The 66,704-nt window shown below is 37.3% G+C and overlaps 2 protein-coding genes across 2 annotated transcripts in view; both read left to right on the top strand.

Annotated features, from left to right (window-relative positions):
• The first annotated feature begins 7,662 nt into the window (after nt 1-7,662).
• On the top strand, nt 7,663-22,296 carry LOC119784981 (protein Wnt-2b-A). The gene is made up of 5 exons (XM_038287320.1): nt 7,663-8,250; nt 11,324-11,544; nt 16,106-16,383; nt 18,253-18,517; nt 21,036-22,296. The coding sequence occupies exons 1-5, from the start codon at nt 8,084-8,086 to the stop codon at nt 21,263-21,265; spliced, it is 1,161 nt and encodes a 386-aa protein (XP_038143248.1). The 5' UTR covers nt 7,663-8,083; the 3' UTR covers nt 21,266-22,296.
• A 33,293-nt stretch (nt 22,297-55,589) lies between these two features.
• Nucleotides 55,590-66,704, top strand: part of LOC119785012 (putative helicase mov-10-B.1) — a 14,377-nt gene continuing 3,262 nt past the window's right edge. The window contains exons 1-17 of the mRNA XM_038287384.1: nt 55,590-56,034; nt 56,116-56,218; nt 57,804-57,985; nt 58,248-58,350; nt 58,433-58,574; nt 58,682-58,934; nt 61,546-61,677; nt 61,767-61,944; nt 62,152-62,294; nt 62,400-62,594; nt 63,259-63,371; nt 63,815-64,011; nt 64,246-64,343; nt 64,494-64,591; nt 64,686-64,784; nt 66,091-66,193; nt 66,281-66,398. Of these exons, the coding sequence (XP_038143312.1) occupies nt 55,901-56,034; nt 56,116-56,218; nt 57,804-57,985; nt 58,248-58,350; nt 58,433-58,574; nt 58,682-58,934; nt 61,546-61,677; nt 61,767-61,944; nt 62,152-62,294; nt 62,400-62,594; nt 63,259-63,371; nt 63,815-64,011; nt 64,246-64,343; nt 64,494-64,591; nt 64,686-64,784; nt 66,091-66,193; nt 66,281-66,398 (2,391 nt within the window). The 5' untranslated portion in view covers nt 55,590-55,900. The remainder of the gene's footprint in view (nt 56,035-56,115; nt 56,219-57,803; nt 57,986-58,247; nt 58,351-58,432; nt 58,575-58,681; nt 58,935-61,545; nt 61,678-61,766; nt 61,945-62,151; nt 62,295-62,399; nt 62,595-63,258; nt 63,372-63,814; nt 64,012-64,245; nt 64,344-64,493; nt 64,592-64,685; nt 64,785-66,090; nt 66,194-66,280; nt 66,399-66,704) is intronic.

Below are 66,704 nucleotides of genomic sequence, written 5' to 3'. Positions count from 1 at the left end.
TGTGGTGTGCAACGGTTTCAGCCAATCGTTGAAGCTCACAATTCTCACTGCAGTTCGTTGAAAATGGCAGAGAGTCGTAAAAGTGTCTACGAAGTGTATGAGAAGAAGAGAAAGGCATCAGAAGAGAGAAATAAGACCCAGTGTTTTTGGAATATTCTTTCATGTGATGGCATAGACTAAAAGCACAGGTCTTGCTTCCCACTGGTGCCTCGGTTGCCAAGTTTCTACTCGACAGGTAAAGTTTGGCATGCTATTTGGAGATGCATGCTTCCACATGCATTTAATAGGCGTTCCCTATTGGGAGCGGGTACATGGTTGTGCATGTGCATTTTTCTTTTAAAATGAGGAAGGCGGTTCTTTAAAAAATAAAAATTGCTCCACCACATTTTATGTGACTTTTTTTTTACCTTTCTATCATAAGACACCCTTAAAGGCAATTATGGCATGGTCTATATTCAACACTACATGAGATTTTTTTTTTCATTAAGATAATTTATGTAAATGATACACAATGTGTGCTTAGGCCTGCATACACCACACAAGATTTAGCATCCGATGCAATGGAAAATTTTACCATATGAGGGTGTGGCACCTAGATCTCATTGAAAATGCACCTTGTTATGATCTGCCTTGATGGCTTAGCTTAATTGTTCATTTCACTCACCTGCCTAACTCTTCCTGGTTTCCTAATTATCACTCATCTCATCCACCTGCATTGGGTCCTTTATATTCGGTTCCGCCTCAGCGATCGAGGCCAGATCATTATTTTTTTTTACATTTGTCTGTTTGGTAATTTTTGTTTATTCCCTGGTTCCTGGCGGCTAGTGGGTTGAGAGGTTTTGTGTTTGTATTTTCTTCTGATCCTGTTCTGGCCCTTCTCCGCAGAACCCAAAGGGTTTTGGCTCGGAACCCGGGGAGGGTTGGTTTTATTCCCATAAGCCTGGCTCCTAGGAGGAGACCAGTTTAAAGTCCTGCATAAATCCTGGAACAACATCTTGTCTCTGTTCCCTCAACCACTGAGCCTGGCCGTCTGCATCTGAGCCTGCTTATCTGCATCTGTCTGTGTCTGTGTGGACACGCTTTTGCTCCTGTCTGACTCTGGACTCTGAATCTGCCTAAAAGCTTTTTGGATTCCTGGAACCTAGTTTCTGTCTGTTCCTATGTGGATCTTAACTCCTGATTTAGCTGAGGACTTCTGTATCTCAGAACTGTCCGGTTCCGACCTGGATAGGTCTTCTGTCAGCTCTCAGTGGTTGCTGCTCTGCACTGGATCCCATTCAGCACTCCTTATACTATATTTAAAATCTATATGCTCCCAATGGCTCAAATTACAAAAACAACAACATACTGTAAGTTACCATAATTATGCACCATCATGAGACTTAACATCACCAGGTGACAACAAACCGATTCCAGTGTTGGGTTAACAAAATTTAATAAAAAAACCAACTAAGAAATAATCTTTGAACCAAAAGAGGAGTAAGGAGAAGGACCACAGCTTCTACAGCTAGGGAATCATTGAAATCTGGGTGTAGTGAAGGACTCAGGCTTAAACCTCAACAGGCACATACAGACAATTACAGCCTTTAACAACCTGAAGAACATTCCCTGGTTTAAAAGACTAATGCCTCAGAGGGATCTTAAAAATCTCCTCAAAGTGTTTATTTTTAAAGGAAATGATAACTGCAACATGTCTTCACAAGTTTGCAAAAAAAGGCAGACAGATTGCTGCATTTTAAACAAAATGCTGCTGACATGTCCTTTTTTTAAACTAGGTGAAAAGAGTCCTTACACTGGCTCCCTGTATCTCAGAAAATGGACTTTAAAATATTTCAGTCTATGAAGTCTACAAAGACTATCTGTGATATATTTATGCACTTAGCCAAAATATATCACACCTTTTAAGACCACTCATATCTTCTGTTTAAATTTGCTCCGTATTCGAACAACTAGGGCTCAATCTGAATACTTAAAATTCGTAAGGACACTTCGGCCATAGCGGAAGTGCGTCCGGAGTCACCATCATTAGTACCATCCAAAGAGTAATGCTGGCTGTTAGGAAGGAGCTAGCAACAGGAAGCAGTATGACTCCTAGCACCAATACTGTTACCATAGGGACCTCCACACATCAGTGGTAAATATAAGGTTGTCCAGAATCCTTTCCTTGACATGCAAATGCCCTCACCTTCATATGTTTTGGGGTGTTATAATGAAGAGCTCATCCATTTGCCGGCATTTGTGTAGTTATTTTTTTTTATAGTTATTTTCCATAAGACTGTTGTCCCAGTTCAACCAGCACCAGTCATATGTGTGTCCACTACATAATAGTGTAAGTAAGGTTGAAGGCTTTATGGTTACAGTAAGGCAGACCAGAGCTCCTTTTCTACCCTGAATAGTGTTTTTACTGTTGATGCCGTAAAAGTTGAAGGAATAGGAGCTAGGAACAGGAGACAGGAAGTCCAGTTTGAGGTATTAGGACCTAGTCTAGGTCCTAGGAGGCTCCTCATAGGGAAATTTCAAAGGCAAGGCGCATCAGCCACAGGAGTGGTTCTCAAACTTTTTTTTTTTTTTTTGCTGGACCATCCTTTCATCTTCTATCTAATTCTAACACATTCAAGTTGTCTAAGCTAATTTAATCTCATTCCAAAATTCTTCAAGATGAACTTTTCTTATCAGACAAAATATCCCCACTGAACTGTAGCATATTTAATTACCGGTATTTCATTTGTAATTGTTTTAAACCATTGTTCATTTGCTTTTTATTTTATTTTATGCGTACATAGTTATTTTGTTTGGTTGACTCTCTCAGGTTAGTTGAGTGCACAATATCTAAAGAAAAAAACTTTAACTTGTATTCTTGATTCGTGTTTTGTAAATTTTCCAGAAAAGTGCTTGGGATACTAAAAGTCTTAAAAAGGGTAACGTGGTCTTAATACTCATAGATGTTGTCTGTACTACTGATAGCATGTATGAGTGTGAGATGGTGGTGCATGGTGATGGATGTTCCAGACCGTTGAAACATGACGACATTTTCCAGCAATACCTTAATCTTCTGTTACACCACTTTCCTACTGGCCAAAAAACCTGTTTAAACCCAGGAACAATTGACCTCTAGTGGTTGTAGAAACAGCTCACAGACATGCATTGAACTGTCTCAAACGACACGGCAAGAGATCCATGTTAGAATAGCCTTCAAACATCTTGGTTCCGATAGTCAGGCAGTGGGAACATCAGACCTTTGGTCAACACGCTAATTTATGAAAACCCATTGAGCGTACAGACGTCAACTCACTGTGCAAGTCGTGTCAGATCAAACAAACCAAAACAACTCAGTTTACATTCGAAAAAACATGGCGCAGCACTGGTGAGAGAGATGAGACAGGACAAAAGAAGGGACTATAATGAACACTTAATACACCCTATCTTCTTTCCATTTTGCTCTCAGATATTCACTTTCCTAAATACTGTCGCACTCGTGACATCATCAATGCTAACCAAGCATGATGGTGTCACCAGACATGAAGCATTAGGGGCATAGAGGCCACACAGCTTGCCAGCATGGGGTCAGACCCAGCTTTTTTGCCAATGGGAAATGTAGCCAAACGTCGATTGTTAGCAGGTTGACCAGTTTTTGAAAAACCAGAGTTAACCCATTAATTTCAGTGGGAGAGTTATCAGGATCAAATCCTTGGACTGATTTTGTGTTCGCAAGTTTTGTCAAATCTATTGATGGCAGGCTATTCTAATAATAAAGTTAGAAAGGATTGCAAGTATGGAATGCATCCCTCCCATAGAAGCTAACCATGACGTAACATGAGTGTATATAGTCTAGCATGTGACTCTAAATTGTTGTTATTTTTTATTTTATTCTATGTATGAGAAGATTTCTGAAATTAAAAATTTCAGGTGAAATGTGGTTGACAACAGGCTCAGATGATGTCTTTAAATGCCAGCCAATCTGTTTAGAAGCTTCTGGAGTTTCAGGGGCACTGTATTTATTCAATGTGCTTTATCTCTGTCGGCAGATCTAAATTTACAAGACAATAAATTATTGAGGCTCTGGATTTCTGGCACACAAACTAGGACCTGCTCGACACAGAGGACTAAATATCTTTAAGGTCTGTGTGTCATGTTCGAGTGCCCAGGACAAAAGTGCAGACCGACACTTGGAAGCAGCATGGTAAGTTATGATAATTTAATGAAATAATGGCAACAGAAGTAGAGGAAAAAAGTGTAGAGACATGAAGCAAACCAAGGACACAATGAATACTGATGGCAAACTGAAGCATTGTAATGGATTAACAGGTGGAAACAATGAGTAAAAGAGGAGACATAGGTGAATGGAATCTATGAACCAACAGAAGGCTCTGGCTGATGGAGAAATTATCAAAAATGGGAGGAAGGAACTAAGAAAATCAACCCAACAATAATGAAGACGAGAAAAAAAGTAAAGGCAAACCCAACTAAAAATACAAAGAAAAAAAAATAGAAAACTAGAAAACAGCCAGTAAAAAATAAACAATCCAGTATGGCAAACACCAAATTAAGAAAATATATGGAAAGTTATCATGAACCAAATCAAAGTTAACTTGTAGATCCTGATGCATTCTAACTTTACATTAGTTTCACAAATATACAATGTCCAATGATTTTAATGAAATGATTATCTGATTCAGTTCTTGCTATTCTATAAGTACAGCTAATTTATAAAACAGAAATTTAGCCCAAGCTTAATCACTCTCTGCATTTTTGCTACAGTGGAAGCATAAACATTATAAAATTGAACGGAATAAGAACCTTTATAGTATTAGATTTGTTATCAGAATTATAAGCTAATTACCATAACAATTAGGATAAGTATGAAAGCTTTTTTTTCATTTCCTCATAAAAACATGGGTTAACATTTGAAATTTGTTTTGAGAAAGGCTTGCAAGTATTCCATTTGTTTCATATTCCATATGAATATGTGTAGCACAGAAAAACAGCACAAAACTGGTGAAGGTGTTGGCTGAATCAGGAAGGAGGGTTGTTATTACCCACAGTGAAATAAAGCATGTACTTTTATGGGTCAATTGGTCCTTTAGTGAGAACAAAACTCTAAAAGCAATATAAAAAGACAGACTACAGTTTGCAAATTCACTCTGGGTCAAATATCACAATTCTTTGGAGATATGTCCCGTGGTGTGAAAACTTTCAGGTTTTTTTGTTTTTTTGAATCAAGATAACTATTTATAAATGATAAGAAAAGTAGATAGCATCCCACTGAGATGTACAGGGGTGGCAGAATCATGTTGTGAGGGTGTATGAGGGTGTTTAGCAGTGACTGATGGACAAAATAGATGGAATCGTAAGGAAGGAAAATATAAAAACAACAAGACATCCGCCATGAAGTTAAAACATGGGCACAAATTGTTCTTCAATTAGTTCCAAATTATTACACACTGGCTAAAAGACTTACATTTAAAAATATTAACCTTTCCTTCTTCACTTTTTGTCACGGTAGTACAGGGAACCAGTCCAGTCCCCATGCTCGAGGGGATATGAATACCCACTGAGCTCATCTTTGGACCAGTGACTCATGGTATCCCAAAACATAATCCCCACAGAGGACACATTACTGAGCTATTAGTCCAACTCTTCCACCTGGACAAAATGCCTCAAGTTCATTCACATATTCCTAACTGCAACCGCATTTGAATATAATCCTCAGTAATTCTAATGTTAAATCTTATGTCACTGTAAATTTCCCCTTTATCCCTCTTTCCCTCCAATACGTAGTTAATAAAAACAAATAAAAATGCATCCCCAATAACTAGTTTTCCTCTGCAGAGACAGCTGTCATATTGGATCCAGCATATCACAGTAAACGTTTCATCTGTCTGACAGGGAGGCACTTGACTCTATTATTGTTTATGGAGAAAAACCTGGAGTCAAGCTAACTGGCGAGGAGAAAGACACAGGAGTTCCAGGTCTGGCCCTGGGAGGGAGAGCATAACTCAATGTGTTTGTACTTCCTTAATTCCTTTTGATTTAGCAGAAAACTGTGCCAAGCTGCTGCGTACAAATATTCTCCAAATCTGTCCGTTAAGGTGGTCAAAATTAGTTTTTTCAATCTGTCAGCCTTGACCTGTCTGGTCGAGCTATAAGCAGAAACACCAAAGTTTCTGAGAAGCTTAGCTTTAACACTTGCTTTGGCATAAATACTGGGCTGTTTTCTTAAGTGTTTTTTTAGAAGTAGCACTTTGCAAAAGCTTTCCGTAATCTAATAGTTTCAATTCCGGCAGGGATTTTACTCCTTTGTTTGCTTGTTCATTAGCATTAATGAGGTCAGCTGAATCAACAAACTAAGTATTACAGGAGTGCAGGAGTTCAGATGCTGTTAAGTCCGTCAAAAAAGGCAAGTGTGTGTTTTAGTCTGTGATTTCTCAGATGCTCTTCGAGGATCGGAATAATCCAAAATTTGATGTAGAAGAGTTCAGAGATGATCTAAATAAACCAATAAAGTTTCAGAAGGTAAGCATGGTTGAGCTGAGAAAAATAATGTGTATGTGTTTGACCACTGTCTCAGCATTCTGCCTTAAACATATGGTTCCTGTTTAGGCCATGGTGCTATTTCAGTGGACATGTTGGCACTGTTCTCTATTTTTTCCTCACATTTTAGCCTTAAAAAGCATGGGGCATGTAAGGGCTTGCTTCAATTTCCATGACATTTGCTGTTATGGTTGTTTTGCTTTGTTTTTGTGCTGCTGTAGTGATTCTTGCTGTCATTTTGCTGGCATCTCCACCATTTTTGTCTTCTCAAAATTGCCATGGCCTGTCTACTCTGTTCCTTGAATCAGACATGGCCTGTCATGCAATCAGGTTGATAATCAAGTATAGAACAGAAAGAATATTTTACTTTTTCTCTTCTTTTAGAGTAAATCTGACACGATTCTCTGAAACATAACATTCTGAATCTGAAAAATATGTTGTTGTTTTTTTATGTTGCTAGTAAGTTGATGTATAAGAATATTGCAATGCAATGATATCCTTACATTTTAAACCAATAAGAACAGCAACAGCTAGGTATTTTATTGGGCTCACTGCTTTGGTTTAGATGTAATAGGAAGACATGAAAACTGTTCTTCCCAAAAGGTGCTGTCTCTTTTTTAAAGAACATTGGTCACAATATTCAGCTACAATTGTGCACAAGCTGGGTTGTAAAATTGCAGTTGCATGCAGTTTTATTTCAGAAATCAAAAACTATGCAGCCCCCATCCTCTGTTATTCACAATAAGTGACTTTGAGTTGTTTTATTTAAAAAAATCCCAAGATAATGTGTTGAACTATTTTTTTTTATAACGTTGACCTGTTGTCATTTAATATTCTGTAAAATTAAATATATCTATGACAAATATTTATGTGTTGGTTCTAATCTTTTTTTATATATACTGAAGCTTATTAAGTAGTAAATTTGAGATAAACTATACAAACCTTCACATCAGCAGCCTAATCATCCTTAAGAGTTCACCTTCCCTCCTTTTAAACATCTCCTACTTAGTCAAACCCTGTAACCTCTTCTTCCACCCAATGAGAAAAGGAAGCTGTCCACAGCAAGCCCTCCCTCATCTTCTCCCTCTCTCCTCCTCTCCCTCTCAACTCGGATTTTTATCCAACGTGCGCCAATAAAGGAGAGCATCCGACCCAGCAGAGAGTCCCACAGCAGGCTAGGAAGCGGACACTCAAACTCTGCAAACTTTTACTCCTGCTCTTATTCTCGGAAACTATCCTCACTTAAAAAAGTGAAAAAATAATTGAATAAGAAAAGGAAGAATCGGGTATAGGGGGCTTCTCGTCGTTTTGGTCAGGTAAGGCTCCCGATTGGCATCCAGAAGTTCCCAGAGGAGACTCTGGTGCGCACATGGTTCCACAAATGAGCTCCTCTATCTGCTGACAGGCGCGCACCCCGCAATCAAAATCTGGATAACGAGACCTTTAACTTTTTAACTCTATAACTCACAACAAAATAACAAGCTCTTCAATCTGGAGTAAGGATTTATCTCTCCTTCCCCTTCTTCACCGGAGGGGCAAAAAGACAGAAGCCATGCTGGGTTTAAGGAGGATTCCTGGCCTGCGCGCAGCTCGGATTCAGCGCGCTGCTTCCTCAGGAGCTGGACTCTCATATCGGAACCAAGGTGCCAATTCAAGGATGTACTGTGCTTGTCTATTACTGCTGCTGCTCGTGACCCCACGCGTGGATTCTTCATGGTGGTGAGTGCACATCCATCAGAAAGATTTCCTTAAAATTCCTTCCTTAAAATTGATGAGAAATATAAAAAAAAAATATGCTGAAGAAACTGAAATACAAAAACCGACAGGGGACAGGTGCATTGAAATGAATGAAATAATAAGGTAACTAATTTTATTGTATTTTGGAAACAGAATAAAGTTTAACTTTATTTTTTTACTTTATTATCACTGCATTTTCTAGTAATTTCGTTCAAATGTATAATGTTCTAGCTTCTGAAAATTTACTCTACAAAAGTGGTATTTCACGGGTAAATGGAAGCAAAAACACTCATGTTGTTTTTCAGTCATAATTTCATTTCAATTCTTAATGACGTTATTCCAACAATAGGAGCCAAGAAACACGGCGGGGAGTGTGAAAGAAATTATGAGTTTGTGAATGAGAGTCGGCCGTTTTTATGATTGTCTCCATTTCAATTTGTTGGCCCTGCTGCGGTGAGCAATATTAATAATAATGGTAATAATATTACCACGCGCTGCGCGTAATTCATCTCTGCGTCTTTGGCTGAATGTGCGTGTGCAGCTCAGCTGGAGCAGCAGACTCCAGTCATTAATCCACCCTGCAGGTAGCTGCTGCTGCCACCTCTGCCTCTATGTGCGTCACACATGTAAATGACTTTACCAACATTAGAGACCACATATTAGTTGCATGAGAAAAATAGTCTGTTTATATAGGAGAGGGGCCTGTGCGTGGGCAGGTTGAATGGTAATGCTCGAGTTTCTAACAGTTTGAGTAGTTTATTGGGATTAGTTGAGCAAATAGTTGATATTAAATATATTTATATATTAAGAGACTAAAGAATTCTGCAGAAAGATGAGTTAAAAAAGCATGAAATGAATTACATATATCAAACTACTTTGATTATCAGTTGAGGTAAATTTAAGTCTATTTCCTTTTTACGGATAATTGTCCAGAAAAGAAACATTTACAACCTGACCAAAGTTTTTGTTATACATATGGCGACACAGAGTACTACTGTTTCTGTTCTGAGCTATAGCAATACAATTTAAGCAATTTGGTTAGCCAATTCTCCTCAGCCTGCTTTACAGAAGCTCCAGTTGTGGATTGTCAGTCAATTTTAATTAAAGCAATACAAGTACTTTGAGTAGGTTTGACTTTGATAGTCTTTCATTTCCATGACAATCTTCGTTTTCCAAGACATATTACCAAACAGCCAAATTACATGAAGATTTACCCCCTCTCAACAATAGGTTTCCCTTTCCCTACCCTTCCACTTAATGGGAGTGCACCATCCTTGGTGAGGGAGGGGCAGTTTCTCCAACATCTCTTTACTATTTACCCTTAAAGTATAGCGGAGGATGTTCTTTTTCCAAGTGGATCATCAAAATAAGTGGTCAACCTAATTGTCAATCAGTCTGGTAATATGTTTAAGTCAGGACGTCCTACATGCTTGTAGCTATTTTCACTTACCGGTGGTGAGTCTGACATAGTGGAAAAATAGCAAATCCTCTTTTCAAAAGTAAGCTTGTATGAGCGATGCAAACAGCAACTTTTAAAAAGAGCGAGCACTCAGAGAAATGGGCTGATGCATGCTCTCGCACATGTTTAATAGGCGTTCCCTCTTGGGAGGGCACAAGGTTGTGCATGTGCTTTTTTTTAAGTGGAGAGGTCAGGTCATTTCAAAAATGCAAGAAAATTCTCCACTATACTTTTAAATACAGATTTTTACCTGTGAGAACTGTAAGACTGTAGAGTTTGGGGGTTTATAACTAACTGTGCTTTGATATTTAAAATACCTCCCAATGCTTCCCTTTGCCTTCTTCCTCCAGATCAACAGAGAATAGCTGATATGATATTTGAATTCTGTTTTTTTCAAAACTATACATTTTAGTTTCTTGAGGTATATCTTGCAGAAGTACAATAAAAACAATTTCACAATACTGTAGGAGCAATGAATTCTTTAGAGTAACCGTTTTCTTTTGTGAATATCTTCGACACTGAAGAGTATTGTCAATGCATGGGATTTGCATGTGCAGACATATGCTGACAATATGCTGAGATCCAGCATTCAATAAAAACAACAAAACAAAAGCTTTTTGAGTTTTCAAACTGATTTTTGACACACAAGCTAAGCCGAATTGAAAACCAAACAATTTCAGTGACCAGTTAAGTTCTGCACCTCAAGTCTTCCTGTTGGTGCCCTGGTACTCTCTCAAATTTAACAACATCATGTTAGACCTCTTGGCACATATTTACTGTCTACAAGTTTTCAGTGAGTAAAACTGAGAAAATTAAGAGTGAAAACGCTGTTTCAATTTACCTTAAAAGAGAATGCAGTTGTTCTCCCTTTGCTTGAGTCTCATAAGACTATTGTCAAGCTCAGCCATATAAAATAAGGCAATAAAGCTACACACTCCTTTGCCTTCCCTCTTTGAACGATCAAAGCTCCTTCAGCCACATATCTGGAAGACGTCTCATATAAAGATGCAAAAAGGTCACAATTAGAAGTTAACTTTGGGCAAGCCTGACAAAGTATCTTCAAGATAATGAATAGAAAATACTGTAAAAGTCAGCTTTATTTTGACATTTCAAGAACCCTCTGGCAAGATAAAAGCAATAAAGCGAAAGGCAGAAGAGAATAGAGCGAGTAAACGGGCTCTAAGTTTGACAGAGTTATTGGAGGTCCCAGACTTTTACCTCTGATTTGTGACAAGATGATTTCGACTGTCCTGCTGGGTAACGTATAAACACACATACACTCACAGGTCTTGTGGGGAGAGGTTAAGTGCTTATTTATTTGGAGAGTGGAGTAAATGGTTTCCACTCCCCTCCTACTCTCAAACCTTAAACTGTTAAGTGTAGTGAGCTCACGGGGGGCTTTTTCTGAAGCTCTTCTTCATGCCACTCACCTCTTTGCGTGCTCTTGAAAACACAGATTTAAGCCAAAACTATAGCAGCCAATTGTGGATCTTCACCATTTATTGTTTCTTGAGTATTTCATGATGAATTATAAAAACAACAAAGAAGTCTATTAGTCATGTAATACATGCCTCTTAACCTTCTTGTGTCTCTTAGGTACATTGGTGCTCTTGGGGCTCGTGTAATCTGTGACAACATCCCAGGCCTGGTGAACAAGCAGCGGCAGCTCTGCCAGCGCCACCCAGACATCATGCAGGCCATCGGAGAGGGCACCAAGGAGTGGATCAGAGAGTGCCAACATCAGTTCAGACACCATCGATGGAACTGCAGCACCCTGGAACGCGATCACACCGTCTTTGGACGTGTCCTGCTCCGGAGTAAGTCTCTGCAGTTAGCATGTTCTTCTTGTACCTGCATTCTTTTTATTCTTTCCTTTTGAACCATGGGTGCTATGTAACATGCATGACTAGATGTCAGTGTGTGTGTATTTCTTGCATCTTGTGGCCCCTTTTTTTATAAATCATAGCACATTGTGGGGACCGGCTGCTCTTGTGAGGACTAAAGCTTAGTTCCCATGGGTACAAATGCTGCTTTAGGGTTAGGTTTTAGGTTTAAGATAAGGTGACAGGCTGTAGAAATGGGTTAGAAATGAATAGAGGTCAATGGAAAGTCTCCACAAGGATAAAGGAACGTGAGTGTGTTTGTTTGTGTACTTGTTGATGTTACCTATTTAGGAATATTTTTGGTATATTTACAAAGCATCTGAGAACCAACAGGCCTTGTGGGGACGAACTATGTCCAATGTCTGGGTTGGCCATAAATGCAGTAACCTAAATGAATGTTGGTAAATGTAAAGTCTTAACATGGATATAAATACAAACTTGTTTGTGTGTGTGCATGGTTGCCTGGTGTGCTGCCTAGAGTGTTATAAGTCCCCTGTGCTCAGTAAAGACAAAATGAATGTAGAAAATGGATGAATGGATTGTCATACTGAAAACAGCAGTGGTTCTGAAAAGTGATCGGGCCATAATTTAGTGTGAGTGGCTTATTTGGACTTGCCATCCATCCATCCATCCATCCATCCATCCATCCATCCATCCATCCATCCATCCATCCATCCATCCATCCATCCCTTCCAGACCCCTTCTCAACCACATCTAGACACTAGCAGATATTGTTTTGCAGATGTGTTTTAATCCTCTGCTTTATAACATTCTTTCTCCTTTAAGCTGAACTATACCTAGCATGTTAACTCATTAATATGTTAAACAGCAGGGTTGACATCCAGTTTAGTTTTAGTCTTCAGGATGAAAAATTATTACTTTAAGTCACATTTCAGTCATTACTATACATGATAGTTTTAGTTCAGCTTTAGTCGACTAAAACGCAAAAAGGATTTAGTGTAGTTTTAGTTGGTTTTGTGTTGCAATTCATAAAAATGTAACCTTTACAATTTTTAATAACAGAGAAGGGTTTGTCTGACATTCAAGCACTGATTCCAGCATCTGTGCAGTGTGTGATCTAAAAATCTGATATCTGTAACAGCGGTACTGTTGCTGAATTTCCTCAAAAATGTACAAAAACAGTAGAGAGAATTTCGGTATCCAGCTTTTACCTGCTTGTGAGACAATTGTCACGGTTGCTTGGCGATAGCCGGAGAAGGCTAGACCTGTTTGAATCTATAGCTGAACTCTTCCAGCCCCCTTGCTTTAAGTCCAGCCAGAACAAGGGGAGGACACAGCCGCTGAAATCAAACACACCCAGTTTGTCAGAGTTGAGCTTGCGGTACCTGACCGTTCTGACTTATTTCTGCCGCTGCTAGTCCATCTGTGATCATGCAGAATGGGCGCCGCTGCACGCCCAGTCGTGGGCATGACCAAGCAGAATGCAACAGCATGGCTGGTACTATTTAGCCTTTTGACTAAGAGATTACAGCACAAGGATGCATTCTAAACGTGTGGCAGACCACACACTAACATCTTAGATCAGTCTCATCACATAGAATAAACCCCACACCCACGACTCATCATGTTTACGTCATCAAAACTCCATGTTTAGCTCATCAGTTCTTGTTATCGTCATGAAAAAAAGAAACGTCAATGAATTAAATAAAACAATAATGTTACACAGGCACTCATTTTCTTTTTTTAGTTTGGATCATTTATCATGTCATTCTCCTTATGGGTCACCAACTTTTAATCTCAATTTAAAGTATTGGAATTAAATCCTATTTCTAATCCCTGCAACAGTTGTGCACTGGTTAGCGACAAAGAAGAAATAAGTTTAAAAGACCAAAAAAATGCTCAACTAATTAGCTGCCTTCTAATTTCTAAATAACACATTAGGACTCAAAAGGAATTAGACAAGATAAAAAAAGAATAAATTTGGATATCGGAAGGTTGTCATTGTCAGTAAAACGCAGGTAAAGGAAGAGAATTGGTGCGAACAATTTCATCCTTTTTTTTATTTTGGGTGCTTAGCTCCTAATACCAAATAATCTGGATAACCAGCATTCAGTAGTCTCTATTTAATTTAATAGGGGCCACAGAATACATACTGGCTACAAGCGGTCATTAGCTCAACTGTTCTGGTCTTAAATAGGTGGCTGATTTTAGCCGGCTAATCCAAAAGATAAATGTAAACAATATGAGGAACATTGTAAAAATAATGTTAAAGAATCTGGAGGAAGATTTTTTTCTTCCCTTTCACCGTTTTGCATTTTTGCAGTTTTTGATATTCTCAAACTTCATTTTGGTGTGGTTCCATCCCAGCTGACATCAGGAAATTTAATTATTGTAGAGGAGTTTTTGAAAGGTTACATGTTTTAGAAGGCCTAAAAGGGATCTAAACAAGTTTCTATGGAAATATGGTTTAATTCAGTCGTTGAAATTATGCTTTAGTTTAAGTTAGATATTCATGAAGATTCCTGTATCGTTTTATCACTTAGAAAGATAACCATAGTTATTTATAACAAAAAAGAAGGTTGGAATTGAAGTGGCAAATTGATTTAGTCTATGTTCCGCTATCCTTTTTATGTTGTCAGGACATAAACTGTCTTCTGAACATAGCAAGCTTTAATGGGGGTTGGCAAAAACATTTGTTGCTTATACAAAATATTTAGTATTGTCCACATCAATCTGTTTTCCAAGACGTTTCTTTGAAGCACTTTAAGATGTTAGTTCAGGCAGAACAAAAAATGTGACGGTCATCTTATATTCAGATTCTTACGTCAGCTGACTCCTAAAGATTGTTATTGAGCGTGGTCCAATCATCCTAAGCATGTGTGGGGGCCGTGGAAGCACGGAGGAAAGTGAAAGATATGAAGACACTCACCCTGCCTGCATGTCTGTTTGTGAGCTGTGGGGGAAAGAAGGGGTGAGAGGAATAAACAGTAATGTAGATGTAAATATTTAGAGATATTCTCACTGTCAGGCAAACAGCGCAGTTTTGAAAGATGACCAGCGATGCCCTCGTCAGTGCTCTCCCACATACATCCCTTATGCATCCTCTGCCTCTAATTCCTCACCTCCAAGAGTGAGCGGGACACTTTGGTGAATAAACAGTGCAACCAGTTTATGCACTGCAGTCTATACCACAGATATGGCTTAATAATAATTTTATTTTATTTTTCTTAAAAATTTAATAGTTATTCACATCTTTTGTTCAAAATATAGACATTACATTTAATAGGCAAAAAAAGAAGAAAAAATAATAATTTAGTGAAGAAAACATAACATACACATATCAATAAATTAGACTCTTGGTTGTTTCGATATTTAAACATACAAATACATTTTTGGTATGCTGCCAGTGTAAACAGCTGCATAGGTTAGAATAAAGGCTCATGGGGCCAAATCAATTCGGTCCGTTATCTTATTTGGACTGGGGATGCAAGATAAGAAGATGATAGATTGGACAAAAATGCGGCTGAGATGCATTACAAGTCAGCAACGTTAAATAAAGGTTTAAACCTTTGGGAGCTGGGTGTATTTTGGAAGTGATGTGCTAATCTATTTATTACATGCCTGTATATGGGAAACTTACATGAAACACTGATAGTTGTCCTAAAGGAAATGCTTTATTTTAATTTTTTTATAGAAAGGATTAATTTGTAAACATTAGGTGTTATTAGCAGTTTCTTATGACTGGAACAACAGGATGCACACCAGATCGTGAAGAATAATGTCTATAATTGCAAAACTGATTCAAACCAAACTATTAAAAATTCTGAGATAAGGCCTTAAATATAGTGAAATATATTTAATAGTTGTTTGAGTATATAAGCAATGAAATGATTTGTGTTTTATGCTGTTGCTTTCGCAAAGGGACACCTACAGTACATTAGGATCTGGCTTTTTACTTTTATCCAAGAAACCGGCTTTTAATGCAGGTTTCTTGTTTTCAAAAGACTTAAAGGCTTAGTTTGATCTCTTTGTTGTGTTTACGTCACTTTGCTCATAGAAACTCTGCGAAAAGCAACCATGGCCAATCACTACATAAAAATGTCCATTTGCTTTCAGCCTCATGATGCGTGAGTCATGTTCTGGGGAACCAGCAAAGAACAGATGAGCAGTGCAGTGGTAGATAATGTTCTCATGACATCACCCTGGTGCTGATAAATGGGGTATCACAGTGTCTGTATTTAAACAATTTATGTGAGAAGGGGAGAGCCCCACAGCGGGGATTATTTCCATGATAATATTTAAACAGAGCTGCCCTTTACTCCACATCAGGGCTGTTTTTCTCAGTCAGATGCACCTTCATGTCCTTATGGCTCAAAGCTACGTCTGTGATGATAGTATATGCGTTTTTGTATGCATAACATATGGGGCTACAATGTTGTTTTTGTTTCATGCAATATTTATTGTAGAGTATACTGTAGGTGAAAGCTCGATTATATCCTCATCTTATTTTCTATCTTTGTTTTGTCCCCCTCAGGCAGTCGTGAAGCAGCTTTTGTCTACGCCATCTCCTCCGCAGGAGTTGTGTACGCGCTGACTCGTGCCTGCAGCCAGGGGGAACTGAAGTCGTGTAACTGCGACCCTCAAAAACGAGGACGTGCTCATGATGAAAAAGGTGAATTTGACTGGGGTGGCTGCAGCGATAACGTCAACTATGGAATAAAATTTGCCAAAGACTTCATTGATTCCAAAGAGAGAACTGTCAGGGACGCTCGGGCACTCATGAACCTTCACAACAACCGCTGCGGCAGAACAGTAAGTGGATCATCTTGCTGTAATTAGAAGGGTACAGTTGCAAAGGATGTGATGTGTTAGTTAAAAAACACAAAAGAATGAGCAAATAAACAGACTTTTGTGAACTGCTTTTACTTTGAGACAAAGCTCATATATATGTGATAGCCAACTTATTTCTTAAGGTTACCCAGCTACGACGATACTACGATGCTTGTTTAAGGTTTTAAAATAAACATTTCTCTTAACTCATAAACAACATTAACTCATTAACAGGGTACTTCTCATAAAATTGCATTACAACAACTTAAACACCATCTTCTACACTTTTGATCACTTTACCCAAATTGAATTAGATGTTTTTCTTAGTTTTTTTTGTTTTTAGCTAGTGTATGTTCAGTATTGATATCTGTCTTTTTTCTTTGAACATCTGCAATTCTTAAGTGCACACTGGAAACACTGATCTGTGTTCTAAATATAAAGCTTAGTTTCTATATTACTCTTATTTACAAACTGCAAGCAGAGGAAGATTTGTTCCTAAAATAGCTCTACCACTTATCTCTGTCATCAGTTTTAATAATCAGTCATATTTAAATAAGGCATTGCAGTTGGATAAAGAGGAAAAAAATCTCTTCGTTCATTTACATTTATGTAAGACCAATAGATGTAACCGACATCACTGCTCTCTGAAAAACACTGATTCTAAAAGAAATAAATTATTCTGAAGCTGCTGATGATGTTCACAGGGAATAAGAGAAATTATGAGTTACAGGAAAGTGAAGCTTGTAAGAAATCATAATTTTTTTGTTTTTTGTTGAATTCCAGTTAGGTCATAGTGACAAAATAGCTGTTTCATTTCTCCCTTGTGTGTTGCACAAACAGAATACGTTTCAAACTTTGTTTAAAGGAATCTCTGTTCAGCACAAAATGTCAAATTGAATTTTCATAGGTTTTAGTATTTAAATTTTGATTATGAAGCATTAAAATAGCCACCCAGATCCTAATATTAGCAGCATGGTTTTATTTTTGGTGTAGAGAAGCATTATTATACCGTCAAATACTCCATTGTTTCATTTATAGACCAAATACTCACAATGTTTTTGATAAATGATGTTTATACCAAAAACAATGGCGTCTAAACAAAAGACTTCACTTTGATGGGGAACTTTTTTAATATTGCAATATACTGTAGCACAGCACAGGAGATGCCTTTAGGGATTTTTGCTTCTCTATGCCATTGTACTCAGGATAGGGAGGGGAAAAAAGAGGAGATGGCGAGTGAGTGCAAAGCCTTACAACCCTTCTTTGGGTTGGGATGATTCTTTTCTGCTATACACTATGCTTTAGTGGAAAAAAAACAAAAACATTCCCATGACTTTATTCCAAATGGGATTTCTCTTTGAGATTGTGAGATTTCAGACAGATTTCACTGGACTCACCGCTATGTTACAGTTGCGTTTGGTCCAGTGAAATCTGCATTGGGAATGCATTTCATATATTACACAGGTCATGTGTGCAAAACATGTCCAAAGAATTTTAGTAACTGGATTCCTAGGTGAATTTGCGCATTCTGCTTAAAAAAAATACATTTGAACGTTATTTCCTCAAATGCACCTCAATATTATTACAGGCAAGTTAGTTGTGTTTTTTTTCCCCCAAGATTTGAAGGCAGGGACAGGGGTTTCCCTTTGGGCAAGGCAAGGCAAGGCAAGGCAAATTTATTAGTATAGCACAATTCAGTACAAAGACAATGCAAAGTGCTTTACATGATTAAAATACAGGAAGATAAAACAGAATCAAAGCAAGTAGGAAAAAAAATAGGTTAGTTTTGTGAAATATAAAAGCATATTGCATTACGTTTAAATCTAAAAAAATCCAAACCTCTTCGTGCAGGCAGTGAAGCGCTTCATGAACATGGAGTGTAAATGCCACGGTGTGAGTGGCTCCTGCACTCTGCGGACATGCTGGATGGCCTTGTCGGACTTCAGGAAGACCGGCGACTACCTGCGGAGGAAGTACAATGGGGCGGTTGAGGTGACGATGAATCAGGATGGGACAGGTTTTGCTGTAGCCAACAAAGCCTTCAGGAAGGCCACCAAGAACGACTTGGTGTACTTCGAGAACTCTCCGGATTATTGCCTCCAAGACAAAGCAGCAGGTAAGTGAGTATAGGGGTCGGGACTAAAAGACAGAGGGGTAGTTTTTCATGGATGTTGATGGATTGCCCAGACTCCCTTATGTTTTAGGGGTGCTATTTATGTGTTTTGTGTATGCTCATGCATGACTGGTGGGTTTTGTGATCATGAATGTCAGTGTGTGTGTGTGTGTGTGTGTGTAGACGTGTGAGTGTGTAATAGTATTCAGATAACACAGCAGGCCTCCCCTGTGATGTTGGTGGAAGTTAATATCCTTGTACCCTGAGGACATGGTTGTTCTGTGGCCAACTGACCTCTGTCAGTCTGTCAATTCACACACACACATACATACCCCACCCCATGCTCAGGAGATGTTTCGATCCCTCTTCAAACAATCTACCTGATCAGGTATAAAAGTCTGGATGATAGATTAAAAAACACCGTAAACTTTTCTGCATTTAGCTGACATCACTCTGCAGCCCTTCCAGCTTTTCCATGCACTCTGTCATTTTGTCTGCCTGTCCGTCCGTCCCCTCACCCAACCTTCTCTCTGTCATTCTCACCTTCTCACTGGAATCCACAGCCTAGGGACACAAGCAGCTAATTTAGAAAAAAAAAGTCACTTCTCTGTGTCTGTCACAGTCTTTCTCTCTCTCTGTCTGTCTGAGCTAAGCGTAGCTGGAGGGCAGAGTGGGCCTCAGAGTGTGAGAGCCTGTCTGTCTGTCACGCTCCACTGTCCATTTAACCCTCACGCACACACACAGAGGTGCTTCAAAGGGAGCAGTGGCTTGGGAAAGGCAGTGTAACTACGGGCCGCTCTACCAACACCACATAGTTGTGTGTGTGGGTCTGTTGTTCTACGGGCTGCTTGTTGTGATAGGTAGCAGTTCAAAAAGGGAGCTTCTCACACCAAACATGAACACTAATCTCTGTGGGGATGACATTCACACAAGACTTGGACAATATACCGCTGCATTGGGTGGTAGCCAGACTGCCTAGCCTTACACGGCATTCATCACCATTGACGGGCGTTTTAAATTGATTTGGCATCATAACCACACATACTGAAACTCAAAGCACCTTAAGTACGTTGCACTCAGTTCACCAGAAACAGTAAAAGTTTCAGCAACAATGTGTGACTTTTACTACAAAAATGGAACTAAAAAGAAATAAAGACACCTTAAAATAAATGTTTGCCCTTAAATTGAGTGGATAAATTCGAACAGCTGCCGATGTAATGGGTATTTTTACCTTTAAAATAAGATATTTAGATATTATTCACTTTAAATAAGATAATGGAGAAATTCTTATAAGTTTCTCACATAAATGTGATTCAACATATTCCATTCCATTTTCTAATAATATTTTTTACTATATATATATATATATATATATATATATATATATATGTAAGTTGGCTTGCATTTTGGTTTTATTGGTGTGACTCTCAAAAGGATTGGACTAACTGTCTCAAGGTAGAATAATGAATTCCCCCAGGATTTCTTGTATGCAACATGGACATGATCATCCTTGAAGACAAGACTGACAATATCTGGGCTATCAGATTAAACAATAAGGAGCAAGCAATGTGGAAAAGTTTAGTGCCTAAGGATCAAAAACATAAATGCGTTGCATGCAGATTTGGGAAATGCTGTGCCAGTTAATTCTTTTAGTACACGTGGGTATTATTATTGAGAGATAAATCATACAATAATTTTTACTTGTCCCAATGAATATTCAGTAGAAATGATATTTTAATGTAAACAAACCCCAATGTCTTGCAAAAGAATTTGAATTCAATCACTTAATAATTCCCAATGCCACCAATGGCAAAAGTATTGTATGTCAGGTCAGGCCTCCTTGTGAAAAAGCTAGGTTATAAAACAATATTCTAAGTTTTAAATATCTCATGGAGATCAAGTCAGGCCGTCTTCATTTTAAATTGAAAGAAGGATGACAGAATCACAGATGTATTGTATGTATTGTATGTATGTATGTATGTATGTATGTATGTATGTATGTATGTATGTATGTATGTATGTATGTATGTATGTATGTATGTATGTATGTATGTATGTATGTATGTATTGTATGTATTGTATATCATTCATTTAAGTTGACAGGCTGAGCAATAAGAGCATTAGTGGCGTTTGCAGCCAAAAGGCCATGGTGACATATAAAACTGCAGAAATTCACTGCTTAGGTGGGATAGTCTGCTGGTGGGGGAATCTTTAGTATTCAACCTCACCTTTGATCTTCCAAATGCATTCCTTTCAAAATAATTCAGAGATTTGTTTATAACCTGACAAATGAAAAAAAATCTCAAGAGGTACAAATACATTTGCAAGGTGCTGTATTTCTTTTTATTCCATATATGTAATATGTGGAATAAAAAGTGTATGTATAATCTTCTCTAAACTTCATGTTTTAAGGACAAAATATATATATATAAAAAAAAGCATACTTGCAGAAATATTTAACAATCATTCACAAAAATGTTAAAGTTTACACTAATAAACTCCATTTAAACTCTCTGCACAGGTTCTTTAGGCACTGCTGGGAGGGTCTGCAACAAGACATCTCGGGGCACGGACGGATGTGAGGTCATGTGCTGTGGGAGAGGATACGACACCACCAGAGTCAGGCAAATCACTAAGTGTGAGTGCAAGTTCAAATGGTGCTGCGCAGTGGAGTGCAAGGACTGCGAGGAGGCTGTGGACATACACACGTGCAAGGCCCCAAAACGAGCTGAGTGGTTGGACAAAACCTGAGGAGCCATTGTCCTTGTTTACCATCAAATGCTGCCCCCCCAAATAGCCCTTTGCAGGACACGGTATGGAACGTGGCATTCTGGGAAAGTCTGAGCAAGAGTGATCTGCATCTCTGCCCCCAACCTTGTTTCATCATTGCATGGCTTTTTTTTGTTGTTGTCCCCGTCTGTGAAAGCACTAGAATATCCATCATATTGATTCAACACACGTACCCTCCTGTTTGTGAATGTGATTAAGCTGATGGAGTAAACTGAACTGTAACAGTCAAGAATAGCAATTTAATCACATTTTGATCCACATATCCATTTTTGCTTGTGTGTCATACTACATTTAAATGGTTTGCTGCTTTTGTGATACGTTAAAAACAGATGTTACTTGAGCCTTTTAACATATCCAGTATTATTAACAGCATCGTATCATATACTCACATACCTTTGCTTTGTTTTGTTTATTTTTTTGTGTTTTTTTTGTCTTTTTGGGGGAGGATGCTGAACTTCAATCTATTTAGGAAAAAAGGAAAAATCATGCTTGGTTTGACTGTGAACAGTACATTCTAAAGTGCAATTCAAGATGTGTTTTTTAAAACATGTATTATGCAACGCATGGCCAAACAAGTGTCCAGAGAGAGAGGACTGATTGAAAGGACAACACATGAATTTAAGATAATGGACAAATACATCACTGGAGCATAGAATGACACTGTTTAAAGGAGACAAAAACTTTAAGTGGATTATTTAAATTGTAAAGTGTTGTTTCATTCCTCATCTGCTGATGAGACTGCACTACTTTGGATGATGCAAGGAGGGAGAAGAGCACTTGCATTACTGTGATTATACAGTGAGTTTTAGTTTTTTGTGTGATTATAAAAATGTGCTGCTCAGAAGAAGACAAAGAAAACTGAGGCCTTGGTGGGTCACCCTTCAACCATGACATCCGCAGGTTTCACCTCTCTGCTTTCAAGCTTGCTTGTATAACATTTTGTATACTGCGCTATCTAAAAAGATGTTCCTATAAAGTATATGCTGAATTGGTTTGCTGCTGATTTTTAAATCACATTTGCGTAAATAATAGTAGGTAGAGTGAAATGACCTTTACCAAACAGTACAAAGAGCATTTTTGTATTTCAAAGCGAAGAATAAGCAGTGTTTCTGAAATGACAGAATATGACAATAGAGTACTAATAATATGAAGTATAGTACTATGCAAATGCTTTAAATTAGCCCTTTCTGTTTCCCAATATGACTTCAAGATGCTGAGGCTTCTTTTAACATTAGAAGTAGTATTGATAAATGCTTTGTTTAAAGTTTCCATGTCTTTAGTCCAGTACAGTGGTCTCCCCCCCTGGTCTATAAGGCTTTAGGTGTTTCAGATCTGTGTCTGCCCCAAACGCACCCAAATCAAATGCTTGCCGACACCAAAGGCTGAAGAAGCTTCTTAATTACCCATATATTTAAACCAGGTATGTTGTGGCAGGGAAACTAAAACATACAGTACAGTGGCTCCAGATATTTCAGCAAATACCAATGAATGAATGATAGAAGAAAGTCATCTACCTTCAATTTATGTCCTAAATGTTCATTTAACAGCCTATTTTGAGTTCTAAACGAAGGTGTGAAGATTTTTTTTCCCATGGCCCATCATACTATTTTACTGCTAAACTGTGAAGATAAATAGCTTTATGTAAATAATTTTGCAACATTGCAATTTGCATTCATCCTAAAATGTGGCATATATAATTTGATGATAAGCTTTAACAAACCATTTTTTCTAGTCTTTGTTAAAGGTGCCCAGTCACATACCACTGTATGACTATACCAAAAAAACTACACCCATATGTTCATGTTGAAATAAAGCAATATATGGCAATTATCCTTCTTGATAGTTTTTACTTAGTCCTTGTTGGCCATGAAAATAATTTTTGCACTGGGCTTAATCATCAGACATAAATATTGTTGTAAACTGCTGCTGTCGGCTGACTGTGTACACATCCATCAACTTTCCAGCCTTATCAGCTTAGGTTCTCATCTCACTGAAGACCTACATTCATATTGTATTCCCAGCACTGATCCTGTCTTATCCCTTTTAGCATCAAGAGGAATAAGATGCTTTTTTAATCTTTGGACTTTCTTTGGAATCTTGGACTTTTCCTTTTTTATTTTACACCTCCGTTTGAAGTTGCTGAGCAAACTTACTTTGTTGGCTAGCAATATCGTCCCTCCAGTCATGTTATCTTGTCATGCCAAATGCTCAAAGTGGTTGTTGACAATCTTAAGCCTTTCACAAGATAAACCCCAATTGTTTTATTATTAAGATATAGAAAATAAAGGTTGTTGTCATTGCATATTTTTACAAAAAAAGAACATCAGAGCTGTTCTGAGAACTAGCTAAAAGACTTACATGAAAAAAGTGAGATAATAAATCATTAACCTCAAATTCTTAATATCAAACATCCAAATTGTTATATTGTATTTAATGCACCAATCACCTAACAACGTCTTCGTTTCATAAGTCAATTGAAATGGGCATTTGTTCTCTAAAGGGACTGCAGCTGTTAGCTTGAGCGGTTTCTCAAAGCTTTTTGTTAAAAAATATATCACAAAGCTATGCCCTTGTTGACTTAAATCTCAAACTGTTGCAACATCACAGTAGCAACATGCAGGAATACAATTAACACAGGAATACACGTTCAGAAAGCTGTTCATTAAGCTATGCATGAAGGGGAGAGAGAATAAGGCAAAAATGAAAGGGGAAGTTGACCTTAAAAAAAACCAGCATGGACTGAGGGTTCAGCATTTTGATTTAAAAAAGCGTCCCAAAAACAGTTTCAGGAAGCAGCTCTGCCATCTAACCGGTGTTATGTTGTGCAGGTGTGGGAAACCCCATGCTCCAACAAAACTGATCTTAAGCGCCGTAACATATGATGTACTTATAGATTATGCTCTAATATCCTCTTGGAAACTTTACCTAAACTTAAAGGCTGGTTACAGTGCTTGACTCATTTACATTCCCTGTGTATATGAGACATGCAGAAAGTTGGGATTGCAGCAAACTCTAGAAGGGAGTGTTTACCTTGCATGCTAGATGAATTGTCATGCAATTTGGATATTCAAAAACTCACGAAAATGCATCATGCCATAGGGTAATAGATGCATTATTCAATATATGTATTATTTATATAGGAATGTTTGCAAAGTCCAATGAAATCCAGTGATGTGTACGACGTTAACGTGTCAACAAGAGGCGGAAGGCTGAAGCAAAATAAAGATGGCTGCAGTGGTTTTAGCTGAAACCCTCTTTTACTTTTGAAAAAAAAGGTGCAGAAGAACGTAACTTTTGTCTCTTGTGGATGGAAAGACGGTTGCGTGTTCCTCTCAACCGGATTTAGTAACAGTTTGATTTATCAGTTAACGCCGCTAGTTCTGAAATAAATCTAAAACTTGATTTGTTAAAGCTGCTACTGTTGCTGTGATAGGCTAATTAGCTCGAAGAATTTAACTGAATGTATCTTTCTTTTGCAGGAGGCTTTCCAGATTCATACTGTGTATGATTCAAGTTCAACTACACTTATCAATTTAGTTTATGCTAGGTTATGGGAGTTTAATGAACCAACTGCAACTATGAAGAATTAGGAGGACCACATTTTACATCAGCATACAGCATCGTTGTGTCTTTTTTACTCTTTTTACTCTTGTCTTGTTATGCCCGATCGTTAAGCCAATTAAAATAGGGTGACCAAACGTCCGTATTTCCCGGGACATATCCGTATTTCACGTCCTGTCCCGGGCGTCCCGGGTTTTTTTTTAAAGTGAGGAAATGTCCTGATTTCACTGCGCACGACGCTCCGTGTGACGTAATCCCTGAGCCGCGTCAGTGCGGGCAGCCCTGCTCTTAATCAGAGGCTCTGTTCAAAAACCTGGGCTGCATCCTCCAAGGACGCGGTCTACCTAGACTGGATCCTTCGAAGTCCTTGAAAATAAAGAGTTCTGTCTGTAAATTCGAACAGGTCCTCCCTTCGGCGGGTTTTACCGCCGTATGCTCTGTTGCTTAGCAACCGTGAAAGTTGACACACAAAGCAGGAAAAGAATGAATACCGAGGTTTTCAAAACTGTTTGTTTATTTATTTATTTTTTTTAAAGTTAAAGTGAACAAAGACTACACTCACAAGAATCCAGAGCGGAATAAAGGTTCCAACCACTGGGAGCAGGAACAGATCAAATCAAATGTAATGATAGAAACCTTAGTCAGTTAAATAACATGCTGCTGTCATTCTGCACATCTCTGATGTTGCTGCTATTTTCAAATATCCATTATTGTAAAAATGTCCATAGCTGCATATTGGTTATTTATTCTCCAGTTTTATATTGTTAAAACACTTTACAGAATTTTATTTTTTATATTTTAACTCTTCCCTATTATGTTATTCTTATACATTTCTCTAAGGTCCTCATTTGTGTGACCATTTTCAATAATCTTTTTGCTGCTGTAAATCTGCCCATTGTGGGACAATAAAGGGATTTTCTATTCTATTCTATAAAAGGGTTAGAAATATATAAGTAAATCTAAACAATGTATCTACAAAATATATCTGCAAAATCTCTAATATTCAACAACAAAAAATACTTAGTTAAGCATATTGTGCAAAACAACAATAAAAAAATTAAAATCCTATCAGATTTATAGTTCCCACTCTGTAGATCTATTAGAATCTGTCCTTAAATTACAGCCAAACTCATTTACACAGTAAACCTTTAGATAAACCAAACATTACCGCCACATATCTGACTCAATAACCATTAAAACAACTATTTTCATTAATTTCAGACGGAACTATTCACAGAGTTGTATTATTATATTAAACTGAACTTCAAATTTTCACAACTGTTCTGCGCCAAGTAACATTTCCTCTGATCACGGAGCAAATCCCGATGATGAGACATTTGTTCTTTCAATCAACCCCCCCCCCCCCCCCCTGGTTTTCCCAAATGAAAATATGGTCACCCTAAATTAAAATGGCTTCTGAACACAGGTCAACATTTAAGCCTACACAGAACCTTATCCAAGCCCTTACCTCCGAGTGTACGGTTTTCAGGCTTAAAACGGATATGATTACTGAGAAATAGATCAAAATCAAATTATAAAACTCATGAATTAAATAAAACAAGCCAAAAAGGCACCATAATTTAGCCCGAAAGGGTTAAAATGCCACCAGGGTGTTACAAGATCATGGTCTCTTAATTGGTAAATCAATTTTCTACCAACATAGAAATTTGTAAAGACAGTAGGTGACGTAATGGCTTTATAGATTCCCTTACAAGAGCTTTGTGACCAAAAATATCATACTCATGCTGTGTGTCTGTCACTCCATATGTAAGCATTGTTGCCTCTTGGTGTGGCTCCAAAGTGTTTTTTTTTTGTTGACAAATTAAACTTACAGGATTGTTTTCAATCTGTGTACAGAGCTTCAAACATTTAACCCAAGATTGTCAGCTGATCATTTAAGCATGACTAAAATAAACAAGACATGAACATCAAGACTAAAGTCCTCATTGGTGAATTAGCTGAATTATCCAATCCAATCCCATCCACTTTATTTATATAGCACGGTTTAAATAAACACAAGGTTTCCAAAGTGCTGCACAAAAAGATAAAATAACTAAAATAAATAAAAGTAAATAAAATAAAATAAAATAAAAGCACTGCCCGCACAGGATAAAAATATGCATGTGTATACATAAAAATTACAAAACATTAGTTCATCATAGATGACACACATTACTCATCTGCATGACAGGTCTTGATGTTTCACAAAATGTGATTTACCGTTTTATATTTATGCTCCGATACATGTCACAAGATAAACTGCCTGACAGCAGTTTTTGTATTTTTTCTTAGAATCAGTTGCAGAAACAGCAATTACTTGAGTTTTAGCAGACATTAGTAACATGTAACCAAACGTTATTTAGTATAGTCTCATTACTAAGTTGTTTAAATACCATCACTGTTTGACCAGTTCATCCCTTTAGTATAGAAAACATTTAATGCATGAATGAAACTTGGGTCAATAATTCCCTCTCTCTCTCTCTCTCTCTCTCTCTCTCTCTCTCTCTCTATATATATATATATATATATATATATATTTATTTATTTTATTTTTTTTAAGGAAATATTTTAACAAAAGGTTAGGAAACTACATTTCCCATTACTGAGAAGAACCCAATAGCATTGAAAGACTTTCTTAAAGTAAAATAGTTTTAGCTCTACCAAAAATTATTGACTGTTATTGTCATTTATTATAAGGAACTTAGCTTTGCAAAACAATAAATAAAATACAAATAGAGAAATGACCAAAGACTTTTAAACAGTTCTGTATTTTACTAACAAAAGGTGGATTCTGTGTGGGGAAGGGGTGAGGGGAATTGTGTCAGTCAAGAAGAGGGAAGTGTTTTATTAAAGACCTGGTCTAAAACCCCATCCCCTACTCATCCTCTCCAAACCCCCTCCCCATGTGGAATTCCAGGTGGGTCGCAGGCTAATGACTAGATGACTGTAATTACCCGGGGCTGTTGATAGCTGGAGATGGGACATGGTTGTGCCACAGAGGGCCTAGTGTGGGCTCCTGCTGGGACCACATTTAATCAAAGGCTTCTTGGGCGGCTTATCACAGGGAATACTTTCCAGCAATCTTCTCAGTCTCTGCACCCTCTGTTTCCCAGACTACAGATAAATCTATGCAGCATTCAAATCCAAAGACTCCACATCTAGGAGGTCAGACACCAGCACAGAAAGAAAACACAACTAGGAGTATTTTAGACATGCTTTTACTCTTTCATATTGCAGTTGCCATCTTTCTACAGAGTAATGGCCTTGTAGCTGACTGAGTTTGTATAGTTCATTAAGTTCTAATGATAAGATCATATTTTCTTATTGAGGATTAGAACAGGAGCCTTAAAGCAAGTGTTTTAAAAGAGGTGAAAAATTTTATTTGTAGAAGAAATGTTCATCATCAGATGGTTATCAAAATAGTCTTCATTGATAATAAGAAAAAAAATCTCATAAGACTTACCTGTCATCTTAGAATGATTGTTTGCTCTAAAAAGAGCCATCATCACTCTAGAATTGGTCTTTTAATAGCTACAAAAGGCCAATATCATTAGATAAGCTTTATTGCTTCTCCCAAGAGTAATAATATCAAGTCACAGCCAGTCTGAGAGTAGTGCCAGTGACCTGTGGTAATAGTTATCTGTGTCCTGGATGCCAAGCAGAGAGCATTCCTGTTGCAAACCATTAGGCCTTGCAGCTCGCAGACAATGTTAAGTCAACACAGAGGCAGAGAGGCAGACCAGAATGAATGAGGACATAGGAGAGGAATCAAACATGTGATTTATTTGTTCACCATTTCAGAGCTGGATCATTACATGATGTACCAACTCAGTCAACCTCAAAATAAAGTGGAACATCAATATAGAACCATTTTGTTGATCAGGAAGGGTGCACCTTTTTTAAATTATGCATTTTTGTGAGGTAACTCATTGATTTCAAAAGCATTTTTTCAGTCAATATTATTAGATATAACTGACCTGAAAATCTTGTTGCATGGTTGTGCATACCAAAAAAACGAATTCTTTATGGAAGCACATTTTTTGTTGTTGTTTTTTTTTGCATTAGAGCACAAATTGTGATGTTTTGCCACAAAAAAAAAATTCAAATTTCATCAAGTTCCATTTGAAAAATTTTGGTCAAACCAGATTTGAGTAAGACTCACAAGACGAGCAGCACAAATTTCAGTCTTAAAACAGGTAATCCCACAATATAATTTTGCTACATCAGCATTTGATGTTCTTACAGTATGTTTTTTTTTCTTCCAAACTTCAAGAAAACTGTGGCCTGAAGTTTCTTGTCAACAGGACCAAAGCAAATTCTCCTGCAATATTTGGGAAGATTTTGTTTTCTAGGCCTGGATGATTTTCTTGGAACAGAATAATAGCAACCCTACATATTATTGAGGCTGAGGAAAATTAAGAATATGTATGTCATACGCACATAGAACACAACTACTATTTACCTGAAATTCCTTCTTATCCTACAGTGATCCTGTTCACTTTTAACTAGATACTTTCCCAAGTTTCTCCTGTGCCATTTTTATTAGTTATGAAGAAAGCTGCATTTATTCTAATTTCTCTGATGGTTCATATTTTCTCCAGTTGTAAGGACTGTCTTTAATGTAGATTGGCTACATTAAACTCTGTGGAATATTTTTCTACTCTTCTCCTGACTGATTCGTTATATGTTTTTTTGTCTAAAATAGATTTAAAATGACATGCATTAAGGCTATTTTACAACACTTAAAAAATGCTTTATAATAGAGGTTTGAACAGTTCTGACACCAACAGTAATTTCCTGGTTCCAAGGCTGCTTCGTCTCCAGATCTTTCCTTACACCTTTTAATATGTCATGCAAATCCAGCTCTGATCTACAGTACAGACAGATTTCTTTCTCCATTCCTTTTAGACTATTCATAACGCAGATGGTGCAAACATTTGTTCAACATTATCACAATTATTTTGAACTGTGCCAGCCTTCTCTTTTGTTCTCGCGCTTATTCTCACTCTTGGCTCCCTTCGTGTCTCAAATCTGACAGTAAAAAAGATTTATGAAACTTATGTCAAGGCTGCAATGCATGTCAGTGTAAGCAGGTTTTGCCAAATGGCAAGTCTGAGAATAGCGACTTAGCTGTAAGATTACATGCACATCCATGCATGCAAACATATACTTGATGTCCAACGTGGAACTGGGCCAAATAATCAGAATGTAATATTTATATTCTTCTTCATTAGAAAAAAAAAAAAGAAAAAAAACAATAAAAAGACTATAAGACAGTGAGAGAAAACGCAATACATCAAACTGGTTCATGTAGGGAAGAAAGCACATAGTCCCATTTAGTGAGCCTGTTTTGCAGCAGATTTTAATCTAAAGTAAACCTTATTTCCCCTGATTCATCTTCATTACCAGTCCCATCTGGCACACATCCCTCTTACCACCTGTTTCCTCCTTCCTGGCTCCGATGCAGGCATTTTTCAGCAGGAACCAGGCTACCTGACCACCTCAAGGTGGTCGCAGCATCAGCCAAGCGATCTATTTTGCACACATTGCCACATGTATACACCTGCGGGCTACGACAGCACCCCCACGGAAAAAAAAAACAAAACAAGAAAAAAACTTAACTTATCACTTGTCTGGTCAAAGCTTTAGAATGTTAAAAGTGTTTCTGGTCTGCCACTCACCGTTCAAGACCAAATAGCATACAAATACATAAGTCTGTGCGCGTATGTGTGCAGTAGGGTTAGTTTACCCCTCGAGGCCAGAACATCCTTTGTCCTCCTGTCTTTTTTGGGGGGGTAATGTTGGAAGGGGGGAGGCCAGTGAGGTCAGGGGTCATAAAGTTTTGGTGTATCTGCAGAGAGCCTTCAGCTGCAGCATGAATGACCATCGTTGATCCGGTGCCTGTTGACACCTCCAAAGCACTCCCAGCTTGCTCTCTGGCTGGCCGGCAGTGAAGTGCAGTGATTTAGAAGAGCACCTGCTTGGGTGGGTTTAAATCTGGCCCGCTATGACTCAACCTTTCTTGTAATTTTGGAGCTGGAAGTGTTGTTCTGCTAAACAGAAATGAGCCAAGCAGAATAAAAGACAATAAAAAATGGGAAAGCAAGAGCTGCACTGATATTATTTATGTATTTTCTTTCGCAGCAGCATATTTATCAAAATCTTGTCATTATAGCGGTCTTTTGTTGCTGTCTTGTTTTGTTTACAGATTCACTGCAAATAGTACAACATAAAATTTCTTAGAGAAATTTTTTCCTATTTTCTAATTTGATTCCTTTAAGTTCCCTCACAGCAAATTATCCACAAACCAGGAAACTTCCAGATTCATATTTTGCAGATGTTTTTAAGGTATATTCCTGAAAATGCTTTGTATACAAATACCAAACATGTTCTTTATTTCAGTGTGTTCATATACATAAAGTTTAGACTAAGAACAGTCCCTTTCTGACTGTACAAGTTTGTAATAGAGGGCCGGATCCCTTTTTAGACTTCTTGAAAACATGCTTTCAGGATGAACTTTTGTGGAAAGCCAGACCTTAGATGTTTCCCCATACAATAAAGAAAGTGATTTAATGTATATTCAATATTTGAATTATACGGAAGAGGATTAGGGCCACTGGAAAAAAAAAAAAAAAAAGTTAACTGATTTTTTTTATTTTATTTCAGTATAGTATGGGGAAAAAGTCAGAATTCTGACTTTAATGTCAGAATTTAATGTCAGAATTCTGACTTTAATGTCAGAATTTAATGTCAGAATTCTGACTTTTTTCTCAGAATTCTGAGATTAAAGTCAGAATTCTGACTTTTTTCTCAGAATTCTGACCTTTTTTTCTCAGAATTCTGAGATTAAAGTCAGAATTCTGACTTTTTTCTCAGAATTCTGACTTTTTTCTCAGAATTCTGACTTTAATCTCAGAATTCTGACTTTTTTCTCAGAATTCTGACTTTTTTCTTAGAATTCTGACTTTAATCTCAGAATTCTGGCTTTTTTCTCAGAATTCTGAGATTAAAGTCAGAATTCTGACTTTTTTCTCAGAATTCTGACTTTAATCTCAGAATTCTGACTTTTTTTCCTCAGAATTCTGACTTTTTTAATTATCAGAATTCAGTCAGAATTCTGAGATTAAAGTCAGAATTCTGAGAAAAAAGTCAGAATTCTGAGAAAAAAGTCAGAATTCTGACTTTAATCTCAGAATTCTGACTTTTTTCCCATGTTAAACTGAAATAAAATTTAAAAATCTGTTTACTTTTTTTTTTTTTTCCAGTGGCCCTAATCCTCTTCCGTAGAATTACTATACAGAGCATGCTTCTACAATCTTTTTTATCTGTATTTAGTGTGGTCCTCCTAATCTGTATTTAAAGGTATCAGGTGGCTCTTTCAATGTTTCCACTGTGTTCATTCTCATATATTCTGAATGACAACAATCTGACTTCCTGACTATAAACTCTAATCAAATTCGCATCATCTGTTCTTTATGTGATCTGCCTATGTTACAGTTTTTCTGGATTGTTTACACACATTTCTGAAAACATGCCTCGTATTCTCAGAACTCTTCACACAAATCCAACAAACACACACACAATGGGCAAAACCCTTCAAATCTCCTGCAAAATGAAACTTTACATTCAAAACTGTTTTATCTCTTCACAAAAGGCCATTTTGTGTTCAGATGACACACACAAACTATCATATGAACAGACAATTAAAAAAAGCATTTAAACACTGATGTGCTCAGTGTAAAACACCATTCTCCATTCATCATAATGACTTTTTGTTCAGTGTTACACTTACTACAGACATTAAATACATAAGTGCGTAGTAAAATACTTATAGTAATTATACTAATAGAATATTGTTTTTATACTCAGAACACACAAATATACTGTAACAAACATGTTTTATTTTTGCCACAAAACAATGTACACAGTGTACATCCCAACCGACACAAAGTTGCACATACAGTGCAGAAGATTTTACTGTATACAGTTACAGTAATAATAAAAAAAACAAAACAAAATAAACTATGCTGCATCCTCTCTTCTGTTTCGGTCTGGCCACAGCACCTCATCTACATCACAAGCAATGTTTTCCCTGGCCAAGCAGCGGGGGAAATATCGCCTAGCATGGCGAATCCAGCCATGAAAAGCATCAACTGCTATATCTCCACATGCGTCTTCCATAGCTTGGAAAAGGGGTATACGCGTTTCTGAATTTAGGTCGTACACTTTCCATCTCCAGGCAGAAAAAAATTCCTCAATAGGATTGAGGAATGGAGAATATGGAGGGAGATAAACAACTGAAAAGCGTGGGGGGTCAGTGAACCAGAGCAGCCCGGTGGAAGCTTACGTTGTCCCAAATGACAACGTACCTGAGCTGCTCTGGGCCGTCTATCTGATCTGGTGGAATGAGTGTGTTGTGTAGGGTGTCCAGGAATGTGATCAGATGGGCAGTGTTGTAGGGGCCAAGGGTAGCATGGTGATGGATGATGCCATGGTGGGTCATCGCTGCACACATTGTGATGTTCCCTCCGTGCTGGCCAGGGACTTCAACAATGGCACGCTGGCCGATTATATTCCTTCCCCTCCTTCGTCTTTTTGTGAGGTTGAATCCAACCTCATCAATGAAGAAGAACTGGTGCTCCACTGCATCCACCTCCAGCTCAAGGACTCTCTGAAACACACATGACAATATCAGAAGTAGACATGGAGCGGTCACTATTGTGAAGCACAATCATTATGATTACAATATAATAGAAAGAAATATGTATGATTTATACAATGTTGACAGTATGCATCAAGGGTGGGAATGTATAGGACGTACTTGCACATAGTTATATCGCAATTCTTTGACTCTTTCTGAATTGCGCTCAAATGGCACCCTGTAGACCTGCTTCATCCTCAGTTTATTTCTTTGCAAGACACGGTCCAGCGTTGATAAACTTACCCTATCAAAATTTTGAAATATCGCATTGTTTTCTATTGTTTTTCTTTATATTTGTCGTAAGGTAATGGCGTTATTTTCAAGAACCATGTTCATGATCTCTGTTTCCTGTTCAGGAGACAGAAGACGGCCCCGTCCACCTCTTGTTGGTAATCTTTCAGTTCTGCAATACAAAGAGTGCAATACTGTAAATACTGTGTAGGAATACATTTCCCAAATACTCGAAACACAATGTCCTACAGAACAGTCCACAGGTAATACTGTACTACTGTACTCATTGAGTACTGTATTGATATGCAGTACTGCAGTTTTGTAGTGAGAGTAGACATGGTCAACCAAAGTGGCTCGGAACTCATCAGAAATGATTGTCCTTGGCCTTCCTCGTCCTCGTCCTCCCCATCGTCCTCCTCTTACTCTCACTCCTCTGGCTCTGGCTCTGCCTCTGTTTACAACATTGGCCTCCATTGCTCCAAAACAGAAGAGCTCACCTGTTGCCCTTTTATGCTAAAGCTCTGATTGCTGAGTGGAAACATGTGTGTTAGGTGTTTGCCCATGTGAGGAGTCAGTGTGCATAGTAGGGAAATTAACTTTAGAGTTTTGAATAACAGTGTGTTCCTTGTGAAAACAAAAGATTTTCTTTATGACAATTGTGTGTAGAGTTTTGGAAAAAGTGTGTTTTAGAACTGCAATTTGAGTGTAAAGCAGGAATTGTGCTTGTAGTTTAGCAGAATTGGTTCAGGGGGTTGGTGCATGAGTTACATTTTGTGGTCATTGTGTTTCAAGTACCAATATTTGTGTGTAAACAATCAAGAAAAACTGTAATACATTACTGCAATTCTTTTGGGGTGTTGGGGGTTTGAAGATGAAGAGCAATACCTGTTTAAGTTTGAAGTACTTACAAAAAATGTGGTCTGCAACAATGGCACAACAACTGTACCGATAACTCTTCTTCTTTTGTTTATTTTTTTTTTCGGTCAGCTTTTTGTTAAGCAGTTCTGTGCTCTAGTTAGAGCAAAATATCAGAGAATTATTACTAAATCATGCCATATGTCACATGACATTTACTATGTAAACTCAGGAAAATAAGCTCTCTTATTGTAGATTACTTGATGAAGACTTTTTTTACTTCTATAGTTATTAATTTATTTGAGGGATATACAATGACATATAATATGGATATAAAATTATATGCCATTACAGAGGTTACATATTTACAACAGAATTTTTTTGTTGATGAACTTTGCATTTAGCATCAAGTCACACATTCAAATACTTTTCAGTACAGTTTGCTATGTTTACATAACTGCAGTAACGTGTTGCAAAAGCAGACAATTGCTATCCCATGATAAGATCTAAAAATATTTTCAAACCAGATACCTGCGGCCTGATTAGTGGATCACAGTAGCTTGAAACCAGCTGGATGTCAGCTCAAAATGCTGCAAATTTAATTTCACATTCATATTTGTCAATGGTGTCGAACTTTAAAATATGAACATCGTTTTTAATATGTCCATGTATAAAAGACTTTATGAAGCACTAATGATGAAGCAGGAATGAGATTTATTTGATCTAAAATGGAACAAAACACTCTTAAACCAAACTCCAATAATAATAAAGAACTGTTATTTTAACTCTGCCCTATTGTCAGTTACTGCACATGTGGCTCATGAAAAAGTAATACAATTGTAAGAAAACAGAATTTTATAGATAACCAGGCTGCATTTTGTAGATAGGCCTGGGTCTTTTTGCACCCCTGTCTGGGGCAGCATGTGAACCTAATATGCTGCGGCTTATTTTTTTTTCTTGCTCTCCCAACCACTTATCTTGTTAAGCAGGGATTCAGCCAGGTCCTTTTTTATGCAGAATCATTTGGACTTGGTGGCTTCAAGCTTACTTTGGCTGAAACTAATCTTTCTGCCCCCTATCAGCAGGCGCAGGACTCTCACTAGCTTTTTAATCTTTTTTTTTTTTTTAAGTTAGCCTGATCCCATCTGCTATGCTCATTTTAAGAGCTGTCTTTTTACCCGTAGGAACAATTACTATGAAAAGACTGTTTGATATCTCTGATTGGCTGTTTAATTAACAAATGCTGATTAAATTACCAACTGTGTCTGAATAGATGCCAATTGTTGTAATTAATGTTTGAATTGTTTTGTTTTTATGATTGGCTGCTGTTAGGCCTACCTCATTTGAGCTTAGTGTTTTCTGCATGTTTTTTTGAATAGCTTTGTTTTTTTGTTCACGGATAATACATCTGCTTGTCATTCAGTGTTGTGTTTTATTATGCAATTTTGATAGCTATAGAAATAGTAATATTAATTATAACAAAAACAATAATGACAATAATATCAATAAATAGTATACAGTCTAAATAGCCCTACATCTTTTTTAATGGGGAACAGCAAGGTAGACTGGTCGGGCTGTGATGGCCCAAAAAACTTTGAAATTTGCACTAGAGGAGGGAAATTCATGGACCAGCCTTGCTGCATCACTCTTGCATAAGTCACATTGACACATGTTTTTCAGTAATATCAGATACATTTTTGTTGTACAAGGTGTGGGGCTGCTATGTGGCCAGAACTACACATGCATGTGACAGTGTTAATGTGTTTATCTAACTCCCTGTGTGGGAATTTACAGACACACCTCGGGAAGGCACAAACAACTGTGACCTGGAAAAATAGCCGAAATTCCAGTAACATACCAGGGAATCTAGGGGTTTGCGCTGACAATGCAGACGCGAAGCAGAGGTGTGGGAAACTGGGGAGATACAGGGTCAGGGTCAGCTTGTGTAGGCCTCACAGACGCAGATACCAGTGAGTGATACCAGCTGACGCGTACTGATGCTGACACTAACTGTGATACTATGGCTACCTGAGTGACACTGATAGATAGAGCAGACCCATCCCGGACTAAAGGCTCAAATTCAGGACAGAACTAACTCTTATTATTTCAAAAAAGCCAAGCTGATTTCATGCCTTGTTTTCAAACTTCTTTAGGTGGGAGAAAAATATATAACACTTAAACTGCGTAATGTTAAAGCACCGTGTGTGGCAAATAAGTAAAAGTTTCTTCTGTAATGTCTACCTGCACCCAAACATAACTCACAACTGTGTATTTGTTGTTGCTTCAAGTAGACTAAATGTGTTTATCACATCACCGGAGCCAGTATACCTCTCACAGTCTCTGAGTCTCATCACCTTCGAAAACACAAACCGACCGAAGATACAAACAGGCTCTCTTGTACGACAGATCTCGAACTCATCCCACAAACAAACACACTCCATGTGGAATGTGGGAGGCTGTTTTGTTTGTGTTCTGAGGTGCAGCTTTCTCTACTCTTTATTGCTTCAGAGTGTATACAGTATCTTGCCCGAACACAAAATCATAAAAACTTAGGAATATCTTTATCTGTTTTTGCATTTTTAAAATACACAACCAAGAACAGTATTGCTCCCTTTTACTGGGATTCGTGTTTTAACAGCAGGGAGGCTGTACATCATTGCAAGGGGCATGGTACAGTAGCTTGAGCTCCTCAGTAAACAGTGGTAAACACAGCGAGTGCTCGGAATGATATGGCTGAATACCGTGTGGAAAACATTTACACCGAGCTGCCACTGGAACAATATCATTTCAGTTTTACAATAAAGTACTGCTCTAACTAAAACAACAGAAGAGAACTCATCTGTCCCTCTGTTTGTTCAGAGAGACTTGTTTATACTCCAGCCTTTTGCTATCTGTAGAAAAGATAATTCAGTAATGCATAATAGCGACATCGAAGAAGTTTGTTTGAAAAGCGTTGGAGCTCCTTCTGTGTATTTTAATGGAATTTCATGTAGCGTGACTCTACCATATGTAGAATTTGAAGAAGAAAGATGACGCATGGTTCTCAATTTTATTTTTATTTACATTTTTTTTTTTTGGGGGGGGGGGGGGGGGGGGGGGTTGGGGGTTGGGGGCATTTGAAAACTGGAAATATTACCTTCGTATTTGCATTCAACCCCTTTTACTCTGAAAACCCCTAAACGGATTATCTGTCTTAAACGTTTATCTAATTGGTAATTGCATGCCTCTAAGACCCTCTTGCAACATCCGCAAGATTAAGGAACACATTAGCATTACAATTATTAGCCATGCTCTCAACCATTTAGGACTTTATAGAAATGTAACAAGAAGAAAGCCAATCTTTAGACAATCTTAAAATATTCCCAAAAGACGTCTCATTTCAAGTTTCCTACAAATCATGTTGACCACACAGCAACAATATGGAAGAAGGTTGTGTCTGATTTTTAGTTTATCATGAAAAACGTTGAGTTGTGATTCACTTTAACAAAGATACAAGATTGGATGGTGTTAAATAAAGGATGAATCTAGAATTGAATATTTTAAATGCTGTATAGGATTTGGAAATAGGAAGAGAGAGTGCACCTTTCTGCAGGACAAAGACCCCCAAACAAACAGACATTGTCATAAACAATTTGTTTAGTCGAGCAAAAGAAAGAAATAAAACAGACCAAATTTTCTAGATTTAACACAACAAAAAACTGTAAAAGGCATGCATTACTTTCCTTCACAATGATTTGCAAAGTTAAAATTTTGTAATAAAATGTGTAAAAAGAGGTGTAAATACATTTAACTGCACTAAATACACTGTAGTTACCAGACTGTTTTTCATTTTGAAAATTTAGGATAAAAGTTATGATAAGATGCATCAAATTAGGCTAAGTTAAACTTATGTTTTTTTTTGTTTTTTTTTAAGCAGAGAGAAAAACAATCTAATATTTAAAAAAAAATGCATAGAAACTATGACGCAACCATGAGAATAAATAGTAATGTAACACAAACTCCACAGGGAGGAACCTAGTGCAAAAGGGAATCACATTAATTAGAATGGTGTCTCAATGTCTGAATGAACCGTGGTATTTCAATTATACTCAGTTAAACTGGAGACACGCGTTGTTTTGGCAATACGATTTTTCATCCAAGTTTCTTTCAGTTACTACAGCCAACTTTTGACATTGTTTTGATCCACCTCAGAAGGGAGATTTGCTCCTCTTGTGCAGAGAATGTGGAGGGGGGGACGCGGTAGGTATACTTGCCTTGATATGACAAAATAGCCAAATACTTACAAATTGTCTGTTTACTGATAAAAAAAAAAGCAGCATTGTGACGTACATGAAGGTAGATGTTAAATCATACCAGTGTGTGAATGATTTCTGCCCTGACCCTGGAGGGGTGATTATGGAGGATGAAGGGGTGGAGACTGAAGGCTGAACCAGGCAGGTCCAAAGCAAGCATGCAGCTGATGTCCCTCCCATCAGCCCAAAGCTATTTTAAAATCCGAAATAAAAAATCCATATTTTGTTCGTAGCTCTCTTTCATTCTTGTTCACATGCGCACTTAAAGACATGGAGAAGAGTGTGCACATACTAGAGGTGTGCAGGTCCATTCAGCACAAAAGTAAGGTGAGGAGGAGGATTTGGAATATCTTACTTATTATACAATAACCTTCTGCTCATGGGAAGATTTCGGTATGGCACTTGCATGAAGCTGGCCCTTATTTTCACTGGTTTACTTCCTCACCATTGGGGTTTCATAGGGCTGCTCATGCAGGCAGAGATGAGACACTTTTATGACTTTATAAACCCAAAACAAAGTTGCTGTCTCAGTCACAACTATGACCGCAAACTGTTACATCTCCAACTCTCCAGGAGGTTTTCCGCAGAAACCAAGAAAAATGGCAGCCACCTTATTTTTGCGGAGAAACTTATGTATAGCCCTAGCGCTTCAGGTGATCCTGATCAACCTTTACAGTTATGCTGTTTTAGGCTTCTGCAGCTGAAAGACAAAGATCAGTTTTCCTCACTCTGCTACAATCTACTTCTGGTCCCCAAGTTCACTTAATTTGTTGGTTTGACTTCTTTCTGTTCTATCTGCTAATTCATTATAATAGTCTATCTGGCCAGGCAATCTATTTAGCTGCTGCCAGAGAGGGGGTAATCCCCATCCAGAAACTAAAAACCGTGCCTAGTTTTCCTTCATAGTGTTCATAAACAGATAATTATTTCACCAATGACACCAATATTAACACAGGTTCTTCGTTCACAAGCTGCTGTCGTGAATGGCAAAAAAGCAGGAAACTAATGTTAAAACAATAAAGTTACAATTTAATAAAAATAAGATCACAGAACTTTCATAAATAAGTAACCCATTATTAAAATAAAAACCTAGAGTTGAAATAAGATGCAAATAATGTAATAGAAGAGGGGTCAGGGGCACGGGCACACAGAGATGAACCGACAGAAGAATATGGTGAAAAATGGATTAAAGCAGACAAGTCTGATTCAAATAAATGTGGATCAGCAGTGCAGGCAATAAGAGGCTATTTGGACATTAGAAAAGATGACATATTCAATGTAAACAGAAAAAAAGTATTTCAAGAAAATAAGCTTTTACTAGCTGGTAATCATGGAAGGAGAGGTCTCATGATTTATGACAGAAATTGGCAAGCTCACCACCACAGAATCCACAATGAATTCAGTGATTTATACTTTCAGTTGCTTAGAGGGTGCCTGAAAAAAAAGGCCAATTTGAAGCAGAAACGATGCCTTGCAACATGACAATGACGCAAAACATATCAGTAAATTCATTGTGGGGCAACTAAACTAAACTGAAGCTATTTCAGCTAAAGAGGTAAAAAACAACTTTTAAACTTTTACTCAACTAAACATTTTTTTGTTTTGTTTCAAGTTTATCTTTCTTTTTAAGAGATTAAAAATTGGTTAAACAATTGCATGTTAAAAACCTTCAGAGCATTTATTGGTAAGTCCTAAGTTTTTTTTGCCAGTGATGCATAGCATGTAAACAAGATTTCATGTTAAGGTTCATTGTGGATGCTCTTGATGAGCCCTTTCACTGCTCGAAAGCAAGGCTCCCATTTTTATTACTGGCTTGGAGCTCCGCATCTGTCAAGTGTTTGAAACGGGATAGTTTGGATGAGAATAAACAGCAGTCTAATGTGTTTATCAGACACCAAAGCACAGACCAACATCTGTTTATCCAAAAGAGAACCCAATCACATAAAAAAACAACAACAACAACTAGAAGAACATGCAATCTGATGGAGCCACACATTGTAAGGGAAGGTGTGTGATTTTTTTATTGTTTGCAGTGGGTGTTACAGGGGGTGGGGGGTCTTACAGTGCTATCAGCTTAGCTTCCAGCTGCTGTCAATTACCTTCCAGTTCTGTAGTTTGGACTGAAAAATACAATAATGAACTAAAAGGCATACTTTAAATTACTTTTTTATATAAATCAATGCAGTTTGACAAAGCTACATAAGGTTCCAGATGCAACGAAATATGAAAAAAGGAATATTAGCACCTCCCACAAAAAAGACAAATAAGACCTTTCTTCACAGCCTCCATTCAGCTCATTTTTTTCTGTTATCTATTCCTGCTCCTACTTTAGTTAAGTAATATTGCCATTAGTTCACTAAAAAGGAGAAACAGAGTACAACTGCTAGCAGATTTGAACAAAGTGCTTTCCATCTCAGACATGTTTCTTTGTCCTCACACAAACTCACCGAGGAGCTTCAAGAACGTACCCTGCCAAATTTTATAAGTTACAGCTGTTAGACTTAACACAAACTCCTTGGTTTCATCATCTTCACTTTCAGCAATCTTTGTGTGTCCTGCCAAAAACCCAAATATGTACCATAGGAGAGACAAACATACATTTTTACCATCTGCATCCTGGTCTCCATATTTCTCTCTTCACTTATCATCTATACATCGGCCAGACTTTCGTCAGTAGTGCATGTGTTGCTTTAAGGTCTAAGTTTCCTATCCTCTCTGTTCCTCTGATTCTCTCAGCTTTGGGGTTTCTTTGTATTTTGTTATTCTTATGTATTTCTTTTCCATTCTTATAAACTCACCTATTCATTTCTACGTACCTTTGCAGATGCAGTTTTGTTTGTTTCATAGCTAAGTTTTAGGTCGATTAAAGGCAACCACCTTCGCAAGAGATTAGGTACCGACTATTTGAGAACTGGATAATAAAAAGTATTTATTTATCTCTCTCACTAAAAAAATATATAGAAAATGCTATATTAAAAAAAAAAAAAAACAAAAACAAAAACAATCCAATACAGTTTCTTTTGTGTTTTTTTGTTAAATTCAAATTATTCAGATTATCCATTAATTGTATATTAAGACAACATAACTTAATTTAACTGAAACTCTTTTAGAATAATCTTTTCACTTTTCAAGGAATAGAAATACATCAAATCAAACTGTCCCTATGTGGAAAAGTAATTCCCTCCTAAACCTTATAACTGGTTGTGTCACCTGTTATTTCAATAGCTGCCTCTGGAAGTTTACATTGAATGATAAGTTAAATAACTTTGGAGGAATTTTGACTCACTGTTTTGTAAAATCGGTTTATTCAAGCCCTTCAGAGGAATTTGTTTTAGGATTGACAGCCAGTTTCAGATCATGCTAAAGTATCTCGGTAAGATTGATGTTTCAACTTTTACCAAACCACTTTTAGCCATTATTTTTTTTAAACATTCAGAGGAGGCTTTATTTGTGTGATTTTTATCATTGTTCTGCTGTATAAGTGTGGTTGAGTTACTAGGCCCAATGGCCATCATTCTGTTTATACATTCTGTTTTGAGCAGAGAGGAGGGATGTTTCAGCTCTATCCTGAAACAAGAATAAAGGATTAAAAAAGGAATAATTTCCAAACATGGCATATCATACTTATAAGGGATTCTCTCTGAAACAGTCATTTATCTTAGCTCAGCAGTCAGACTGATCCGTCACCGGAGCTCTGCTGCTCTGAAAACTCAAAAAAAAAAAATATTCTTGATTAAATAAAACGCGACAATGTACTTTAAGTTCTGCTTTTTTTGCTTAAAACATATAAAAAAACAACATATTTTGACAAATTAATGGTATAAAGGCAATAAATGTGTACAGCTCCTAGCTGCTCCTTGTGGTGCAATGTCTTGCTCACAACCTTAACAATCTTTAGTAATCCGAAATGCTTTACCTCAGTCCAGGACCTAATATCAGTTAAGGTAATGCCCTTGGTAAGTGAAATTACCGGTGTTAAGATTTACTGAAACACACCCTGGGCTTTTAAAAAGTTCCTGACTCTTTCACAAGCAATGAAAAGGGGTTCTAATGGTCGTCTGACACCCCAAGAAGACCGAGTATGGCCATGAATGATCTGGAAAATCATTGTGGTGTGAGAAGACAAAGTTAAGTTTGATCATCTCATCAGTGTCTGGATTCATCAGTGAGATGGAAGAGGCATCTGTCTTATGATTGAAGGAGACAAGTCCACTTAAGCAACCTCAATGAGACACTTCAGTACACACAAGATGTCTGGAAGCCTATCTTGGCTGAATGATAGCGTAACAGAACCGCATTCAATGCAAAAGCAGTTGACTAACTCAGCAACCCCCCAAACTGAGTATTAGTGAGTATAGTTTAGACCTGAAATATTGTTTAAAACAAAATAAGATGGAGGTTACTCGGTGCAAATCTATATTTGTTTGCAGTTGTTGCGCTAAAAGTGACATAGACAGATGAGGTGTCTGAAAGGGACAGATGGCCTTATAACCAGCCAACACTTACTCATTGACTAAGATAAAGAGGAAAATTTACTCACACATCTACACATACACACACACATTTTTTTTAAAAATAGGTCTAACCAGCTTTTTAAGGAATTGGCTGCTCCTCAATGTGAGTAAGCAGACCTGAATCTATGCTGAAATTTGCACAGGTACCTACATTTTTTTAACAAAACTGACAAACAGAAGTCACGCATAAAATCCACAGCATTATTAAAACATTATCTTTTCTTAGATGGGTATTTTTACCGTAAATAAAGAACTCTAATGAGTTGTGGCGAGTCTCTGGTCTGAGTTACTTTTAGAAAACAGTGCTTTTAGAAAACAGTGTGGGGAGGTCTGTGTGTTTCCGGATGACCCCAGTGGCCCAAGCTGCCTGTCTATTAGAGAGTTGGGGCTATTAGACCATCAGAAAGTGGGAGCATCCCCTCTTGCTATGGTGATAAGATCAAGGCATTCCGACAGTCAAAGCGGTCATTACCCTGTGCTCTAGCCCGTAATGTGCCTCAATTTAAACACCCTGTTTCCATGGCACTGCAGCTGCAGTCGTTTAAGTCATTTATTGGTCGTTCTGTCCTTCTGGATCACTGACGCACAAGCACATAAACGTATGGATGTGTTATTAGATGAATATTCACATATGTACAGTGTTATCAAAGCTACACTTAAGGTTAGCCTGTGGGTGTTCGTGGGAGGTCTAAGGATTGTGCATGAGTCACATTAGATACAGTAAGAAAATCTCAATGAGTTAGTCAGTGGACAGAGTTTAGCTTTAGCCTCAGATAATGTCAAACACATTGACAGAAAGACAGAAACACACAAACAGATCCACACTGGCGTAAACACTAATCAGAGTAAACAAACACCTCTGCTTGTTCCAAAGATTTTCTGTCAAACAGACCCAGCCTGAAGATGTTTGAATCCACACTTGGCCACCAAGACTTCTTCTGTCTTTAGGAGACAATACTACCTCCCAAACACACACAACAAGGCACACAGCAACGCCTGGAAGTCAGAACTCCACAGACTAAGTAAAATACTTACACCTTTTATGCCTAAAGAGGCACTTCAAAATATATTTCATGTTCATTTAATTGTAATTATGTAAAAATGTTTTTTTTTTATATATATATATATTTGATTATATTTTATGCTGTTTTTAATCCTGTTTCACATTTTTTTTTACTTCATACAGTCTCTTTTTTTTTTAAACCTTTAAACTTTTTAGTACAACTGCTCTTGGTTAAAATTCTGATGTAAAAAAGATTTACATCTACGTTTATAGAATCCTAAAGCATTTTAAGGAAAATGCCCACTCAACTATATCAGAAATAAATAATGTTATTTATTTACCTACATTTTTCATAGTGTAATAATTTTCTTTTATTAAAACTTAAAACTTTAAAACTAAGTAGAAACCTGAAGGGTTTGGATAAAAATTGAGTATTATGTGGAGATGAATGTTGACACTTTTTTCAAACTTGGCAAAAAAAAAAAAAAGATTAAAAAAATTTCAAAATGAAAAAAGCACCTCAATCATAATGATACTGTCAAAATATAAGATACTGAGCACATATGGAAAAATTGACACATCTGGACCAACTTAATGAAAAGTGATTACAGGAGTTCTTAAATAATTTCTCAGAATAATACATTAAGGTAAGAATCTAAAATGATTATATTTTAGCTATTTACTGTTACTAGAATTAGGCATATTATTACAGCATAATTTCCTTCAAAGGCATCATCATTTTAGTAAAGGTTCATTTATCAAATGGAACTGAGAAGAGATAGACAGCTTCCAAAAGCTGATGAACAGTTAAAAGATAAAAGATTGCTTTTTTAATTTGTGTTCTTAATTATGGTGATATTCTGGTCTAATTAATTGGACCTAAAGCTCACAAATAAAAAGGAACATCTGAAGTTTAAATATTTCTTTCATTTTTATTTACAGGTTTATTAAAAAAGTAAAGATTTTTACTCCTCAATGGGAAAATCTGCATTAAGATATTCATTGCATTTACTTAAAAAGAAACTAAGCTTATTCAGTAAAGTCACTGAAGTATTACAGGTGCTGGTCATAAAATTAGAATATCATGAAAAAGTTGATTGATTTCAGTAATTCCATTTAAAAAGTGAAACTTGTATATTATATTCATACATTACATACAAACTCATATATTTCAGATGTTTATTTTGTTTAATTTTGATGATTACAAATGACAACAAATGAAAATCTCAAATTCATCATATCAGCAAATTAGAATATTGTGAAAAGGTTCAAAATTGATGGCCCCTGGTGCCACACTCTAATCAGCTAATTAACTCAAACCACCTGCAAAAGCCTTTAAATGGTCTTTCAGTCTAGTTCTATAGGCTACACAATCATGGGGAAGACTGCTGACTTGACAGTTGTCCAAAAGACGACCATCGACACCTTGCACAAGGAGGGCAAGACACAAAAGGTCATCGCTAAAGAGGCTGGCTGTTCACAGAGCTCAGTGTCCAAGCACATTAATAGAGAGGCGAAGGGAAGGAAAAGATGTGGTCGAAAAAAGTGTACAAGCAAGAGAGATAACCGCACCCTGGAGAGGATTGTGAAACAAAACCCATTCAAAAATGTGGGGGAGATTCACAAAGAGTGGACTGCAGCTGGAGTGAGTGCTTCAAGAACCACCACACACAGACGTATGAAAGACATGGGTTTCTGCTGTCGCATTCCTTGTGTCAAGCCACTCTTGAACCACAGGCAGCGTCAGAAGCGTCTTGCCTGGGCTAAAGAGAAACAGGACTGGACTGCTGGTGAGTGGTCCAAAGTCATGTTCTCTGATGAAAGTAAATTTTGCATTTCCTTTGGAAATCAAGGTCCCAGAGTCTGGAGGAAAAGAAGAGAGGCACTTCATCCACGTTGCTTGAAGTCCAGTGTAAAGTTTCCACAGTCAGTGATGGTTTGGGGTGCCATGTCATCTGCTGGTGTTGGTCCATTGTGTTTTCTGACGTCCAGGGTCAACGCAGCCACATACCAGGAAGTTTTAGAGCACTTCATGCTTCCTGCAGCTGACCAACTTTTTGGAGATGCAGATTTCATTTTCCAACAGGACTTGGCACCTGCACACAGTGCCAAAGCTACCAGTACCTGGTTGAAGGACCATGGTATCCCTGTTCTTAATTGGCCAGCAAACTCTCCTGAACTTAACCCCATAGAAAATCTATGGGGTATTGTGAAGAAGAAGATGCAATACACCAGACCCAACAATTCAGAAGAGCTAAAATGCACTATTAGAGCAACCTGGGCTATCATAACACCTGAGCAGTGCCACAGACTGATCGACTCCATGCCACGCCGCATTGCTGCAGTAATACAGGCCAAAGGAGGCCCAACTAAATACTGAGTGCTGTACATGCTCATACTTTTCATGTTCATACTTTTCAGTTGGCCAACATTTCTATAAATCCTTTGTTTTTATTGGTCTTCAGTAATATTCTAATTTTCTGATATGATGAATTTGAGATTTTCATTTGTTGTCATTTGTAATCATCAAAATTAAACAAAATAAACATCTGAAATATATGAGTTTGTATGTAATGTATGAATATAATATACAAGTTTCACTTTTTAAATGGAATTACTGAAATCAATCAACTTTTTCATGATATTCTAATTTTATGACCAGCACCTGTAGTCTGTATTGTAAGATATCCTGACAGAATTCAAATAGTCCTTGTAAGTTGCTCACAGAGAGCTGAGCACCTTCTAAAGGTCAGATCCCAGTCACCCCTGGTGTACATGATCAGAAGATGAAGTGCACTGTTGGGATTTATGGCAAATTTACCTTTTTGTTATTCTGGCCCGTTAATTTTATTTTCATTTTAAAAGAACACTTACTACATCAAGGTTAGGCAATATTTTAGTCAACCCCAGATGTTTTCTTCTGTTTATAACCTTATTTTTTCTAAAAACCAAACACTACACACCACTTTTACATAACTGAAACTCTTACAGGTCCTTCAAGTTTTTTTTCTTTGCTTTTGGAATTTTCCCTAAATATTTTCCATCAATGTTTACAGTGGTATTTAAAAAATGTCCTGCTGTTGTTATAAGCATTGTTCCATATATCTTCTGATGAACGATCCTTGTTTTCACTATGCCACAAGAAACTTTTAAGGCTGTAAGATTTTATTTGCGTACTTATCCTAACTACCGGTAATCTCTAATACAGTTATGTTTTCAGACTGTTATAATCTTTGTTTCAAATGTAGGATTTTCCTTAAGTGTACTTTTAATCCCCAATTTTATCTGCAAGTTTTGGGGGCTACTGGTGCCCATCAAACAGTCATTGGGGCAAGAGAGCAGGGCCTATTATGTTACCCATCACAGATCAACACAGAGACACACCACCACGCTCGTAGAGTAAAAAGAACACATGCTTGGATTTGGGCTAGTTGAAGAATAAATCCGATTCAAGGTAACGGCAATAAGACAGAATGGTAAAAAATCTACTTTTTTCCCCCTTTTATAGGCTTATAAAACAAAAATGTGCAAATGAATCCAATGTGCAAATGGTTGTTTCAACATTTTCATATTTCCTCAAACAACTGTGGTTTACAGTTTATTTCAACAGATATAGGATTAAATCAAAACATTACAATTCAGAACTCTGATTTAAGTGATAGTTAAAGCTTATCCTATCGTTACTGCCCTCAGCACAAAACATATAATATTATCTGAAAAATCGCAATGTGAGTTTTGGTAATAAGTTATTAATTAAAGCAACACATTTGAAAAGACCAGTGCCTCAGAAATTCACAAATTAGACAACTAATAATGTTGCTCACCTAACTTATTCCATATATCAGAAAAAGGAAACATTTTAGGGGCTCAGCAATAAGCAGGGCCAGATTCTGCTGTACTTAACAAAAATGAGTCTTTGTTTCCCTCCTGTGGTAAAAGAGAGAACAAACACCAGTCAAATGCTGAGGGAAAAATCTTGTGAAGAAGCTGCTTTTCACCTAATCTATTTTTTCCCCACATTGCACAAATGATCCAAATTTTCCACATTCTGTGTATTTAGTTTTATATTTAGTTTTTTCTTAAGGAATAATGGTATATTTGAGATTTAACAGAGGTTAGGATAATTATCATTGAAGATGTGTGAGTTTATTACACCCTGGTTTGGGCTACCTGTTGCGCTTCAGAACTGATGTTTTAATCTAATTAGGACAGTTCCTCTGTCTGGATATACAGTTATAATCTTTATTTTCTATGTGGCAAAGATTTGGAAATGGATTGAGAGTGGCGTCTTATTTTGATAAGGCTGGAGCCATGGATGTCTAATCATCTGCTAACGTGTATGATGTAAAATATGATGATGAGGTAGACTGGAGATGTATAAAATGCCTTTTTCACTGTGAATTGGGGCCACTTCCTGAGAGGTGAGCCCAGAGGTGAGCAGCTGCCTTCTGTAAACTCAAGCAATTTCTCTGATCTGAGTAAGATTACAATTTCTATCAGAATCTGTTGTCATGTCTCCTGGTTATTATTCATAGAGTTTGTCAAGGTGCATACACAGATATTTAACACAGACATTTATGGAGACATAAACACCCTCATTTAATGTAATGTAATGTAATGAAATCCTGGAAGATTCATTATTGGAATGAGATTTTCATGTGCGTTAAATGGTGCTTTTTCTCAGTGTGAGTTTTTCTAGGTTAAAATGGTGTTAAATTTATTTTTTTGTTCGTTTGTGTGATTTTGTCAATGCTGCTTGACTTTTCTAACCCACCAGATATGTGACTTGAAACTGTGGGAAAAGCACAGGGAAGCCAGCTGTGTACTTTCGCTTGTTTAAAAACAGAACTTTCTAGGGAGGAGTGAAGACCTTATCAACATATTTGTTCTCTTCAAATTATCTTAAGTTGCAATGAATGCTGTGAATGACTATTATTGCTCTTTATTTAACCACTAAGGAGAATTCAATTCAATTCAATTCAGTTTATTTATATAGCGCCAAATTCACAACACATGTCATCTCAAGGCACTTTACAGTTCAACCAGATCATACAGTCAAATTGATACAAAGTTTTCTATCTAAGGAAAACCAGTTGATTGCATTGACTCATTGACTCAAATACAATCCCCCACACTAAGCATGCTTGTAGCGACAGTGGAGAGGAAAAACTCCCTTTTAACAGGAAGAAACCTCCAGCAGAACCAGGCTCAGTGTGAGCGGCCATCTGCCGAGGCCGACTGGGGTTCAAGGAGACAGAAGCAGAGATACAAAAAGCAGCTGTAAAAGGCGGCCCCGTCCAGGAAACACACAGCCAGGCAGACGAGCTCCAAGGCAGCTCCCATGCCAGAGGACGAAGAGAGCACATCCACTCAGTCACGGTCAGAGAAACAGGACCACACTGGAAAACAGGCCGATCTCCAACATCTATTAACAAGGGTGTTGATAGAAGCAGCACAGCTGATGTTTCTTTCCAGGATGACGTCACAGCCAAACAGGAACAGATGAGGCAAAGCTACTCTGAGGAAAAGCAGAGAGAGCAGAAGGTTAGAGATTGAACTAACAGATTCTGCAGAATAGGAGAACAGAGAGAGAATGAAGCAGAATGATGAAATGGGGGTCCCTATGTCCTCCAAAAGTCTAAGCCTATAGCAGCATAACTATAGAGATAGCTCAGGATAACCTGAGCCACCCTAACTATAAGCTTTATCAAAAATGAAAGTTTTAAGCCTAGCCTTAAAAGTAGACAGGGTGTCTGCCTCACGGACTAAAACTGGTAGTTGGTTCCACAGGAGAGGAGCCTGATAACTAAAAGATCTGCCTCCCATTCTACTTTTAGAAATTCTAGGAACCACTAGTAAACCTGCAGATTGAGAGCGAAGTGCTCTGTTAGGAACATAAGGAACAATCAGATCTCTGATATAAGATGGAGCTTGGCCATTTAAGGCTTTATATGTGAGAAGGAGGATTTTAAATTCTATTCTTGATTTAACAGGAAGCCAATGAAGAGAAGCCAGGATAGGAGAGATATGATCTCTCTTTTTAATTTTCATTAGAACTCTGGCTGCAGCATTTTGGATCAGCTGAAGGCTTTTAACTACAGTTTGTGGACTTCCTGATAGTAAAGAATTACAATAGTCCAGCCTTGAAGTAACAAATGCATGGACTAGTTTCTCAGCATCACCCCTGGACAGGATATTTCTAATTTTTGCAATGTTCCTCAGATGAAAGAAGGAAATTCTAGAAACCTCTTTGATATGGGATTTAAATGACAGGTCCTGATCAAAAATAACACCAAGATTTTTTACTTTATTATCTGAAACCAGTTTAATCCCATCCAAATGAAGTGACTGGCTAATCAGTTTCTTTTTCAGAGACTCTGGTCCAAAGACTATAACTTCTGTTTTGTCTGCATTCAGAAGCAGAAAATTAAGAGTCATCCAGGTTTTTATGTCTTCAAGACATGCCTGTAATCTATGTAATGGGTTAGCTTCATCTGGATTTATAGACAGATATAGCTGGGTATCATCAGCATAACAGTGGAAATTAATCCCATGCTGTCTAATAATTCTACCAATTGGGAGCATGTATAAAGTAAAGAGAATTGGTCCTAGCACTGATCCCTGTGGTACTCCACAGGTAACCTTTGAGCGTGTTGAAGATCTATCATTAACATGAACAAACTGAATTCGATCAGATAGATAAGATTTAAACCAGTCTAGTGCTGTTCCTTTAATTCCAACAAAATATTCAAGTCTTTCTAAAAGAATATTATGGTCAACTGTATCAAATGCAGCACTAAGATCCAACAGGACGAGCACAGATACAAGTCCATTATCTGAGGCCATGAGAATATCATTAGTGACTTTCACCAGAGCTGTTTCAGTGCTATGATGAGCTCTAAAGCCAGACTGAAACTCTTCAAAAAGTTCATTATGGTGGAAGTGATCGCAAACTTGTTTGGCAACTACTTTCTCAAGAATTTTGGATAAGAAAGGAAGATTGGATATAGGTCTATAATTGACCAAGTCATCTGGGTCAAGAGACGGTTTCTTAAGCAGAGGTTTAATTACAGCAATCTTAAAAGCTTTAGGTACATATCCCTGTAACAGAGATAGATTAATCACATCTAAAATGGAGGAGGAGATCAAAGGGAATACCTCCTTAAATAACCTGGTTGGAACTGGATCTAACATACAAGTTGAAGGCTTAGATGAAGACAATAATTTTGCTAATTCAGAGAGTTCAACTGGATCAAAGCAGTCTAAACCCGGTTCAGATTCCATGACTACCTCAGGTACAATCGCGGATAGAGGAGTGCTTATGATCTTATTTTTAATAAGATCAATCTTATTTATAAAGAATCCCATAAAATCATTGCTGCTAAGAGCAGGTGGAATGGACGGTTCAACAGAGCTATGGCTCTGGGTGATTTTGGCAACTGTATTAAAAAGAAATCTAGGATTATTCTTATTCTCCTCTATTAATGAGGAGAAGTATGCTGCTCTTGCTTTACAAAGGGTCCTCTTATACAGCAGTAAACCATTTTTCCAGACTAGGAAGGACTCTCGCAGGCCTGTGGAGCGATATTTTCTCTCCAGTTTCCTAGCATTTTGCTTCAAAGTACGCAGCTCTGCATTAAACCAAGGAGCAAGCTTTCTATTTTTAACGGTTTTCATTTTCAAAGGAGCTGCGTTGTCTAAGGCAATACGCAGAGAACTAGCAACCCCCTCAACAAAATCATCAACCTGTGAAGGGGAATAAGCTAAGCTTTTGCACTCTGCAGCACTGCTCAGTGACACAGAGCAGAGAGAAAGTGAAGCAGATTCTTTAAAATTTATAACTGCACTATCTGATAAAGATGTACTAAAATTGAACCTTCTTTTGGGGGAGGAGAACTCTGTTAAAGTAATCCTGAAGGTTATTAGAAAGTGGTCAGAGAGGACAGGGTTGTGAGGAAATACTGTTATTTCTTCACATTCTATGCCGTATGTCAGCACAAGATCCAAAGTATGAAGATGAGAATGCGTGGGACTATTCACATTTTGAACAAAGCCAATAGTGTCTAAGATAGCATTAAAGGCTGCTCTTAAGCTATCGCCTTCAATGTCAGCATGGATGTTAAAATCTCCCACTATGATGACCCTGTCAGTATTTAATACCAAATCAGAAAGGAACTCTGAAAACTCATCTAAAAATTCAGAGTAAGGACCTGGTGGACGATACAAAGTTACAAAAAGAAGAGGTTTTCTTGCCTTGAAATTTGGATCAGGGAAATTAAGGGTTAAATGTTCAAAAGAGTTGTAGGAATTAATTGTTTTGGGAGTAATCAGTAAGTCAGACTCGAAGATTGTTGCTACTCCTCCTCCTCGCCCAGAACTTCTGGGGATGTGAAAATTTAAATAGCTTGAAGGAGTTGCCTCATTTATGCTCACATAATCCTCTTGCTGCAGCCAGGTTTCTGTAAGGCAAAACAAGTCAATGTGATTATCACAAATCAAGTCATTAACTAGTAGACTTTTAGAGGAAAGCGATCTTATGTTAAACAGACCGCATTTAATTGTTTTTACTTTTTCCCCAATTGGAGTTATTTTGATTTTAATTAGATTATCATGATTTACTCCTTTGGGAATCTTTGCTAATTTATTAGATTTTGGTCGTGGGCAAGACACTGTCTGAATGGAGTAAAGAGTGGGTAACAGTAGAGAAGCTGCAGAGATGTGTGTTAAACTACAACTCTGCTTCCTGGTCTGCACCCTGGGTGGTCAGGGTTTTGGAGGACTAATAAATGTGGCCAGATTCCTAGAAAGAAGAGCTGCACCATCCAAAGTGGGATGGATGCCGTCTCTCCGAATCAGACCAGGCTTTCCCCAAAAGGATTGCCAATTATTAATGTAGCCCACGTTGTTTTCAGGGCACCACCTAGACAACCAGCGATTGAATGACGACATGCGGCTAAACATGTCATCACTGGTCAGATCAGGGAGGGGACCAGAGAAAATTACGGAGTCCGACATTTTTTTGGCAAACTTACACACCGAAGCAACACTAATTTTAGTGACCTCCGATCGGCGTAACCGGGTGTCATTACCACCAGCGTGAATAACAATCTTACTGTATTTAACCTTATCCTTAGCCAGTAGTTTCAGGTAGGATTTGATGTCGCCCGTTCTGGCCCCCGGCAAACATTTGACTATGGTCCCTGGTGTCTCTAATGCCACGTTTCTGACTATGGAGCTGCCAATCACCAGAGTGGGCTTCTCAGTGGGTGTGTCACTGAGTGGGGAAAACCGGTTAGAAACGTGAACGGGTTGGTGGTGACCAGTGGGCAGAGATCCACGACTACGCTTTCTGCGTACAGTTACCCAATCGCCTGGCTGCTCAGGCACTTTTGGAGAACAGCTACGTGGGGGGCCTACTTCAACAGCCTGAAGCCTGGATTCTAACTCTGACACCCTCGCCTCCAAAGCTACAAAAATACTACACTTATTACACATCCCATTATCACTAAAGGAGGCAGAGGAATAACTGAACATCTGACACAGAGAGCAGGAGAGAGGAGAGGAAGAAGGAAGAGTTGGAAAAGAGTCAAGGGAGGGAGAGAGAGAAGCCATAGCAATGCTAAGCTAGCGCTAGCCTAGGCTAGCTACTTCTTGCTATCAGAAATAAAACCGTGTGAAACTGACAAGTGCTCAGTAGAAAAGTGCAGCAGAAGGTGCTATGTTTTAAAGTAGTCAGTTAGAGTTACTTAGATACAGAGATATCACAGAGAAAATAACTTAACTTCAGATGGAGATCCTCTGAACAGCTGCACACTCAGTTGCACACTCAGTTAATCCAAACATTAGAACTGTTGTTATAATTTACTTGTGTTGATAAGTATATTACAATTTTCTTAATTGAAACAGGTGATTATTGCTTTTTAATTACCATTATAACCCATGTAGGTTTTACTGTAAGTGCTCATTTTTATTTACAGATAATATCGCATCATTCCTTCAACAAAGCATAAGATGCGCAGATGTGCGACGTGGGTATCTGTCAGTCTATTACAGCTTTTGTTTGCCAGTTCCATGCGGTTTTTGTTTAAAGATTTTCTTGAATACAACAGCTTATTAAGGATTTTGAAACACCTGCTTAAGACTTCTTTGTAGCCTAAATCCATGGGCAGTTCTAGACAGGGGCCAACGGGGGCCAGAGCCCCTGTAAATCATGTCCTGGCCCCTCTTATGGCCCCTGTACTGAAGACATAATACCAAAGAAATTCTAATGATGATATGCGCTGGAACGGGCATGGTTACTGATAGATCCTTTGGATCTATTTCATTTTTTTCTTTACAAATTCTGTTTTATGAACTATTAAAAAACAATAAGGTGATAGCTTCAGTGGTATTGAGATAGAATCCCAGTTTTCATCTGCTAAATGGTTTTTCAAAACAAATTTAAAAAATACTCTAATTTTTACTGCTGAATTTAACAGTTTTTCTTAAATTCTAATTCAGATTTTATATAAAACCGAAATTTCAACTCAAATTAAGTCAAAAATATGTAAAATTCCTAAATGTGTATTGACCTAATAGGACATTTAGAATTTTAATGAAACTTAATCACTCTTTATTTATTTGAATCCCTTGCCCTGTTTTTTATTTCATGCTTTTCTGTGGCCCCATCAAAACATGCTGCCCTTCCCCCGGCCCCCCTGGTACATTTGGTCTTGAGCCGCCACTGACTAAATCTCTTATACTATTTCATTTCTCCTCCTCCTTAGTTAATTTGCTCTGCTTTACAGTCATTCTAAGAATGTGGTTATTCCTGCTGCAGCTTTTATTTCCTTTTTGTTAAGTTTCCTCTTACAAGTTAAATTGGATGCATCGCCCTTCAGCCAGACCAGTTGTGACTCATTATGGACGGTTAATCACTGCTTGACAATCATCAGTCTTTCACATGATTTGGACCATAAAAAACAGATTCAGCATATTCGGTTCATAATTCGTCTACTGTTATATTAAAATGTATGGCTACAGATAAATAAAAATTAAGTGTTTTCAACAATTAGGTATTTTGGAGGTGGCCTCCGTAGACCTATTCATTTTTGATGACGTGTTCATTGACGTGTAATTAATTGTATTTTGTCTGTTGTTGGCAACCTTGTTTGCATCGCTGGTTTCCGTTTATTGTTTTTATTAGGTTTCGTTTCTTCAGACTCTGTAAGTGTTTCGATGTGCCCGTTTTAACATTCGGCCCCGTCCGTTTACTAATAGCGTTACTGATTCAGTGAAAGCCGCAGAGCACCGCCCGTCTGGAGTGTTAGAAGGTTAAAAGCGAGCAATCCTCAATAGGATTTTCTTCGTATGAAGTCGTATGATTTCCTCACACATCCGTGAAGAGAGATCTAGAGAACGTTTTTGCTACATTTTTGAGTCACACTGTGATCTAGAATCATGGTCAAACGGAGTTTATCTTCACTCGTCCAAATTGGAATGGACTTTTTCGAGTTTTTAAACGAGACCCAAAGGACTTCCATCACAGACAGACTCCAGCTTAGAGACATTTACAATGATGAGTTCAGGTGCAGGTGAGTACATAAACCAATCTACCAGGGCAGACCAAAATTTGATATGTATTTAATTTCATTCTAATATTTCCTTGATTATAGGAATCCAGGAATCAAAGATCCAAACTTTGGTTCAGTCCTTCACGCCCTCAAAGTGTGTCACAAGATAAAAAGACGAACAGACATCATAAACTTCACCCCAGCGGTTAGTATACATTTATCCTTTTTTGGCATTGGCCCTTTATGCTATTTTGACAATCAAATTTAAAATAAATTTAATTGAAACAGTTGAAGCTTATAAATAATTTAATTGTGCGAGTAAAAAAGGTGAAAGTGCAATTATTTTTTTTTTTTATAAAAACTTTTAAAAAACATGGATGAACTCTAAACACAAGAAAGCAATCCTGTTACACACACACACACACACACACACACACACATATATATATATATATATATATATATATATATATATATATATATATATATATATATATATATATATATATATATATATATATATATCTATATATAGATATATATAGATATATATATGAAATTGTGAAAAATAAAAGTGTCGCATTACCTAATTTAACAGTGAAGTTCCTTAAAAACTGTCGGACATGGATTTTTATTTATTTTCTTACATTGTTATATTTTATTTTGTTATTTTGTTGTGTTTTTTAACCAGGAGGTCTCATTCAGATCTGAAACATATATTAGATAGAGCTGGTAGCACAGCCCCACAAATCAGAACTTTAGTATATAAAGCAGTAATGCACAAAATCGAAAATGACAAGGCTATTCAAACACAGCAAACTCTCTTAAAATTATAGTAATTCTTTTATCACTTCTGTTACTTTTTTATGTCACAAAAGAAATGAAGTTTTAGTTAATACAATTTTATATTTTATTACTTGATATGGGTTCATGGTTGGAAAAATCATTTTGTATTACTTGTATGTATTTTTATTAGGATTTTAAATATTATTTAGGTTAAAAAAAATCTAAGATAAAACACAAATATAAAATGAATAACTAAGAAACATTTTTTTTTTTTTTTGCATTTATCTTGAACTTGAACTATCTGGTACTGATTGTGGATGGACCTCGTTATTTCTAAATAGGCTAAAGGTGTCTACAGTAAGGCAAATTGGATAGGATTTGAATAGCATAAAACCTGTCCAACCTGTTTGTAGACACTTACCTCATTGTATACAAACTTCTTTTCCGACGTGCCTGCTGGTTGCATATTTGTGCTAAATGTAAATTAGCCCTTTCTTCTTTGATTTCCGATATTGTCTTCCACCCACTGGCGGCTAGGAAAAATCCAGTAAAGCTGCACCTTTGTATAAGCCACATGGCTCAAAGGTGAGGAAAAAGTAGTGGTTTTTGGTCTGGAAAATACAGTATTTTTAAATATTTATTAACCAATGATTTGACTCCTGATATCCAATAAATAGCTGATCCAGCAAATTAGTCAATTCCGATGCCGATATCCAATCCAGGTATCAGATCTGTGCATCTCTAGTAAAAAAATCCAATTATCGTCACAGCACTACCTGAAAACTAGCTGCTGTCTCATTAGGTTAAGAACTTTACATCAATCATCTTTAATTTATAGAAAATTTGAATTGACCTTTTATTTTTGAGTTAGGGTAAAAAAAATCTCCAGGTTTCAACCATGCAGACTTTTGATTTGTTCTACTGCCTCTTATCGAGGCCAAAAGTAATCTAGAGGTGTGTCTTATTTTTCATTTCAAGATAAATGTCTGATTGAATTTCTGCAGGTCAAAGCTCAATACATGAACCAGTGGTGTATACCCAAGACCCGTGAGCCACCACCCGAGCCAAGCAGGTCAGATAGCATTGATGCCTCAACAGACACCAAGTCAGCAGATGAGGCGGTGACGGGAGTCAGAGCCAGGAGAAAATTGGCCAGTGAGCTGATGAGCATACTGAAGGTGGAAAGGTAATAAGACAGAACTCTCCTAATATTTTCCCTGGTTCCTTAAAAAAAGAAAAGAAAAAAAATATTGCATTTCAAAACAAATAAATTTCTTTAGAAATCTAATACACCTGTGATTGCTTTATGTTTGCATAAATTAGAAAGAAAAAAAAGCAAAACAGAATTCTTGTGACTGAGCAGATATCCTTAGCAGCCTGCATTAATTCTTTACTAAACTCTGAGCTGTACAATTATTTTCTAACATTTGCTCTTTTTTGGACCTTAGGTATCTTTCCATGTTGCTCTCTGATAAACATGGTATAAGCATCACTTCTGACTGTCCGTTTGAGAACGGCAAACTTGTCCTGTGTGTGAAAAACACATATGAGGTACGATTGCTGCCCTTCTCTGTCTGGAATCGTTTGATATTTAACATCTCTAAACCCTTTTATTTATATTATATTTTTTCAGTATACAGTCAAGCTGAATGTGGAAAACACAGGAGATCAGCCTTTGTATTTTACTTACTACACACCACTGCACTGGCTTAGGTGCTTAACTCTACGTGATGAAAAAAGGGTGACCAGACTGCAACCCCTACTTCTAAATCCAGGTGATGCAATTAAAGAAAAAAACAAAAACAAATTCATCTTTATTTTAGAAAAACGTTATAAAATTAGTATTAATGGTGTAATAATAAATGTTTTGTTCTTTTCTCAGGTGACAGCTATGAAGTCGAGGTCAGTTTCCAATGTAGTCTGGTTGGGTTTTTTCCAGCTACACTGGCATTTGAATTCAAACCAGACTTGGAGCCGACCACTGCTGCCTTCCATATTGTGCGGATCATCGAGGCTCAGTGTATAACTGATTTAGGACTGGAGCTGGCCCCTATAGCGCCCTTCAAGCCTCGCTGCCTCCCTGACTGGATCCCAGAACCTGATTGCAAGATTGTGGATGGGGAGCCACCTGAGGGGTACGTTCCTTTTCTCAACATACTCTCCATAAACATAGGAGCACAAACATCAGGTGCTTCATGCAAATTACTTGGAGTTCGAATAATGAAGTAACGTTGAACAGTATTGACATCAGTGTCAGAATGCTTGGTCTATTATTCCAATTTAACAGGCATTGCTCAGGTGCGGTGGCGGGGGGATCTCTGTTCCAATGCATAGAGATGTCTGTGGCATGCACTCACTTAATATAGGCCTACGTAATCCTACAACAACATGATATTTACAGTTGGTTTATTAAAAACGCTTTTCAGTAAAAGTCAACAACAATAAATACATAACAAATTATAATTTTATTCAAAATGTATTTATTAAAAAATGCTTAACAATTCCTGTAATGAATGAATAGCACAATGAAAGAAATAATGTCTCATCTAAACATCCCTCACTTAACAAAAAAGTTAACAATAACTCTCAACTCCCAATATACATGATACTCAGCCTCAGTAATGAACGAAATAATGTCTGTTCTGTAGGCTATTGGTAAAAATAAATAAAAAAATGAGCTAATTAACAAAAAATACTTCTTGTGTAGCAAAAATAACTCAAAATGTACCAAAAACAAACAAACATATCAATAGACTATCTTTACTTTTGGAGTCCAGGTGGCTTTTCAGATCCGTTGCACGTCCATTGGACACTGAGACATATGTGCCTGCTTTGCACACTGTGCACAAGGCCTCCCATTTGTCTCGACCCGGTCTGAAAGCGGGGAAACTCTTTTGTAAATCGTCGGTAAACATACATTTGCGGCTTTGCATGTTGTTGGCGTACTGAGAGCCACGCTATCTATCTTCTGATTAAGAACAGGGCTGCCCGCACTGGCGCGGCTCAGGGGTTACGTCACACGCAGTGCCCTAGTGCCTGTAAATTTAATGGTCCAATGAAGGTAATTTAAAAAAACAGGACATTTCCTCACTTTCTAAAAAAAAAACCGGGACGCCCAGGACAGGACGTGAAATACGGACATGTCCAGGGAAATACAGACGTTTGGTCACCCTAAGTAACTAAGTAAACATGGCAACGATGCTATCAGTCTGTCAGTGATAGACTTCATGAACACACCTCAGGGACATTTATTACAGCCATTCAACAACTCAATAAATTACATCAGCAACTGTGTGAAGTACAGTTAATGTTTAAAACCTTTAAGGATTTAAAGGTCCTTCGATTCGAATTGTAATTTTAGGAGTATCTATTAAGCATTTTCTGCAAGTTTTATTTATTTCAAGCAACATACAGGTGTGTCGGTCAGTAGGGTGTTTCAGGTAGACTATTTAATACCTAACCTGTCAATCGGTGCCTCCTAAGAACAAACATTCTGTTGCACTGAGGGATAGTTAGATCTTTAATTGGTATGGTGCAACACAGTCTTTTAGTACAGAGTCCTGCAGCGGGTCGGGTACCCACCGGCATCTGGTAGGTATCTTTATAAATCGTACATCTGCAGGTAGAAAAATTACCCACATTATTTCACAGGTGCGGGAACGGATATAAATTAACAAAATGCAGGCAAGTGTCATACAGAGTTACAGCATGAAACTTATTATTTATAATTTCTTATTTATTAACTCTACATCTTAATTAACATTTTCAAGAATATCCAAGTAACATTAAGTTTTTAAGCAACAAGGCAACCCTAGTTGTGAGTGTGAGGCAATGTTCTTTACTGCCTCTATTATTGAGACAGTATTCTGCTGCAGCTGGAAAAATAAAGAATGTTGTGTTTGAGGACTTAAATGGCTGTGTGTACACTTTGTCATTAGGGGTTGGGTCGCCCAGGTTTAAACGCCCAGGTTTTAAAAAGTAATAATTATGGTAATCCTGACACATGCAGGACTCTGGTTTATATAAGACAATCTAAAACAGATGATATCATCACATGCCAGCAGGTCAGCAGGATCACTGAACACATGCACCCTCCTTGCACAATGCGACACACCTTGATGCAGCTATTTATGCGTATGTGAGATTATCTACACCATATCTACTTGATTAATCATCTTATCTAATTTGTAAGGAATAATAGCCTTTTGAGAATAAAAATTTATTTTTTGTAACTCAGCGCACATATATAAGAACTTTTACATGACCTATACTGAGGAATATTTACAGACTCATCTTGCTGAGACTGTTTTCATGGTTTTTGTGTATTATATTATTATATGAAGCTAAATTCTATTCTGTTTTCTCCTTTTGTTTTGAATCTTAAAAGCACAAACCCATGGAAGAAAATTATTATTGTAGGTTTGTCTTTCATTTTAAATTAACTGAATAGAGTCAAATTTGTGTTTCTTTGGGTAAGTTTTCGTTTTTTTTAAATATTTTTATTGTGGATTGAAAAATTGCTGCACGCTTTCACACAACAATCATTTTTAGACTTTATGAGTTAGTTGGAGAAAACTGTGCTGCGGGATTTTTTGTGCATAGAAATGCTTTATATTTACGAGGCCCCGGATGTTCTTGATAACACCCACGATGGTTTATATTACATTAAATTATTACTAAAAGGTATGCTTTGGTTTGATTTGGACTGATTTGCTTTCATCTTTATTTCTTTTTCTCACCTTGCAGACTCGCTGTGATGCAACTAGAATATGTGGTTCACTTAAAAAAGTACCTGACACCACCATACATGAACGACCTCATTCAGCTACTGAGGAAACCTACTCACCCGTCTCGAAACTTTCTCGCTAATGAGAAAAGGTAAGTTGACAAGTTTCTACCTAAAAAAAGGTTCTAATGCGAATATACTCTATTAAACTTGTTTTATTAATATTATTATTTTTTTGAAGTAATTTTTTGGAGAAACCTTTGTGTTGGGAGAATTATACTGAGAAGTTCCAGTTGTTGCTGTATCTGGAGGAACTTCAGATGGAGTTTGATATCAGAAGATACAACATTCCCAATGACGACAGAAAACACGCTGAGCTAGCAAGAGACACAACCAACCGGAAGCTTCTTGTTCTAGAGGTATGAACGTGCTCCTGTCATTCAGGTTAGATATAATGGTAGAATATTTTGATTGACGCTGAAAAAAGAGGGACGTCTTTGGATTAAATAAATATGTATATATATGTATATATATATATATATATATATATATATATATATATATATATATATATATATAAAATCTGTTAAAGTGGAGTGTGTCATTTCTTTTAATTCACCCTCCAGGTACCTGGTGTCTCTGAGAACCGACCCTCTGTGCTGCGGGGGGATTCACTGCTTATGTACCCGCAGGGAGAAAAGGGGGTGAAATACCGTGGATATGTTCATGGTGTGCAGCTGGACAGCATCAGACTGGGCTTTGCCCAAGAGTAAGTCTGAGACACTACAGCAAGAGCAGTAACAACAAAAGGCACACAGTCCCTCATCTGGAAACAAAGCTTCTACTACTATTTTTGTCTCCTCTTTTTTCACAGATTTCTAAATCGATATGGCAAAGACTTCAGCTTTATTGAAGGGATAAAATTCAATGTTGAGTTTACAATCAATCGCCTACCTGTGCGGCTCCAGCACAGAGCTGCAGAACTTGCAAGGAGCCATAACCTCAGGAGTGTGTTGTTTCCTGTTGAACCCACTTTATCGTATGGAAAACCTGACCTCCCCAAACTCAAGTAAGAATTTATATATCTCACTTTTATTTCCTGTAGTTCTCATCAAAGACACAAGATTTTACTTTTGTGGCCTCAAGATTCAACCTTTTCAGTACTGCATTGAATTAGTAATAAATCTAGGATATGATTAATCTATATAATATGAGACACTAAGGAACCTTTTTTATAGACACTAAACTGGATGGGTAGACTTGGAGTTTCACGATTTGCACATGTAAGCTCTGAAGCCGGCAGTTGCTATGAATGGAGAGCAGTGCTTGGCAAATCAAATAATATAAATTCTCATTGTTTAACCCAGCAACAAAAAAGGAAGGCTTTCAGAATAGCAAATACTTAAGATATTTCATATCTGTGGGATAAAGAACCAGAAGCAAACTCAGTTTGGTGCTGGTTAAACAGTATCATAAGCAAATAAGGAAGGTCTTAACAAAGTGCTGACCGGTTGAGCAAATCCACAGTAACAGCAGGGACCTTGTTGAATTAAACACATATCAAACTTGGGAGAATGTTTTTCTCCTAGAGGTGAGAATCATCTGCTAGTACAAACTATGGCTCAGGATGTGAAAAACAATCCTTGAGAATGAGGTCAGGCTGCTTTTCTTATACTTAACCAGGAAATCCATTCTCCTCAACACAATTCCTTTCCTTTTCTGTTTTACTGTAGACTGTTTGACTACCAGCTGGAGAAAAACCCTGAGCAGTATCAAGCTGTTCAGCACATTGTAGCTGGGTCATCCAGACCTGCTCCCTATCTTGTGTTTGGTCCACCGGGAACAGGTAAAGTAGACCCAGAATACAGTGCTGATACGGTTTTAAAACCGTAAAAATAAAAAAATAAAAAGTAATCTATAGATTTGTATTAAGCTCCTTAGACATGACTTTTTCACTTATGCTGTTGTGAGTCTTAAATTATGTCTCCAGAAGCAATGCTCCTCTAAATATGTAATGTTTGCTCGTTTAGTCAAAATAACTTATCTCAGATTGGCGGAACTACATCTGTAAACAGTCATGTGGAAATTTGACCAAAGTTACACAGCTGAACATAGGTTTGGGCTTTAACTTGGGCAGTCTAGATATTTTTTTACCTCTGCTATTATATTAAATGTCAACTCCATTTTTCATCTAAACTGCCTTAAATATCCCCTGTACCTAATAGTTATAGTAAACATTTTAAAAGTAAAAGTACTTTAACCTTGTTAAAAGTTATTCTGTATTTCAAGGTAAAACTGTCACTGTTGTGGAGGCCATCAAGCAGATAGAGAAGACCCAGACTTCCTGCCACATTCTGGCCTGTGCTCCCTCCAACAGCGCTGCTGACCTGCTGTGTACCAAGATTCGAGAGCATGTAGACGCGCGCAATGTCTACCGCATATACGCAAGCAGCCGTGACCCAAAACTCGTCCCTGAGCAACTTAAGGTAAGTGATGATCCAAAATGTAAGGTATTGGCATTTCAACCCATAAAAACTGCTATATCATTAATTTTATCACTACTATAATGGATCCACGTTGACTTAGCCTACAGCTTTTTTTTTTTGACACAATGCACTTGCTTTGCTCTGTGTATTTATTTATTTATTTTTGCTTTCATAATAATGCATCATATTTTTGATATCATTTTCCTAAAATGTTTGGATTGTGATGTTTCACAGGCGTGCTCTAACCTGGAAGGAGATTCTTACCATTTTCCTCCCAAAGAGAAACTGATGGAGTATAAAATTGTAGTCACCACCCTTTTAACTGCTGGAAGGTAGTGAAAATCATCCATAACTAAATCACTTGCAAATCATCACACTTTTTGTGACATATTATTTGCTATTTTCTATTTAACCTCACAACTCATTGACACTATGCATGAACTTCTGCTTGTGATTTGCTCCCATTTATTTAAATATTGCAGGCTTGTGTCAGGTGACATTCCCTCTGGACATTTCACACATGTGTTTGTGGATGAGGCAGGACACGCTGTAGAGACTGAGTGTTTAGTCCCCCTGGCAGGTGAAGGAGGATAATCAGCAGGGGCTCTATAATGGGATTGAACTTTATGTTTTATTAATTTATTTTTAAATTTTTGTTTTTATATGTCTAATAGGATTGCTTGATGCTGAGACTGGACAGCTTGTTCTAGCTGGAGATCCCAAGCAACTTGGACCCATCCTCAGATCTCCTTTTGCGCTGAAATACGGAATGGGTAAGAACTAGAGATGGACAAGACAGAGATTTTGTGCACAATTTTGATCACCATTTATATAAAGCTCTCAACTGGTGTTAACAATTTCTCATTCAAACTGTAGAAACAAAAATACTTCTCTTTATAAACTGAAAATGAAGTTCCCTAATTTAAAAAAGCTAACAAAAAATGTGGCAGTGATTTGCACAATACTAGACATAAAACAATTTTAATGCAGTTTTACATTTATTAGTTTATCTGCACAAAATGCAGAACTGCACGGAAATAAAATAAATATTTTTTTAGCAATATATGTGTATATTTCTTACTACTTACTGTGGTTTCTTTAGGTAATTTATTTGATCATTTATTTTTGGTTATTGTAACTATAGAGGTGCTTAAAAAGGTTTTTGTTACAAGTTATCTTCAATTATGTTTAGAGAATGTCAATGTATGTTTGAGTCAAGTCAGTGTTACATAGCTCATCAGTTTAACATGACTTGTCTCTCATTTCAAAACAAACTTAGTTGACAAAGGAACATTATGCTATTGTTTAAGGCATCACCACAGTATGTTTAACACAATATTGTTGAATGTGTACCTTGAATCAGTGCTGCAGATTCAATGCAGGTTGATTGACAACACTTCCAAATCTTGCATATTCAGAAAAGGGATTAATCTGAGCAGGTTTGCTGTTATAAGTTCAGCATCCTTATATTAGCCGATGCCTCACCATATTTTAATGTAGCAATCTGAAGGAACAGCTAACATGCCCATATTTGAGGAAGTTTGTTGATGTGTTGCTACGCAGACATACAGGTCCTAATAAAAACTGCTTCATCTTCCTAAAACACCCATAGAGTCTGTTAGTACCTATATGGCAAACAACTGATAACGTATGAACACGATTTTCTTAAGCCCTGAAAAAACATTCTGTTCAAACTTTTAAAACACCCATTTTAACCTACACACACGATTTCAGTGCAATTAAAGCTTAGTAAAATGTCAAATCTTTCCTGATATTAAATTGTGTTTTAAAAACATTCAATAGCTTTAGCGAGTTTTGTTAGTTTGTGTTTTCACAACTAGAACAAAGATCAGAATCAACTTCTTTGATTCACCAATTGTAAAAAATCAGATATCGTTATGAAAGTTGAAGATTCCAGTTCAATGTTAATTTCTTTGAGCATTCTTTTTTTTTTACACAAACTGTCTTTACAAAGCCACACTTAATTTTTAATGACAATTTAAAGGGCTCTGACTCCAGCCTTGACTTACATAATGCTGGAATGTATATTAAGTGGTTCAAATACTGTGCTGTTTGCAGGAGTGTCCCTCTTGGAGCGCTTGATGACTGATTTCCCGCTGTACCAAAAGAATGAGGGTGTCTACAACAACCTCTATGTGACAAAATTACTGCGTAACTATAGGTGAGGTAGAACATGTTTAATGTTTTTCATCAGCAGAATCTACGTGTTCATGTTTTCAGAATACAACTTCTTTATCTTCTCTTTCAGGTCTCATCCTGTCATTCTCAAGATTCCCAATGAGCTTTTCTATGATGGAGAGCTTCAGGCTTGTGCTGAAGAATATTCACGCAACTTCTACTGCAATTGGGAATACCTTCCCAAGCAGGTATTGATTCACTGATGTTACTGTAGGATAGTTGTATGCAGAGGAGGGTAGTAGCTGGTTACATTTCCTCAGTTACATTTGCTTGAGTAACTTAAAAAAAAAAAAAAAAAGTACTTTCAGGGGTTTTACATCATTGTAATTTCATTTTACTTGAGCAAAAACATGACATAGTATCTCTACTCTTACTTGAGTAAAATTTCTGGCTACTCCATCTATTGTGAGTAATTAAATTAATGCAAAGAAGCTTATTTTAAACAAATATGCACTATTATGAGACAAACTTTCACATTTTTTTGTACTTAGTGC

This window comes from Cyprinodon tularosa, unplaced genomic scaffold, assembly GCF_016077235.1.
Source record: "Cyprinodon tularosa strain WSP-4 unplaced genomic scaffold, ASM1607723v1 ctg239, whole genome shotgun sequence".
NCBI classification, from domain to species: Eukaryota; Metazoa; Chordata; class Actinopteri; order Cyprinodontiformes; family Cyprinodontidae; genus Cyprinodon; species Cyprinodon tularosa.
Note: the sequence above shows the minus strand (reverse complement) of the source record. Positions and strands in the feature narration are given on the sequence as shown.

Bases quoted from the DNA above. Each gene is read 5' to 3' on its own strand.
- LOC119784981 (XM_038287320.1), top strand. From the start codon at position 8,084: ATGCTGGGTTTAAGGAGGATTCCTGGCCTGCGCGCAGCTCGGATTCAG. The intron at 8,251-11,323 runs GTGAGTGCACAT...TGTGTCTCTTAG, and splicing joins CGCGTGGATTCTTCATGGTG to GTACATTGGTGCTCTTGGGG. The intron at 18,518-21,035 runs GTAAGTGAGTAT...CTCTCTGCACAG, and splicing joins CCTCCAAGACAAAGCAGCAG to GTTCTTTAGGCACTGCTGGG.